This window comes from Lissotriton helveticus, chromosome 2_2, assembly GCF_964261635.1.
Source record: "Lissotriton helveticus chromosome 2_2, aLisHel1.1, whole genome shotgun sequence".
Lineage (NCBI taxonomy): Eukaryota > Metazoa > Chordata > Amphibia > Caudata > Salamandridae > Lissotriton > Lissotriton helveticus.
The window spans coordinates 292,546,436-292,618,524 of NC_136060.1; positions in this window are offsets into that span (position 1 = coordinate 292,546,436).

A 72,089-nucleotide genomic window follows, 5' to 3' on the forward strand; every position below is an offset into this window, starting at 1 on the left:
ACAATTAAAGTCTCTGTTTAAAAAGGCTCCATGATAAGGCACTTTTCTGCTCTCTGAGAACCTTTTGCCCACATGTCCATTTTATTGGTATCAATCTCTTACTGACATCCAGGACTCCCTAATCTTCAATTTGAAAATTCTCGGGGAAAGCTTTGACTGTGACCTCACCTGGTCTATCGAACACAGCAGTGCAATTGCTGTTTCACTTAAAAAGTCAAGTAGATTATTCTCAAAAAGAAAATGTTCATGGGCACCAGTTTGTTCAGCCATGACATTGAACATATAGGCCTACTTAACTACTGACTACTTAAAAAAGTGGTCCAGAACTCAGCAGCCTCATCAGGCTGGTCAAGATATAAAGGCACCCAGCTTTCTTTTAAACATATTCAGTGGATTTCAATAAAGGAATATTTCAAAGTTAGAGTCACCTACCTGGTTCAAAAATATATTAATAACGTCAGACCAGCATACCACGAGAGACTATTATACCAATACAACTACAATCGCACACTGTGCTCAGTGTCCCAATTTCTTCAAACATGTTAGGAATTTATTTTATTCCACCTGTTTGAAAGAAATGGCAGCCTTTACTCAGATCCATATGTCTCGAATTTAACACCAGATAACTACAGAACCATAGTAGACCTACTCATATTCTAAAGGCTTCTGAAAACACATTTTAGATTCTGCCCTTTATTCTTCGCAATGACCCTTGCATACTCTTTCTCTCATGCTACTTACCTGAAGAGTAATTGTGCTGTATTAATTATCCATGTAAATCAATCCATCCGTACATCAAACACATTTCTCAAGCATTAACATTGTTTTAAAGGCTGGGTTTAATGCAGTTCCATCCACAGATAAAACAGGGACAACAAAAGAGCATTTCTCATTTTAACTTCCATTGGAGTCTTGGCTTCAACAGAACACAATGCTCAACCAAATTACACCAAATGCATATGAAACTAGAACTCTATTAAGAGGGGTTCCTTTTCTTGGTTTGTTTTAAATCTGTTCAATATTATTTGATAAAATAATGTTATAAAAAATGCTGTTTTCTTTCCAAAATAGGGGTGATGTTCTATGAGGTCTGCGTCACCCAGACATGGCAGGAATGCAAGTTTCTCGAGCTGGTAACAGAGAACTTGAAATGAGAAGAAGAGAAAAAGAGAGGACTCATACTCAGTTTGGGTACACCAAAAACTGGATTAAACAAGGATGCTGAAGGGCACTACTATCTATAAGAGAATATTCCCTCTCCCTAAATGATGAGGAACCCACTATGCCTCTCACTTTTAGTCATTTCAGTATGAGACTTTTCAATGTATAAATGAATAGAAGAGTTTCTGTCTCATTTTTTCACTGAGACTACCATATGAAAACTGTTTTGTTAGATCTATATTGGTTTGTTGGAAAAGCAGCTTGCATTGGGCTCGCTTGATATTCCTGGTTTTGAAGTATAGGTCTAAGCCATGTTATCTATAAATATGAGATTTTGCTGCCAAATTTCAAAAGTGGAAGCTTGCGTGTGGGATATATCAACAAATCCACTAGGACTAATTTGTTACATAGATAACGATGTGTTAAACCTACCAAATTGTTTTTATTGCTCATAGTTGACTCACTTTGAAGACTGTACTATTATCTTTTGAAAAACATAGAATTGCCTTACATGTCTCATTTAATTAGGGTACTCTACATGATTTTTTAATTGAACTTTGAAACCGCCCGCAGCATAAGCTTCCATTGAAAAATGGGAGTTTGTGCACATCCCTGCTTCACGTTGATGGAGCAAGGATTCGCATATGAAGCAACTTGCTTGTATTCAAGAACCTTGAATAACGTTAACCATGTAATCAACCTGTTTGTCTTATAAATGTTGCACCTTTACATTGATATCGGGCATCCGAGAGAAGCTTGCTTATGTGTTTACTAAAACCTAATACGCTTGCATTTAAGATGGCCACTGCTACACGTGAATTTCTACTGCGCATGCGTCTGTCATACCCACGTGACATGACGTAGCTTTGGAGGGAATTCTGTTGCATCTGCGCACTAGTGTTAATATGGCTGTTCTGTGTTCTCACATGAGAGAAGCTTGCAATGCTGCTTTTGCTAAGCTGTTCGTTCTGCCTAATCCTAATGCTATAGTCTATACTAATATAATAAAGAGAGAGCCCAAACCTTTGAGGCCGGTAATCTCAGGAACCACAGCACCAATCACAACACCCAACACAGCATTGGAAAGGACAGTTGCAGCAAATGGACATAGGCTATACAGCTGGCCACCATATACATTTTTTCTGTTTTATAAAGCGCATGGTTACGCCATCTCGGCATGTCCCAGCGCTAAGTGAGAGGGGGCTGGCATTTGCCGCAACAGTGGGCCAAAGAAAGAACGTTAGGGGAAAAGTAGTCCGGCGTGGGCGTTCTGCTGGAACGCCATGGGCGTGTGCATGGGCGTGTGCATAGAGCAATGGGCGTGGCCTGCTGGGACTACGAGGGGGCATTGCATTTACCATTGTTGTAGGCGTTGGCCATTGACGCGATGTGGGGCATGTACTTTCCGCCGGATGGAGACGAGCCGTCACAATACAAGTGGGAGTTGTCCCAATACAAGTGGGTGTTGCATTGTTGACACGATGTGGGGCGTCTAATTACCGTCGGCTGGAGTGAGCGTCAGGTGGAGCGCTCAAACACGTTCGCGTCTGCAGTGGACACAAACGTTCCCATATTGCATTGAGGACACGGCTTCACAGTGGACGCATTCTTCTGCGGGGGCTGAGCAGGGTGATGAGGCGATTCTGTGTTGCGGGGCCTGAGCCGGGTGATGGGGCAATTCAGAGTAAGTTTTAAAAAAAACGCGTGTCCTGAGCCGGGTGATGGGGCGATTCAGAGTACGTTTTTTTAAAAAACGCGGGGACTGAGACCGGTGATGTGGCGATTCAGAGTACGCTTTAAAAATAAATTGCCTTGCAAATTGAAAGCATTGCAGACATTTGATTTCATCCCCGGACAACGTCGGGACGGGCTGCTAGTTTATTATAAAATAATGGGTATAGAGTAGAAATTCATGGTATACAGTGTATTCATTTATTCTGTGTTCTAAAACTGTTCTTTTCCATTTCATGTTGCACTTTGAAAACGGGCCTGTGTCATAACGCTGTACTCCATCTCTGTTGAAACTGAGGCTGCGCGAGTTTCTCCAGTCTCAAGAACAAGTGACCTTTGGACTATAGCCAAGGAGCTGACTGAATGAGAAGATGCTCCTGGGAATCTGCCCTAATGAACTCTGGAGAAATACATTGTATTTGTAAATAGAACATCCATTGTTATATGAGATGAAGACTTCATGAGAACCCGAATCTGATGGGCGTGAACATAAATTTGAATAGGGGACGGCAAAATTCAAAATATTAGGTGGTGTGATGACCTCTCCTCCTCTCTTGTCCAATCGAAATTGGGGAACCTTACACTTGCAACATTGGGGGGTGGTACAATGACCTGGAAAATAGTATAACTACATAGGTTTAGCTAGAAAAATTGTCCGACTTGGCCGAATAGCTGACTTGTCACTGACCCAACGCACTCAATAGGTGATTTAGAGCAGAGGGCTGCGGAGCACTCTGTCAGACAGACTCGCTGACCCAATCGGGGTTCTGGGAAGGTGAAGTGCTGGCAAAGCACTTTACTGGTACATGCTGTAACGCAGTCGGGGTTTTGGCTGATTCCTTGCAGAGAGGGAGCAGCGCAGGCGTTGCAACTGAACTGCGGGTGCTGGTCTTAACCTTTGGTGGTCCTGTCCTGATCCAAATCTGGTCTATCCTGTCCTGTTTTCCATACTGCACCTGGTGGCCTACTGGCGACTACATTCTTTGGGGTTCTTCTGTCCTTTCAACTGACCCGTGGGCAGGGTTGGTCTTCACACCATTCTAGGTAAATATAAATCTGTGTGGGTAATTGTCATTATAATTTGCGTCCTTTTCTTTACCCTCCCTAATTTGCAAAGCTTTGATTGCATATGTTCTTTTTCTTACCCTCTCCTTGGTAAATGAAAATTCGTGTTTCCTGATTAATAGCGTGCTCCATTTTTCCTTACCCTCCCTTTAGTTAAATGCTAAATATCTAATGATTGAATAAATTGCGTCCTATTTCACTACCCTCCTTTGAAAGTGATTATGCTTGATTATTCGATTCACTATTATGTTCCTTTTTCCTACCTCCCTATAGTTAATGTGCTTAAAATTTATTTTCGATATTCCATACAGTGTTCTTTTTCCAACTGTTTGAATTGCGAAAACTGTTGGGTTAGTATGGTCCTTTTCTTTACCATCCTTTAGTTAAGTGGTTAAAGTTTGTCCTCAAAATAGCATGTTCCTTGTTTTCCTTCCCTTTATTTCAAATTTGCTAAATGGTTGGCATAATATATCTTTTACATAGTTATACTCTATTACTAATATTGGTTATTGACAGTCTAATTACTTTCAATTTATGGCTTATGACTATTGATGATGAGATTTAGATAAAGATTTTAAAACTTTCCCGAGTCTGTGGTTATTATATGAGTGCAAATGTTACGATATTTTGACTACTTACCTATTATTCTAAACTCCCTGATCCATTGTGGTCATAGGTACAAGGATTGGTAAATCAATGTACAGGAATTAGTGAACTAAAATAGACTGATGGTAGAGTGTGGGTTACCTGATTTAGTAAAGTGGTAAATTGGATTATGGGCCCAGGTGAGTATTGGTAAACTGTAGTCGGGTGACCTGCGCGCTCTATCAACGTCGTAGGCACCTTATGGTGCCTGCCACATGGTGCAGGAATGTTCACCAAGCCCAGATGCGGAGGGCCAGGGAGAAAAAGGGGCCCTGCTAGGGGCCCCAATGTTTAATTCCAACAGCCTTTCCATGTTGGAAAGGCCGACATGGAATAGCTGTCAGAAACTGACCTAAAAATCCCGATGACGGAAATGCCATCCTTAGTGATTATGAGGCGTTTCCGACCGATGGGCTCTATGAGCCCGACGGATATCTTTGGTCGGTCTCTCATCATAATGCGTAGGTTGGACCGCAACAGTAGATGCAGTTTGGACAGCAACCGACAAGCCGTTGGTTGCAGTTCATACTGCTTCGTAATCAGGCACATAGTGTTAATAATTAATCTGGTTCCCTTCCTTTATACACATTTTATGCGGCCCACAGATAATGAAGCTTATTATTCTTTCCCTTTTTTTTAGTTAAAGACATAATGACTCAATGATTACTATGATTAGGCTCCTGTTCTCTTAAACATCGATCAACCCATTATAAGATGGCAGCCCCCTTAGTCCTGGTTCCTTGTGGTCACAACATAGCCACCCTGTGCCACCTTTGACTCACATTACTTTTGCACTGGAAGTAATGATACTATTGCTGGCCATATAATGCCTCACTCATGACAGCCACTAGATAAGTACTTAACAACAGTGAGTACCTCTTCCTTCAGACCACAGGGACATATTATCTCAATAAGCGCATACATATATGGTAAGCGCTGTTTCTCCTTTACTCATATCTGTCGATTGTCCATGATTTGAGCTATTCCTATAATTTCAGCTTGTTTTCAGCTAGACCACAATGTCTGTTGACAAACTGTAATCCTCCTACTAAGTCTGAAAACTTAGGTTAGAAACAAGACCGTTTCAGTAGACTGACCTTTGCATGGTTTTGAGCTTTTCATGCACTAAGAGACACATCTGTGCCTATTGCGACGGATCTCATGTTCAGATCATTCTGATTTCCTAACAATGTATTATCACCTGGAGACCGATAAATTAATTACATTATTGAATCCCTTTTCTTAAACAAGTTTCTGCATGCACGGTTCTCTATGGCCCCACGCGCATAAAGATATTCATGTTATCAAGAGTGATTGTACGCATTCAATGCCCTACAGTTATATAGTTTTTACTGACATAATTTATACATACACACTATATTACATACTTTCTACAAGTTGAAACAATATATTATTTTGAGTAATGATATGGATACAAATTATTAATTTTTCTTCCTGTTTTACTTGAATTTTTGTATGTCTCTTAACTTGTAAAGTCACGAATTACCTAGAATTTGATTAACAATATACCATTTATGATGTACAAGTTATCACTATAATATGATTTTTTTTCTCTCCTACCATTTTCTTATTTTTAGTTTCTCCTACTTTAAAATATGGATTTATTATGTGTATATTTATGATACATTCTGCATTTTTGGTTTTTTTACATATTGATTTGTGTTCAACACTATCATTTGCTGACCTTAACTGAACAATGTACACACAGCCTTGAGAACGGCCCAAGTTTGCGCACCACGGGGGGTGGAACGTGTTGGCTGGTTGCAGCTTGCTTATTTCTACACTATATTAGCAATGTTTGAGGAGCACCAAGAGTTGACAAAATAATAAATATGATACATCCCAATATCAAGATATCATATTCATGTGTTGTGAATACCAATATGGGTTAATTGATTTATGTATTGTACATGACTAACCAATACTGTTGGATATAAAAAGGGTTAGGTTGGCTTCAAAGAGGTAAATTATAGATGACCATGTCTGGACTGGTATTTTACATGAAGTCTTGGAACTTGGGCTTGCTGAACCATGCAAAGTGGTATTCCTGCATGTGTTGGGTACAGGCAGGCCCTTTTGCCAAACCTCACTGCTCAAGTGTGTGTAGTGGGGATTAGCAAACCACACAGATTGGCTGACAATGGAGGTTGGGAGCCGCTCCTGGTCTGAGGCAAGATTCAGCAACCTTCCTCACTGTCCACATCAAAAGATTGTGCACTGTGGGGTTGGTAATTTATGAAAGTTGGGCACTGAGCCAACCAAAGGCCAAGCCTTGCAGCCAACCTTTCTGAGCAGGGGTGTTGTCCATGGTAGGTTGAGTCCAAGCTCTGTATTGAGGAAGGGAATAGAATTTGAATGTAGCATATCATCCAAAAACCAGGGAAAATACCCGAAAATACAGGTAGATTATGTTATAGATAGCTTGATGATAAGTCCTTGACATATCTTTAAAATACCTCTGAATTTCCCTTAAAAACAATCAAAAGACAGTAATTGCCATGATTAAAACTGAAAAAGCATGAAATTCACAAGTTATAGATAGGTGTGGAAAATAGTTATTGTACACATGGGAGATCAGATTAAGCAATTATGAAGGAATTAAAATATCTACTAAAGCAGCCCGGTAATATAGCCGTAAATGCAGAAGAGCATGACGACCAGGCTCTTTAATTAGTTGGAAATTAATGATGTGTATACAGGAATGAGGATCTTTCAAAGTAAAGTTCTTAATCAATCCATCAATTTGATTGATATATATATTTTGGTAATTTAACTGGGGACGTTTGAAAATAAAAACGTTAAAAGCAGTAAGATGAACATTTCAACCAAGGCAACCCTGCCAATATTTGAAAGAAGGATTAACCTCTATTGCTCATACAACTTGCATACTTTGTTTATTGTGGTTACATAATTTAGCTTGAGCAAATCGGAATAGGTTGAATAATATAAATGTCTGAATACCGTATGGGAAGAGTAGAGTATCTATCTTTTACCTAAAATGAAAGATTAAAGATAGATGCATTAAAGAGATATATCTCAGATTTGCTATGCTTAAACTTACACCCAACAATCAAAGTGAAATAACTGATTTTATAAAGTACACCTTAGATTTTTTAGTTCTTGTTTACAAGATTTTCTCTAATTTGTAGAAACTGAGCAGGGAAATCAAATGTGTAATTATATTGGAAAGAGAGCCATATAGTTAAGTAGGTCAGAAGCTTTTTTGTGTTGATCTGAAATTATGATACAAAATTTATATTTTCTGAATCAAAACATTAATATTCACTGAAATATATATCTTAGGTGCATACCATTCTGGTCACTGTGAATCAACTTCTGAGCCATTGTTGTGATCCAATTAGCAGTTGGTTTTGTAAAATGCGTATAGTTAGCATTCAGTAGGATAATTGGTCTATATGAGTTAGAACTGCTGAGCTTTTCTTTTTTTTACAAAACTAACAATAGCTTTGGTAAAGGAAGATCGAATTGCTCCTCCCCCAGATAATTTGATTTAATGGTAAAACGTTCATGTCTTATAATTGAGGTAAAAAGAGACTATTTACCTTGGGTGTATGCATTATCCCCCCTTCTTGAGGTGATAATAAAAGATCAATGTTTTACAACCTGATTTCTTTCATAAAACCTTGATACACAAGATAAAGATTCGATATTTGAAGGGATACCTACAAAATGCAGATAGTGATTAGGCATTAATTTAGAAACCCATTTTAGGAGGAAACTTTTTCTGGATATCAAAATTGGATTAGTACATTATAAAATGCGTTTAATGGTCACAAACACAGAATTGGAGCATTTGCAGCTGTTAAAATGCTTAGTACGTCTGGTCAGATATGATTATTTATTCTATACTATTCCCCTGTAAATGAAATGAGTAAGAATCATTGCAGCTATTACAAACAACTCCATAATATGCATATATGGGCAAAGATTAGATATACTTCCTACATATTTCCTCATTTTTTAAACAATTAGTCAAATCCATACCTAAGTCAAAGCAACATGGTTGTATGAGTTGATTTGTTTTATAACAGGTCATGAACAGTTCGTCGTATACCTTATTATGCCACTTAGCTTTAAGTCAGAACTCTGTGTTTCAGCATCTTTTCCACAACTGGTCCCTATAGCTATCCCCGCCCTAAACACTGGGGTACATTATATACCTTATTGCACATGGTACTCAATGAAGGAACTTATAGTGCCACTTCTCTCGGCTTCATTTCAGCTGACATGTTCATTAAAGCTTCAGAGAACCACTAAATGTGAGACTCAGAAAAATATGATAAATACGTACTTTATTAGTTTGCACAGTTTAAATACCCCTCCTTAGAAAAAAGAAGGGCTTTTTTTAGCCCAAAGCTACTATTACTAATCCTAAACCATTTATGTTGCCCTTGTTTTATATAAATACTAATAACAAAACAATATAAGTTTATTACTATGGGCCAGATGTAGGTAATTCTATTTTACCGATTCATAAATACCGAATTTTACCTATTCAGTATTTATGAATCGGTAAAATAGAAGTAGTGAGATGTAGGTAAATTATTTTTCAATTTACCGAATCGGTAAGAATCGGTATTTACCGATTCGGTAAATACCGAATCGGTATTGCCCATTGATTCCTTGAATCAATTCCTTGAAGCCCATAGGAATAAATGGGCAATACCGATTCGGTATTTACCGAATCTGTAAATACCGAATCCTGCAAGTGTGCAGGGGGTGTCACTTTGACACCCTCTAGCACCCCAAATACAGGCATGTGTGCCATGTGGCACACAGACATGCCCTAAGGGCATGTCTGTGTGTCACATGGTACAGGTGTGCATGCACAGATGTGCATGCACACCTGAATTCGGTATTTTACCACCCAATTGGATTGAGTGGTAAAATACCGATTCTTAAGGGCCTGTGACACTCTTAGGAGTGTCACCTACATGTGGATTTACCGAATCGGTAAAAATACCGATTCGGTATTTGACAGAATGTGTAAATTTACCGATTCTGTAAAATGATGGCCCCTACATGCCAAATCCTAAATACCGGTCAGTAACGGCCGAAATCGGCCGTTACCGACCGGTATTTTCTCTCCTACATCTGGCATCTTCTACATAGTGATTTGCATGTGTCCTAAGTGTCTAATTAGCTGAAAATATGGTTCATGAAAATAAAATATTGCTCAATGGACTGTCCTGGCCCTACTTAGAGATTCAGACATTTTGTTAATCTTCGTGTTAATCATGAGTAAATTCCTTAGTGCCAAACCGTGCTTTCAGTGACCTTCCTTCAGAGCAACAATTATGAACCAAAACAATCAGGTGCACAATGGCATTTTCTTGGTAGTACCAGTGAATGATCACCCCAACTGATTACCAGATTTGAGCTCTGAACAAAGCGCTAGAACTTTTTAAAGCACCTCTCTGGATGTCTTTGATGAACACCTGTTCAACTAGTCTCTGGTTGCCTCACCAGATGAAAGCCAAGCATTCTGTTTGTCAGTCTCTCCAGTGTCTCTGCACCTGTGGGAGCCCTGAGAGTCTCCTCTCACTTATTGAATTGCTTAACGTTCATGCAGATGTGGGCATCTCGATTACTGCAATGTCACACTTTTGATTCTTCTTCACTGGATCACAGATTCCATGAGTTCCTGATGTAAATTAGGCTTGGCCATTTAACATGCTCAATCCAAGACGGTGGTCAATCCATTGGGAATCCTATGAACTTCCCAATCAAAGATATGACAGAGCCTCCTCCACTAAGGTCAGCTCATGTTTTTGTCATAGCAGCAGCTGGGAAAGCTGCATGTTTTGTGATGCAATTCATTCCCTGATTTCATGTTACGCTCTATTCCCCCTTGACATACATTTTTCCATGTTTTTTCTGAGCAGTTCCTCCGCTCTAGCCAACATGTGTTTTAAGGACAAAAACACATATTGGCTAGAATGGATGAACTTTCCATTGAATAACGTTGATTTGGATTACTGCTGTGACTGTAACTTTGGTTGGTTTTCGACTACACAGTGCTGATTGTGCTCAATAATTTTCATTTGAGCTTTGGGATTGTGCCTCGTGGGTAGCGTCTGGTAGCCACTACCTCCCTGTTCAAGCACTGAGACATTGGAATTTTAAGTCCTTGTATTGCAATTACTGGATAGTGTGAACCCAAGACCTTGTAGCTACCAATATTTAGAACTCTGTTTTGCATAAGGCTGGGTCTAGTCTGAGCTGGCATTGTGGGAAAAATATAGATGGACTGGAATGCAACATGAGTAATTACTAAGTGTGGGCATAACTGGCGCAATTCTCTCTAGTGTAATTGCTGCTAAATTACTTGCAATTATGCAAAATTAAATGGAAAGCGTAAACCAGCATTTAGCATTATTTTCATAGTGCAAAATGCACCCTTGTGTCCAAAATGGGACAGAAGATGCATTTTGCACTAAGAAAATAGCACTAAATGCTACGGGACACAAACAGTAGTTGCCAAAAGCTGCTCCTACGCTCCTATCGTAGCATTTTTACCCCAAACTATTCTTAATTGCTCAAGCTCAATCACATAATTTCGCATCACAAGAGTAATGCATAATTGCTGAAATTACTCAGATTGCTCAAGCATAAATGAAATTTCACCCAGGCCTAGTAATTGCCAGTGGTTGAGATTAATTCAAGTTTTCCACTAATCAGTTTTTTGCACACTTTCTCAATAACAGCGGTGGTTGCAACTCTGTAGTTACAGTTAGGTCAAAATTTCCATAGAAAGAGTATCCTTTTGTTTCGTTAAGAACTTTTACATTGTTTGATTATTAATAAAATAATTAATAGCATACTAAAAAATGTAATTCAAATAAAACATAGTATAAGGGGGCAGGGTAGTGACAGATTGATCACCTCCACATGTTGGGAGGACCCAGTGGGACACGCCCCAGGTGTTAAAAAAGAAAAGAAAAATTGAGCCTCAGGTACCGCAGTAACCGTGCTGCACCCAGCGGAACCCTCCTTTGAGGTAACACTACACTCCTTTGGGAGCTGCTACACAACCATCATTGGTACCAAGCAAGCTTTGCCGGATGAATCCTGCGCCATGCCACTGTACTGTGGGTGTGGATCATGAGCACTGGTATTGCGGGATTACCATAATTTCAGAAAAACATATATAAGTAACGTACATTTGGCTTGGGGTCTTTGGGGGTAGGCTGCCTGCAGAGGTTTTGAAAGCCAGAGCTTGCAGCAAACCTGCTGCTGTGCAGAGCCAAAGGCTGTATGCACCTGTGGATTGACCATATACAGTGATGTTGGCTGCAAAGCTTGGCTGGAGGCTAGGCACTGCAACCTACCACTCTCCCCACTGCACATTGTCAAAGGCTGTGTGCAGGCAGTGTTTTGCTGCTCTTGGGGGTGTTGGGCACAGGTCTTGGGCACAGCAAGGCCCTGTGGCCAGCCAGGCAAAGTGGGGTCACCTGTGCTGGGATGGATGCAGGATCTGAACTCTGATCAGGCCCTGCAGCCAATTGTGCATGGCTGAAGGTCCTGCTGAGGAGGCCATTGGCTGCTCGCAAGGAAGTTGGTGGTACGGCCCGGCTGGAGGCCAGCCTTTGAGGCGAATCCCCTGCTGTGCACTGCCTTGCAGCAGGCAGTTGGCTGCCAACACCAGGAGGTTGGGTGAAGGGCATGGCCAGAGGCAAAGTGCTACAGCCAACCCTCTACTGAGCTCGACCTTTGGCCTGCTGAGCAGGAGAGTTGGCTAAATATGAACAAAAAAAACTGAAATTCTCTTAAAAGCCAAAGGCTAAAGTGACATTAAAGTTAGGTATGGTAGTAAGATCTTATCATACGTTAAACAACATGTAGAAATTCACTGAAAAAGAAGGGATAAAGTTAAAGTAACAATATAATTAGATGTAGAACTAAGACAAAAGCTAGCATTTAAAAAACAAAATATGACTGAAATGCACTAGTTATTGTTTGCTCAGATACCTATAACTTTGGCCTCCACCATGCACTGCTTATATCCTCACATTTTACATCACCTATGATAGGTTACATGACATTTCTGTGACACTATAGTCATATACAGCATAGAGTTCCTTACTGCACATGTGTGGTTCATTAGCATGGAAAGCCCTGAAGACAAATGTAATAGTGCATGTTAAACTTTATATGTTGCACCGTTTACAAATCACTAAAGTTTGTGGTCAAACAAAGTAAAGGCTGAGTACACTTGATATGGGTTGCAGAGGTATGTTTGAAAGTATGTAGCGGCTTAAAGTCAAAGCCATTTCTAATAAATACGTGAGAAAGACCAAAAGTGATGTTGAAAATACCTAGGAATGTGCCCATGTTAAATAGTTGTAGTACAATAATTACAGACAAATTCTGTAAGCTGTGTACGTTCATTACCAGAACTTCACTAAAGATTTTGAGAAATTACAAATTATTGAATAATGTAAAATAAGGGGATGGTCCCACCTAGAGGCAGTTAATATCATATTGATGTTGTAAGCATGACTTTAAGGTTGTATGCCATTATGCCCACATCAGAAATGTGTGTTGAGTACTCTATTAGATTATGCAGCATTGACTTTAGGGCCTGATAGAAAGTGTCTTTACAATGGGAAATATGTACCTGTCAAGTACTTGACTTTAAATTGCTGGCCATATTAAATTTTGAAGAGAGTAGTCTCATTAAGGTGAATAGAAAATTGTCCACAAGTGTAACATGTTGGATTACTTAAACCCTAAAGAATGGGGTTGCAATGAGTGCATGATATGATCAGTGATGTCATCAATGATGTCATTTGAGATTTCAGCAGGGATGAGCATCATTAGTGATGTAATATGCGCAGTCACAAGCAGTGAATGGTGATGTGCAAGTTATATTCGCTCAGTGAAGTATAACTGGAGAATTTCAGAGTTTTGTTTGTTGTTAAACATTAGTTTGTACACTTTTTTACACCTAATTCTAACTATGTCTGGGAATCATGTTACATTTTGCTGGAGCAATCAGAGTAAGTATCGTGATTTCGTGTTACTCTTTGGACTCGAAATGATCAAAAAGGATGCATTTACACCTGTTTGAATAATTATGCTTTGAATAATTGCCACAAAAATCCTAATGCACAAGAATAGGCACAACAAATTTAGTGACCGTGAGAGGCTGCTGGCTGTTTCTCTTCATTTTCTGTTGCATTAAGAAAATAGAGCTAAATGCTAGATTGCAGTCCTCCCCATGTAATTCTGCGTAATCCTGTGCAATTGTGCTGTAATTTCACATAATTATGCTACAGAAAATTATGCAATTTACTCCCACCCCTAACTATAATGTCACTTTGACCTTTGTTTTTTACCTGTGACTCTAGCTATATTTTACACTGACAGCGATAATGCCAGGGTAGTTATAGTTAGGTCAGACTTTCCATAGAATTTGTTTTTTGTTTTCTTAATAAATTTGGCGCTGTTTGATGAATCTGCATGAAACATTCTGTAGAAATGACCAGCTTTTGTCAGACTGGTGTACCTACAGATTTTTGCCTTTACTATTTTTGCTGGTTTTTGAAATCTGTGCACTTTAATCCTGCTAACTTTTGGTAAAGTTCCTATGCTGCATCTTTAAACATGGTTGAATTAGCATATTCCAAATTAGTATATTAACCCTACCTACAAGTGCCTAGTATGCAAAATGTACCCAGGACACATAAAGTAAATATCAATAGTGGATTGCAGCAGCAGCTGTGCTATCCAATTTAGAGACAATGTAAAACGTGGCTTCAGGCCTACCAATGTAGCTTGACTGTGGCAGTTTAAACAATGCAATTCGACCTATAGAAGTAAACCTTTTTTACAGGTCTAAATCGCCCTTTTAAATAATAATAATTCACCCCTATGTAGGCCTTTGAGTCCACAAAGCTGTGTGCATTGTATTTAAAAGTAGGACTTGTAGAAATGTAATGCTAACACGTCCTTACAGTGACTAGCACCAAAAAACTACTTTTCAATGTGGCAGGCCCAGCTATTCTGTGTAGAAAAGCAGAATACAGATTAAAATCCTAATACTGTATCTTGGGAATTACCTAACAACCATTTTTAAAAATTCAATTCAATGGTGACGTCAAGTTTTTAATAAGTATTACGGAAACCTAACTATTAACAAAACTATTTTTTCTTGCCTTAATTTCCTGGAGGCTGAATTTGCATTTTCTCTCCTACTTCTTCCCGTCTGTAATTCACATTGAATAGGTTTGAAAAAGGTTTGAAATGCACCCCAGGAGGTAACCATAGTCTGAATTGAATAGGCAGAGATGACTCCTCTGGAACTCACACAATAAACATGGTGGGGGCTGGGAGCATTTTTTGGGACATCACTGTTGAGTGTCACAGCCTACTTTACAGGTCTGCTGGATTAACACATAACTCTGTGGAGCACATTTGAAAGACAACTCTTGTTCATCCACTCTCTGGTTGATGAATGACTTGCTTTGTCCCATAAGACTTCTGTCTCTAAGTTTTACATATAGGACTGGGGAAGTAATGGAAAGGTAGAGAAAGAGGTTGCTAACATAAATGTCTAGTGTATGTACTGTCAGGCCCCTGTAACTTCTTCCGCTTTGGTTAGGGGAGTCGCAGGAGTCATTCTCACCCACAACCTTGTGCCAGGCATAAATGTGGCATTTCTAGGCATCCACTTGAGAACACTCCTGGAACAGAAGAGGACAAGTCTTGCTGTTTGAAACTCAGAGGAGCCCTGAAGTACTGGATCTTCGCCCTCGTGTATCCACAACATAGAAGGGGTCTCCAAAGATCCTAACGCTGCCCTCCTGTTCAAGCTACAAGGATGTACCAAGCTACAAGAGGTCTTTCTTGCAACTGCCTAGCAGACCATTAGCCACGAGCCAGTAGCCACGGGACCTGTACTGTACCCTGCTTTTGGCCTCTACTAGGTACACTATGAGCCTATAAATACCTCCCCTAAGGTACCAGCGGCTTTAGAAGTGTATTTCGGTGGTGGATTGGGACTTAAAGGTCTCAAAGGTAAAGTCTTTGAACACAATGAACCTGGTTGGTGCATCTGACCCTCACTCCATTGCGGTCAGCATCAAATTATGTCTTAATCACACTCTACCACGACCATTGTATGTGATTGCCACTTTATGCTACTTGTCACTATTCCTACTTAAAACTTTAAAAAATATTATCTTTGGTTCTCCTTAATTGTTTTTTGTCATTTTATTATCATTTTGTTTAATACATTTTACTCCATTATTCTAATTTAGCTTGGAATTTTTATTCCTTGGCATCTTGCTTTATTGCTGTTTTGGTAATCTATAAATACTTTACACATCACCCTAAGTTAGGCTGTCGACTTGGTGACATAAACCACCTGGGGGTAGAGCTCAGGTTGATTTATCAACTTTGAATGTACACCCTGAAAAGGTGAAAAGATGCTGGTTTAAATAATCACACGAGCCAACGTTCCGTTAAGGTAAAATGTACTCCATAGTTCAATCGATACAACCAGCATGACAGCCAGGACTACCAGACTTTAAAATAATACAATTCACTCCTATGTTCTATATTCCTTCCTTTCATTCTCCTTCCTTCCTCGAGCTTCCCAGCTAGGACCCAACACATCTTCCCCTTATACAATAATAAAAGGAATAACACAATCTTAACAGTCATACAGCTTTCCTTCCCATAGGTATTCTTGTGCACATCTGATTCAGTCATTAGACGCCCCCATGAATTGCTCCTCTCATGCATCAGTGTCTTCACTCATGCCATAAGTAACCCCTGGCCCTCTTTGTAAAGCCAGTTTCTCTTTATTGCTCCATTTGGCATCTTCCATACCGACTACAAACACCTTCACACACACCACCTTCTTGGGTTTTGACATTATGGAATGCCCCTTGGCAAATATTCCAGGCAATCTGACTCCACCCAATCTCCTTTGCGCTCTTTCCCATTTATCTTCACCTCATGCCTTCCTGTCCACAGATACTTCCAACCCGTTCATCCATGGGTGCACCAATTTACTGGCACCTATGCTTCCCTTGAGTAATGTGAAAGGTGACATACCCTTTATTGCACAGGGTGTAGTACGTAAAGCTCATATAAAATCCTACAGTTCTTTCTTCCAATCTAACCCATATGCAAATGACAATTGCACTTGATTGCAACTTTTCACAAGCCCATTACTTCTGGGATGAAAGAGGTCACATGTTTTACTTACTTACATACTTGTGAACTTACCAAATTCTTCAGACGTAAACTGCACATCATTGTCAATCACCAATTCATCAGAGCACCTTCTCATAAAAACAACTCATGTAGAAATGTTACTACTTCTCTGGCACTAAATGTAGACATCTGCTCATGGAACATAGAGGGTTTGGCAGCAAAAGTGGACGATCATGAATTCCTAACATATATTGGAAGATATCAGATAATCCTCTTTCAAGAAACATGGGCACAGGAGGAAATTAAGTTACCAGCATACTTATGCTATAGTAAACCAGCAATTAAAACAAAATTGAAGGGGCGAGCAGCAGGAGGTTTGGCCATTTATGTTTCAGTGGCCTTAAAAATAAAGATCGAAGAAGTGGAAATTAACCATTCAAACATTCAAGCAATTAAGGTCTGGCCAGTTAGCACAGGAAATAAGATCCCTTCTTTGATGATAATAAATGTATACATTCATCCTCTTGGCAGCAAAAAAAAAGAAACAATAGATATAATACTGAGCCTATTAATACCATTAAGCACAATGAATCCAGTCCCTTGGATAATCTTGACAGGGGATTTTAATATGAATTTCTTCCATGGGGGCACCTAGGGATCAAATATTGGAGGAGATTGATCAATTTTGGCATATCCCGGCAATTGATGCAACTAAACAACAATTAGACAAAATGGGTAAAGATACAGTGACAAACCTGGAGCATCATGGCCTTCGAGTTTTGAATGGCCGAGTGGATCCGGACATCCCAGCACAGGCGACCCATTTTACGGCACAATCCAAAGCTGTTATTGATTACACTTTAGTGTCTCTCCCATTATACCAATCAATAATAAGCTATAATGTGGGAAATAGACTGGAAAGTGATCACCAACCACAAATGATCAGCCTCAATCTTCATATTACCCGACACGAACAAAGCGCCCCTGAGTTAGGGGAACCCATGGGTCTGACCTATAGAAGGATAAGCTGGACTGTAAATAATATACAAAAGATCGAACAGCATGCAAGAGACCAGTGGGAGGAAGAGTTAAATAGAATAGATCAAAACCCATTGACCCTCTGGGAGCTGTTCCTAACCAATCTAGTGGAGAAAAATGCTGTGCGTTCAAAAGGCATGGTAACATCGGCTACATCTTTCCCCCCCAAAAAATTGTTCAACTTAAGATAGCGAAAAAGAAATTGAACAATGCACTGAGGGTCCTTAGAAATCAACCATCCTCTAATGTCACTAGTACGATATTACCAAAACTGAGGTCACTCTATAAAAAAGAAGTATGGATACAAACAAAAACTGAGCTTGATCTGTTCTGGTGTAAAATTAATTATGCAGCAAAACGTAAAGATGCACGTGAATTTTGGAGACTGGTCAATCAAGCCAATGATGGCAAACAACAACAACTGATGTCAAATATATTGGAAGAAGTCTGGGAGAAGCATTTGGGATCAATGACAGGTTACACCAGAAATATGATAAAGCCAACAAAAGTAAATTCAGTAGAAAATACAAGGGTCAATGATAATGAAAGGAAAAACACCCAGCAAATGATCCAGTGGACAACAGTGGAAAAAATTATAAGTTCCAACAGACGGAGTAGTGCACCAGGGCCAAATGGCCTCCCTCAAGCACTATTTAAAGAAAATCCACAATATTGGGCAAAGAACTTGTCAAACTTGTTCAATAATGTTTTATGGAAGGAAGAAGTCCCAGACAAATGGAGGGGCTCAATTTTGGCTCCGATATACAAAGCTGGTCAAGTCTCGGATCCTGCTAACTATAGACTTATAGCTTTAATGGATTGCGAAGCTAAGTTTTTTGTTAAGTGTCTGCTAACAGAACTCACGGACTGGGTTGCTGCCAGTAATTTACTCCCAAAAAACCAAACAGGGTTTATTAAAGGCATGGGGACGATTATTAATATTCAAATGCTAGTTCTTATAATGGAAATGGCCAGAAGCCGTATAATTATCCTTTACTTATGTTTTATTGATTTTAGCACAGCCTTTGACAAAGTGCACCAAAATATTCTCTGGAACAAGTTAACAAAAATGGGAATCTCACCGAGTTTGTTGAGAGCGATACAATTGCTATATACTAATACTTGGACGAGAGTAAGGTTGGGCCAAGGCACAGTTTTGTCCAAAAAAATTGTGATAAGGGACGGGCTGAAGCAGGGGTGTGTTTTGGCCCCAACCTTATTTAGCTTGTATTTAGCTGGGATTTCATCATGGCTTAGTGAAATTAATTCTCACTCTCCGACTGTTGCAGGTTCTAATGTTTCACATCTACTTTATGCCGATGATATTGTTTTAATAAGCTATACCAAGGTGGGTCTGCAGAGATTAATTAATGAAAGTGCACAGTACGCCTCCACTCATGGCCTAAAGAATAACTTAAAAAAGACAAAAACAATGCTGGTGACTGGAGGGTTGGCTGTAAGACCAAAATTGAGAATGGAGGGGACTGTATTAGAATCGGTCACTGAATATAGATATCTGGGTATTATAATAGATGCTAGGGGCACGGGTAAAAACCAGTGTGCTGCATTACAGAGAAGAAACAACTCATTAATTGCTGCATTTTTCAAACTTCAGAATAACTTAAAAGGGCTTCCCCTTAACCAACTATTACAAATTATGTCAGTTAAACTTGTGCCAACTCTTGCATATGGAGTAGAGACTTTAAGAGTTTGTGCTGACAACACCATAGATAAGCTAGTGACAGGAACCTACCGACACCTGTTTAATCTCCCGCAACATTCTTCACCGGCACAAATCCGACTTGAGTTCGGACTTAAACGACAGAACCTAAATAGCTTAGGAGCTTATTTAAAATTCTGCCACAAAATTAGAAGAGATCATAATTCCTCGCTTATGACAGTGGTTTGGGAGGCAATATGCAATAATAAACACAAGCAGGCCCATGAATATTTCAAACTGGCGATAGATACGTTCAATGCGGAACAACTATGGGCCCTACCTCTTTCACAGGTGGCTTTTAATAAAATTATAAATGGGTGCAGCAAAAAATTGTCGTCTTTATGGGATAAAGCAGTACTGGCAAAGAGATCCCATGCATGGACAGTTATTGCTTCGTACGGTATGCTAAAACCCCAAAGATATTTAGGAGACTTAAATAGCCAAAGGGCAAAGCTGAAGCTGATGAATCTCCGATTTGGAAATAGCCAATTTCTTGGAGACGCCCCTACATGGAAATTGATGAGTAGTGAGAGGGCGTGTCGCCTCTGTTATTACAAGAGGGAAGAAATTTGTCATATCATCTGTAGCTGCCCTGCACTAACAGAGGAACGTAGGAGGCTGTTAAGGTCGGACTTTAATAGTCAAATTATACGAACATGCCGACAAGCAGTCATAGCCAGTTTACAAGGACAAAGCTTGCAATTCATGGGTAGACTTTTGAAGTTTATAGAAATAGTGGAGAAGAAATTGCTTAACTGTGGACAATGAGGATGGTTTTATTTATATTTGGTTTTATACATTGATGAAAAGTTTCTTTTAATTATGTGGTCTTAATAATGTATGAAATGTAAGAAGAATTGTATAATGTTGTTTTAATTGTAAGTTTTTAGTAACTGAACAATACATTTTTTTCATTCATACTACTTCTACAGTAATTACAGTTCTGACAAACTTAACCCCTGGCCAGCATGAATACTAATCCACTAATACAATACCTTATCTATAGTTCTCTCTCAGCATATTTATGGGTCCAATAATAGCCATACCTAACTTGACCCATGTTTTCTCAAGCACAGGCACCTCTTCCACATGACTTAGCACTGTCATTGTGATTTATCAATCAGAGCACACGTGGACACTCTTTTACCCAATGTTCCACATCCCAGTCCATTTCTGGCCACCAAAACATATCTCTGACTCTCCTTTTCATCACTCTAATATCCGCATGCCCTTCATGTGCCAATTCTAACACCTTTGTTCGCACGTTATTTGGCACCACCAGCAAAATGGCATGTCTCCTAATGCCATTAAATATACTCAATTCCTCAAAAACTTCAGTGTACACCTTTAGTGACTCCTCAACCCTCTCCTTTGGCCATCCTTTATCCAAATACAATATCAATTCCTGAAGCACCTTTCCTTGTTTGACTACATCTTTCCACTCCTCTTCCTTTATGTAACCCTTCTCATGCATCATGGTACATGCCACCACTAAGCATGGGCGGATTTTGCGGATCCACGATTCACGGATTTGCGTATTCACGGATAGTGGATCCGCAAAATCCGCGGATTTTGCGGATCGGCGGATTTGGGGCGGGGCTTCCATGCCAGGACCATCGTGCCAGAATGAACCCTGCCCTTCATATTTATTCAAGAAGACGCCACCGTTTTGTGCCATACCTCTACTCAACTGGAGTACTTTCTACTGGATAATCAGTAAGTGCTACCTCGTTGGGTAAATGTATAGTGCTTTTACTACACTACAGCTACCTAAAGTGCCAGAGAGTTGTCTACAGCGACCAGGTGTGTGTTACTATGCAATCGCGCCGAAGGGCGCAGGGGTCCCTTGAGTGAGCTATCATAGTGGGTAAATGGCGGGAAGACGGTGCACACCACGAGTGTGTGGGCGGGGCCAAACGGACGGGGCTTCCATGCGAGTGCACATGCCTCTTGTGTGTATAAAAGGTCAGAGACCGATCAGAGCAGCAGATGAAGATACAGAAGCTCCTGGCCACAGGAACAGCACGAGGATTGTGCTCGTGAAAGTCAAGGATGCAAAGGCCTCTGTCCAGCATCACAGCTGATTTTCGATGGTATATTTGGGAAGAAGGCACATCTGCCCAGCCTTGACAACGCTCACGATTGTTTTTTGGGCCGATGAATGAGTCACTGAATTTAAGCTTCAACTAGGGCACATGCTTAATTGATATCTGTAAGTGCTTGCGGTTGAGGTTTAATTTTTGTGCCAGGACCGTCGTGCCAGAATAAACCCTGCCCTTCATATTTATTCAAGAAGACGCCACCGTTTTGTGCCTGTTGTAACTATTTTACGATGGCGCCGGCAAGCTGCCAGCGCCATCCTAAAATAGTTACTAAATTAGCTTCAACAGGAAGCTCTAATAGATAAAATAAAGCAGGCGCTCGAGCACCTGCTTTATTTTATCTATTAGAGCTTCCTGTTGAAGCTAATTTAGTAACTATTTTAGGATGGCGCTGGCAGCTTGCCGGCGCCATCGTAAATTAGTTACAACAGGCCAGCAAGGCTTGAACTTTTGCCCCCGGAATCCGCCGCTTGCGGATTTGCGAATTCGCGGTAAATTCGCGGGAGTTCGCGGATTGCGAATTTACCGAAAATTCGCAAAATCCGCGAGCGTAACGGATTTTGCGCTCATACTTAGCCACCACAAAGAAATCATCTTCTTTGTCCTCTTCCTCACTCATCTTAACTTCCATTGGTAACCTTGACAAACAATCCGCAAACATTTTCTTGGCCCCCGGTATGTATTCCAGTTTAAGTTGAAACTCCTGTAGCCTATGGTGCCATTTGGCTTTCCTGTGTGTTACTCTACAAGCCCCCCTAGTTGTGAATAGATTGAGCAAAAGTTTGTGGTCCATTCTTAAAACGAATCCCAACACCCACGAGTACCTCCTGAAGTGATTCATACTCCACCAGCAGGCTAACGCTTCGTGCTCTATGACTAAATATGTGCCTTCCACTCCCCGCAGGGCATGCAAACACAAATACCACTACTTCACCCTTACTCATTAACACTGCTCCTAGTCCATACTGACACACATCTGTTACCACTATTCAAGGATTCTGTGTGTTAAACAACTTAAGTCGTATAGTGCCTGAGATTTCTTCCTTGATCTCACAAAATTCCTTATTGGCCTCCTCTGACCACTCACATCTCAAATTCTTCTTCAATAATCCTCTCATCTTTTTTGTCCTCACAGCACACTCAGGTACAAAATGAGCATAACATTCTAACATCACAACAAATTACCGCAATTGGTCTTTATTTAGGGGTGCTGAAAACTCCTTAATGGCTTTTACCAAATTATCTCTGGATTATTCTCCTTTTTCTGACAACTTATGTCCCATATAATATACACCAGTCATACAGAACTGCATTTGCTCACCTACAATGTGTCCCCTTTATCCCTTAAATCAAACAAAACTAATGCCAAAGTGTCATCATTCTCCTTCTCATCCACCACAAAAATCAATATTTCATCCTGGAAACATCTCACTTTGTCGATGCCCCTGAACATAGCTTCAAGGACACGTAACATGGAAGATGCTGACACCAACTTAAAGGGCATGTGTTTAAACCTAAATGTTTCATTGGTTGTGACAAAGGATGTTAGATGATGAGAATCTCTATACAACACAATCTGACGGGAGGCAGAGGACGTGTCCAGAGTAGTGAAAAACGTTGCCCCTTTTAGTGTGATCATCATTCCGATGATATTGGGAAGAGGATGCCTATCAACCCACATTCTCTCATTAAGATCTCTCAAGTCAATACACATCCTCAAAGTAGCATTCAGTTTCCTGGCAAACACACCTGGTGGCCAGGAAACTGAATGCTACTTTGAGGATGTGTATTGACTTGAGAGACTGGAAAGCCACTCTGAGCATTCTATGCGCGCAATTATGTTCTGTTGACACAACTTCTCCAGTTCCTTCTTTAACTCCTCTCTCATAGCAATGGGAACATATCTCACTTTGTGGACAACAGGTTCCACTCCTGAGGGGGCATGGCCAGGGAGCCGATGAAGACGGTCACGTGAGCTCCCCGCCGACCCCGCCAATTCTCCTGAGCAGAGAGCCGATGGGCGATTCTTAGGGACCAGGACCCAGATGTGTGGGACTCTGGGACCCCCTGGCTGAGTGACAACACTGATTCAGGTAGATCCTGAGCGGCGACGGACGAGAGAAATGGTGGAGGCGGCCCAGCTTCATTAAAATGCCGCCGACGAGACCTTGCAATGGAGCGAGTGAGATACTGAACCCGCTGCCCAACTGCAATCGAGGCTGTTGTGAGGGAATTGAGGCCCGACTGTGCCACCGGTGGGGGGGGACCTCGGAATACTGTGAGATGCGGAGGGCTTTGGATTGCCCCGCCGTGAAAGACGTGCTGACTGGGGCGGCACACCACAACACTGTTGTGCGATAGAAAGTGAGGAGAGCCTACAAGGGCGTGTCAGCGCCCCCTCCTAGCAACCCGGACGGTGAGTGACTTTGGTGGCATCCCCTCTGCCGGGATGTTGCCTGCTGCCCCAGGCCTGGTGAACATTAGCGGCTTTCTCTGGGGAACCTGTGGAAAAGTAAATTTTGCCATGTTCTGTGTCCCTACGCCCCATCCATCATATGTTATGTATGCATGACCAATATGCATATGTTATTCCCCATTTCTGATTAATGACGCAATTACAGTTGTGTCCACCTCTAATATGTTAGTTTCCAGTCCTCGTGAATACTACGAATATCAGGCCTATGTAAAATAATGTTGCCACGTTTCTCAGTGTGCACGTTATTCCATTATAAAGTCCCCGTTTCTAGGCCTCAAAAGGGCCCGGACCCTGGATTCAGCTCCTGTCTCCTGAAAGCCTCGCTGAGGAGCGATACAGCCCCCACCTGTATCCTCGACCTTTCACTTACTTCCTGCCTCGCACTGCCCGGTGCAGCCCGGCCCTGCCTCTAAGTCTGCCAAAAGTATGTTATAGTTCCAGCTATCAGTTCAGTCCTCCTCCTTTGCATTCCTAAGCTACTGAACTGCATCAATAGTTTCCGTCGTTGTCTAGCCTTCTCGTCTCCCTGTTAGAGAAATACTGTATTTAATGGTCATTTAGTATTCTTCATCACGCATTTCATGTAGAATAATGCATGGTCCAGTCTTAGAATTAAGTTAGCCTCTCCCCTCATGACTTCTAGTTTATATCAACATGTTCCCTAAACATTAGATACCAGATAGGGTTTAGGTACATGTCGCTCCGACCCTCCAGACTCTAGTCTCTGCTCCTAGCACAGAGTTCGTAGCCCCCAGCTTCTCCTAGTAACACGTCATTGCCAGTTTTCGCGCACCATTAGGTTAGAGGTCCCGGCTCCTTAGGTAGCCCCCTCCTATGTGTCCGCCCATTCATGACATATTCTGTTACGTTTTACTTCACATGTCTAAGTAAACTCCCAGTTACACCTCTTTTTACTGTTATCTCTCGCGACTGCTACACGTCATGCCTTCTGCTCCACCCACTGTTACGCCTACTGCAATGTAATGCTATGTGTTTGCGTTATGTATATAAATGAATGTCTTGTTATTGAATGTTAGCGCGCTCATCCCAGACCAAGCCCCGGCAGCTGCCGGGCCTCTTTTCCCCTGTCATCCTGTTCCTATGCAGGTTGTCCTGATCCTGTCCTTATGCTGTAATAAACCTGCAGAAACTCCTACTACCTCGAATCTTGACTCTTATTTATTGAGCTATCTGTTATTCATTCATTCATCCAAAAATAGGGTATTATTTATTTATTTACCACATAATGGCGCCCGAACAGGGACTTGCCCTTTCCCCACGCGTCGGTGAAGCCACGCCGACCCCCTGACCCTCTGCAGTCGTGACGGAACCATACCGTGCACCTGGCAGATATTTCTGCTTCAAGTATCCCTCAGGCCCACGGAGGAGACGGAGGAGGCGGTCCAGCATCCGAACGAGACGGTGGAGGAACGCGGCGAGTCCCGACCAGAGCCCAAGCCGAGAGTCCAAGGTCCGAGGTATCCGGAGGTCCACCCGTAACTGAAGTCCGAAGTCCGAAGTTCGTCGTCGTAGTCCAGTCCCGTCCGAGGCCTTCCGTTCCGTGCTGCCCGGTGAGTACCATTGCTGGGGTAGTGTCTAGACAGGGTCAGTCTAAATTGACTCTGGTCCGTGGGTTGGTGGTACCCAAGCTCACAAACGAAGTGTTCACCTAGGTGGATACGGGTCTTGATGTGTTCCTTTATGGGACCGGTATGTTCCGTACTGTTATAGCAGTGCATCCAGTAACTCTAGTCTGTTCCGTTCTCGAGAATTCTCTTCTGTTTCTGTTTTCAGTATTTTCAGGTAGTATTCTGTTCGAACTGTTATTTATAATGTTGTTCAATGTATTTCCAATGTCGTGGTATGCCTGAATTGTTTTCCCAATTGTTATTGTTTTTCGTGTATTGTATTGTGTTCCGATTCAAGTTTAGAATGCCGCTCTTTTCCAAGTTACGTCAGTTAAGAACTAGACAGGGTCTGCTGGAAGCAGCAGTTCCTGTTCCGCCTAGGGACAGTCCAGGTCACTTTATGTATCAGAAACATGGCATAAGCGCCATATTGTATCTAGATTTATGGGTAGAGTATACCAAACAGTTAGAAGAAAAGTATAGATGGCCCGTATCGGGTACATGGGATGCCGAATGTATCATGCGAGTAGAAGAAGCATTATGGAAAAAGAAAGCCAGACAGTCACAGAAAGATGCCATCGAGTTATGGCGTAAGGAAGCGCATAGAAGAACGGAAAAGGAAGTCAGAAAGTCAGAGTTAAGTAGAGAATCCCAAGAACGAGCCCAAGAAAAAGAATTAATCGAGATAGGTGAACAAGTCAAAGCCGAACAGTCAGATAGACAGAGGCATGCCCTTATTAAGGGTATGTATCCTCTCCTTGCCGAAGGCTTGCTAAAAGCGACCCCAGAGGCACCCAGTAATTTCCCGCCACCATTAGTTCCGACCAAGCTACGTCACAAACCGACCGCAGCTGATATTTTTATTTCGTCCTATTTGGACGACACAGTTCCAGAATATGCAAATCCTGTTCGCGCTCCGCCCGTCCCTGTAAATCAGGCACTTCCCGTTCCTCCAGACACCGGAGTACCTGTTACGGTACCCCCGGGTCAGCCTGCCATACAAGTTCAGCCCACGTTACAATTACCGACTCTGCAAGCACGAAGAATGTCAGTCGACGATTCTAGTTTAGGGGCCGCAGGAGGAGGTCCTCCTCAAACCCCGCCGCCACACAAACGTTTATCAGCACTCGAATTACATGCTCAAGCATCACAGCGTACTCCTAAAAGTAATAAGTCTGTTACAGAAATCAGACAAGCCCTTGCCGAATGTGTTTATGATCCAGTTCCAGGCGAATATAATATGGTTTTATATTCCGTACGCGTAAGAAGGGTGACCGAGTATCTAGTCACCTTACCAAATATGAAAGAAGATCTAGACAGAATATATCGTTTCATCCGTACAGGGGATGATCCAGAAAGTATTGGCGAGATCATGTCTCAAAGGAAAGCCGAGATTCAGCTCATGATATTAAAGTTCCTGATCAATTGTCTAATAAGAGAACAAGATTACCCGTCTAAAGATCCCGCCGAAATAAGAATCCTGACAAGGTGGAGTGATAATATAGCCGAGGGTAAGCACAAGACCATTAGTGCCATGGAAAGTATGTACAAGAAAATTCGTAAAGAAATAGTAAGGTTACACGAACAGCGTAAAGCAGCACAAGTAAGTGAGAAAGAAAGTATCTCTGATCCTGAAGAGGAAGACGAGAATCCCGCCAGAATAGCGTATGTAGGGAAATCCAGATTTCCAGATCGCCATTTACGTCTAGAACCCAAGTCTATTTTTCATCATCCAGCACCAGAACGAGAGCCTTGTTCTCTAGAACAAGTATTTCAAGCTACCGATCACATTCTGAAATCACGAGTCGGTTATAGCGAGTTAAGCACCATGCATGAACAAGAATTAGCCCGATCAGCAGTCCGATGGATTACTGATTCTACCACTTTTCCAGACGAAATAGTGGCACAAATGTTTCTGAAACTGCCCCCAGCCGAGCAACGACTGGTGGGTATGTATATGATCCAGCACCTCATTACTCAGTATGAGGGTCAACACTCTGATCCAGGCCCGTTACACGATATCCTGAACGAGTTACTCCAGTACAGATGGAGAGGTCTAGGTACCGATTTAATTAGTGTTATTCTAGAACAGCGTCACAAGTATAGAACGTTCCTGAACCCGCATTTTGTTCACGTCTCACCCCCAGAAAGTAAACCATTCTACATAGACAGACAGAATCCGTTACGAGAAGTCCACCCAGTCCAAGGGACGGGTGGCGAAATGCAACGAGTGTTTGTATACACTCCGATTTCAAAGATGGAACTCCTCGAAATGAAAAAGCTAATTCCCTGTCATGACAAAGATCCAGCAGGGTTCCATAGAGAATTAAAAGACATGCTCCGTATGGGAGAATACACGTACCCAGATGTCATTAAAATGTTAAAGGTTCTGCTACCCGCAGGGGTGTATGAAAAGTTAAAGGAAAAAGAATGGGAGGTGGGAGAGAAAAAGATCGATTGGACAGCTCTAGAAGCTGAAGACAAGGCACGAGTACCAGGTACCGGTCTTGGAGATAAATGTAAAGAATTACCAGAATTATTGATTCAAGTTTTACCCAGATTATTGACAACTAGAAAAGAAGACTGGGATGCCATCTCAGCCTGTAAACAGAAACAAGATGAAGACATTAGTGATTTTTATTCTAGATTTGAGAAATGTTTCAGTATTAATAGTGGTCTCAAGACAAGTAGTGAGTCATACCCTCATCTTTTCGTTACCAAATTAGTCGAGAATTCAAGTCCACAAATTAAAAACCGAGTTTTGAAAGTCGAAAGCACCTGGCAAGCAAATACTCCGTCCCAGATGCTCCAGATGCTCCAGTATCACCAGAATAGAATTAGAGAAGAGCAAGAACACGAAAGAAAACGTATGAAAGACACGAAAATGAAAGTGCTAGTTGCACAATCTATTCCTCAAGACAGTCAGAAGAGGGGTCCGATTCAAGCCAGTCATCCTGCAGCTCCCGTTAAAGGGAACTGCAATTATTGTAAACAGCCAGGTCATTTTATAAACGAGTGTGCAGTTCTGAAACACAACATAGCTACTGGTAAGACTAAAGAAAGACCACGTCCGCCTAGACAAGAACAAGTTTCACAGATTCCTCAGTCACAGAATGCACAACAGACAGTTACAGTACCGCAGCCTATTGCTGCAACACAGCACGTTACATCGCAGATGTACCAGTATGCACAGTCTGAGTATCCAGAGTACCAGTCATATTCATGAAACAGCCTAGAGAGGGAGGTAGGCTTGCCTCTCATCGAGATACCTGTAGACCAAGAAGGTCCCTATGTACACAGTCAAGTATTAGGGAAAGACAGAAAGTTTCTGATCGATACAGGGGCAAGTAGGACCACAATTAGTCACGCCGAAGTTCCAGGGGCTCCGCTCTCAGGCTCAAGAAATGTTTCCCTTGGATTTTCAGGAAAACCCATAGTTAATGAAATATCTCAGCCAGTTACTCTAGAAGTAGGTCCATTGTCCCGTACTACTGATCTGTTACTTACTAAGGCATGTCCAGAAAATCTGTTAGGTATTAAGACACTGAAAGAGTTAGGTGCAGTTATTTGCTGTTCCCCAGAGGGAATACGTCTGTTCCTACGTGACTTTAAGGGTCACTATGTATTACGAGATTTTGATTCCAGATTGTCTAATGTTCCGCAGCATTTATGGGCGCAAGGTCCAACTGATGTAGGTTACATGCAAATCACACCCTATCGTGTGACTCTCAAACCAGGTGTAGTGTTACCCCGAATCAGACAGTACAGATTGCCACCTGAGGCTGTAGCAGCCTTATCCAAAATTATTGACGAGCTCATGGCTCAAGGAGTAGTTGTAGAAACTGACTCCAATGTATGCAATTCTCCGATCATTCCAGTCATGAAACGTACTGATCCAAATGCACCCCCAGTATATCGATTAGTGATTGATTTACGAGAGCTTAATAAATGTATTATTCCTCAGTATCCAGTTGTTCCAGACATTTCTTCCCTGTTAACTGCCATTGATTCCGAAGCCATGTTTTTCACTGTTATTGACCTCAAGAATGCATTTTTTAGTGTTCCAATTCATCCAGACAGCCAGTTTCTTTTCGGATTTTGTTTAAATGGAAGGAGCTATATGTTTACACGCGCTCCTCAAGGTTTCACAGAAAGCCCTAGTATTTACAGTCAAGCACTCAAGAGACAACTAGACAATATTCACATGCCAACTGACACTGCCCTGCTCCAGTATGTCGATGATCTACTGATCACAGCCCGTTCTGAACGTGCTTGCGAGCGAGCATCACTTACAGTTCTGTATTTTCTAGCCGAGATGGGGCACAAGGTGTCACCTTCAAAGCTTCAATTCTGTGTCCAGCAAGTGGTATACTTAGGACACTTGCTGTCCAAGAGGGGTAGGCAGTTGACACCCGACCGTATCCAGTTAATAGCGAGTCTTCCCCAGCCCAGAACCCAGAAGGAGGTACGTGCTTTTATCGGCCTTACTTCTTATTGTAGACAATGGATTCCCCAGTATGCATTTCTAGCCAAGCCACTGATACAGTTAACGACACAGGAGGCAGCCGTATCGACTGTCCTCCCTTGGACATCTGAACATACACTTAGTTTCAACGAGTTAAAGAAAGCCCTATGCCAAGCTCCAGTTCTAGCTACACCGAACTACAGTAAGCCTTTTACACTTTTCGTTACAGAACGCGAAGGTACAGCATTATCTGTTCTTACACAAGATCAAGCAGGTCAATACAAGCCCTGTGCTTATTTTTCAAGCACATTAGATCCAGTCGCCCAGGCGTTGCCTGCGTGCCTCAAGTCAGTTGCAGCCACAGCACTAGCTATCAGACAAAGTGATTCCATAGTTTTAGGACATTCCCTGACAGTACAAGTTCCACATTCAGTAGAAGTTCTTTTAAACCGAACACAAACTCAGCACTTGACAATTGCACGTTTAACAGGTTATGAATTGACACTGTTCCAGCCACACATAGAAATTAGACGCTGCAATGTCCTGAATCCTGCTACACTGTTACCATCAGTTAATTCAAATCCAGACACACATGACTGTGTGGAAGTAGTTAACGTTACGACAAAGCCAAGACAAGACCTGACAGACATTCCGTTACCAGATCCTGACCTGACACTTTATGTGGATGGTTCATGTATGAGAACTAGTACAGGAGAACTAGTCGCCGCATATGCAGTGACTACTGACACTGAAGTTATTGAAACACACCGTATTGATACCCTGTCCGCTCAAGCAGCAGAGCTAGTTGCTCTGACACAAGCCTGTATACACGCCAAGAACCTGAAGGTTAATGTTTACACAGATTCACGTTACGCATTCGGAGTTGTACACGACTTCGGAGTGCTCTGGCAGGAGAGAGGTTTTATGACTTCTCATGGAACCAAGATTCAGCATGGTCTCCTTATTCAAGCTCTGTTAGATGCCATACATTTACCGACATCTATTGCTATCATGAAGTGCAAAGCACATACGAAAGTTACTGACATTATTTCCCAAGGTAATGATCTAGCAGACCGCACAGCCAAGCTTACAGCACAGACACCAGACATTCCAGTAAACATGACACATACTCCAGATCTGATTACATGCATGACAGTTAAGGACCCTACACAAGATGTCATAGATATTCAGTTACATGCTACTCCCGATGAAATCAAGAAATGGTCTGTACAAGGAGGGGTCCAGACAGATCAAGGATGGTTAACGAAGGGTAGAGCCACATGGTTTCTCCCCGATTCTATGGTTCAAGTTATTATCAATACCGCACATAGTCCAGCACATTTAGGAGAAAAAGCTATGTTAGACAGTATCCAGAACATTTGGTTCAACAAGCATTTACGAGCTGCAGCCAAGCAGAAAGTCCGTACCTGTATGATATGTTGCCAGTTTAATCCAGGTAAAAGTGTCCCGGTGGAACAAGGTGGTTTCCAGCCCCCTGACCACCCTTTTGAGGTCCTCCAGATGGATTATATTCAGATGGAGCGATGTCGAGGTTTCAAGTATGTCCTTGTAGTTGTATGCGCCTTGTCCAGATGGACAGAAGCATATCCAGTCCCAGATTACACAGCCGCGACCACTGCCAAGCAGCTGGTTCGTGAATTCTTCCCTAGATACGGACTCCCTAGAGTCGTATATTCTGATAACGGTCAGCCATTCTCATCCGAACTCATGAAACACGTTTCCCTGTTGTTAGGGTACCAGTGGAAGTTCCATTGTGTACGCCACCCAGAAGCAGCTGGACTAGTCGAAAGACATAATCAGACTCTGAAAATCCGTATAGCAAAAGTCTGTAAAGACAAGGGTGTGGACTGGTTAGTAGCTTTGCCAGTCGCTCTATTTTACATGCGTATGGTCGCACATTCCAGATCAGGTCTGTCCCCGTATGAGGTCGTATTCGGCCGCCCCCCTAACATGTGGGGTACTCCTAGACCCCGAAGTATTACCGATGTTTCATGTAATATGCTGACAGATTACCTAGCTTCCTTGATGTCTGCCCTCAACTCATGTCGTTCACAGGTTGCCGCCGCATTTCCAGACAATACAGAGGTGGCACCGCACGAGATCGTTCCAGGTTCGATGGTCCTCGTCCGCAACTTTGACAGATCAAGTCCGCTGGAACCACGTTGGAAGGAGCCACGTCAGGTCCTCTTGACCACCCGAACTGCCGTCAAGTTAGAAGGCAGGAAGGGGTGGGTCCACCTCTCTCATGTAAAACTTTTCAAAGGACCAAAGCCAGACTTCAAAGACATTGCCAAGAACATTTCCCAGGATTCGAAGGATTGCCAGAACATTGTTTTAAAGGACTGTCCCGCACCAGACTTTATTACAACCCCTCCCTTGGTAGAGAAAACTCCGCAGCAGGAGTATAAGTTAAAGCTCAGGTCTAATAAGTCAGCCAGTTTGATTGTATAAGTCCTCCCCTAGGTGAAACGGTTAGACTGTTTCTGACATGTATAAAATAGACCCCCATAGTGAGAGAGTCAGTCGAAGTTCACTGCAATGCATCGTTTTTCTAAGTTTCATATTATTTCTTAGCATAATGATTTCCTGCACCAGTTATGCTTTCTATCTGTGTTTTCCAGTTCCTCATGTAAATATGTCTGCTCATATTACAGTAGAGCACACGTTTAGTGATCTGCCTCCTCACGAATATTCATACCGCCTCGCCATGCGTAATAACACATTCATCCGTATGCTACATTATTCACACCAGACCAGCAATGCCACTAATTGTTGGGTGTGTGGTCGACTCCCCCCTTTCCAGACATCGAAGGGAGTTCTGCCACTGTTTCCTTATCCATTTTCACACAATGGTTCGTGTGGAGCATGGTCCACGTTAACGTCATCCTCAACAGATATGTCTTTTCTTAACAGTACATGTTTTCCAGACAAGCAAGGTTTTCCCCACAGAACAGGTTTAGATTTAGAAAATGAGGTATATAATTTAGGAAATTATTCGTCAAATTTCATGGTTCTGAATGTTCAGTCTGATACTACTCCAGACTCACCCGCTATTTCAGTACTACCAGTCAAAGGCGAATTATGTGTCCGTAGTTATGGTTCTGTACATATAGGTCATAGTGAATGTACTACTGTTATCCAGTATAGTGACAGTGGGAAATCTATTTTTATAGCTTCACGTCATTCTTATTTTGTTTGTGGTCAAACTGCATATGTCCGTCTGCCCCTCGATTGGGAGGGAACCTGTTACATTGCTTTCCTACTGCCACCTGTTTTTCTAGCCCCACCTGATTATCATAGGAATTCTTTCTTAGTACACACTAGACACAAGAGAAATCTCCCGATTGTCGATTATACTGAAACCGCCGCAGAGCAATTCATTGATATAGATAAAGGTGTTTTCCCTTATTTAGGTACAGTTGTAAATAGTAAGTTAATTCGTAGGTTAACAAGAACCCTTGAAGCTGTAGTAGATGAGACTGCCTCTGCTCTAGGTAACTTAACTGAAGAACAATCCTTTATGAGAATTGTCGTTTTACAGAATCGTCTCGTCCTTGACGTCATACTGGCCGATAGGGGCGGGGCCTGTAGAATTCTCGGATCCAGTTGTTGCATTTTCATTCCAAATAACGCGCCGTCTGTTTATTCAGCTATAACCAGACTCCATAAAATTGCCCATCTGTTACACCAAGATCCAGGCACCTGGACATGGTCCGGTTGGTTCTGGAATGTAATTTCCGCTTGGGGATGGAAAGTCCTGTCCTTTCTAGGTATTGCAGTAGCGATCATATTTAGCTGCTGCCTCTGTATACAATGTGGCCCTGCGATTTGCAGCATGTGTGCTACCTCTTGTATTCCTAGTCCCAAGCCCCGTTCTAAATCCCGTTCCAAGACAATTCGAGACGAGCAAATGGTACTGTATGAAATGATAGACGGTATCATGAATATTGATGTTTCCTGATGGAAACGTAGTGACAAGGAGGGAATGTGGAAAAGTAAATTTTGCCATGTTCTGTGTCCCTACGCCCCATCCATCATATGTTATGTATGCATGACCAATATGCATATGTTATTCCCCATTTCTGATTAATGACGCAATTACAGTTGTGTCCACCTCTAATATGTTAGTTTCCAGTCCTCGTGAATACTACGAATATCAGGCCTATGTAAAATAATGTTGCCACGTTTCTCAGTGTGCACGTTATTCCATTATAAAGTCCCCGTTTCTAGGCCTCAAAAGGGCCCGGACCCTGGATTCAGCTCCTGTCTCCTGAAAGCCTCGCTGAGGAGCGATACAGCCCCCACCTGTATCCTCGACCTTTCACTTACTTCCTGCCTCGCACTGCCCGGTGCAGCCCGGCCCTGCCTCTAAGTCTGCCAAAAGTATGTTATAGTTCCAGCTATCAGTTCAGTCCTCCTCCTTTGCATTCCTAAGCTACTGAACTGCATCAATAGTTTCCGTCGTTGTCTAGCCTTCTCGTCTCCCTGTTAGAGAAATACTGTATTTAATGGTCATTTAGTATTCTTCATCACGCATTTCATGTAGAATAATGCATGGTCCAGTCTTAGAATTAAGTTAGCCTCTCCCCTCATGACTTCTAGTTTATATCAACATGTTCCCTAAACATTAGATACCAGATAGGGTTTAGGTACATGTCGCTCCGACCCTCCAGACTCTAGTCTCTGCTCCTAGCACAGAGTTCGTAGCCCCCAGCTTCTCCTAGTAACACGTCATTGCCAGTTTTCGCGCACCATTAGGTTAGAGGTCCCGGCTCCTTAGGTAGCCCCCTCCTATGTGTCCGCCCATTCATGACATATTCTGTTACGTTTTACTTCACATGTCTAAGTAAACTCCCAGTTACACCTCTTTTTACTGTTATCTCTCGCGACTGCTACACGTCATGCCTTCTGCTCCACCCACTGTTACGCCTACTGCAATGTAATGCTATGTGTTTGCGTTATGTATATAAATGAATGTCTTGTTATTGAATGTTAGCGCGCTCATCCCAGACCAAGCCCCGGCAGCTGCCGGGCCTCTTTTCCCCTGTCATCCTGTTCCTATGCAGGTTGTCCTGATCCTGTCCTTATGCTGTAATAAACCTGCAGAAACTCCTACTACCTCGAATCTTGACTCTTATTTATTGAGCTATCTGTTATTCATTCATTCATCCAAAAATAGGGTATTATTTATTTATTTACCACAAACCGCAGGGAGATTGACGCAGGCCCGACCTATCTGGGGGTTGTGGTTCCAGCTGCCTTTGGGACAGGTGGTCCAGAGGACATACTGGGGCTGTAGGCAGCAGAGGAGTCAGCCTTATGACGGCTTGGAGCCAGTCCTCGGGACGGAGGAAGCGGGTAAATCGAGAGCGGCCCGCAACTCAAGTTGGAACCCAGACATGGCGCTCAGATGAAGAAAGCCATTGCTGGAATCATTGGCCCTGAAGGCACTGTCTTCGACCAGCTGCTGGGGTTGGGAGAACTGAAGACATCAGTTTGGTGAAGCGGGGAGCCCATCCTAGAGATCCCCCCCCAAGATGGCCCCGACAGAGCTGTGCTGAGACTGGTGAGCTGGCAAGGAAGTGGCACAGAGTGGAGCCCCAGCAGCCGAAGGGGCGCCGCAGCCTGTGAACAGTGGTGGCTGCTTGGAATTGAGGTGATCACTAGGGGTGGCGCTGAACAGGGGCCAAAGACCCACGAGACCTGCGGAGAGCGACACCTGGGTGTGGTGTGCTGAGTCAGAGCTTCGGAAGATGGCGCTGGCTTCCGAGGGCGCCTGAAAGGCCCATGCTTGTTACCAGGAAGCGGTGTGTAAAGTGCACCAGAACAGTTGTGGTAGCGCATTGTGGAGCTGGAGGTGGTGGAGTCTCCTGGGGCGCGGAGGAGCAAGACTGGTGGCTACCTTGCGGAACATGACCAGATGAAAGGACTGGTGCAGTGGTGAAACGCTGGCAGATAGGATGATTCAGATGCGCTGTGAGGGGAGCCACCAGCTTGACCCCTGGACGGCTGGAGGACAGCATACTGGGAGACGGACAAGAGAGGGCGTGCAGAGGCGGTGCAGGTATGCCCCCTTCGAACGCTCGCACAAGGGGGACAGCGAGTTGGTGGTGGACCCGGACTAGGAGGAGTACTATCCCCGTGGAACTTACCTCTTAGAGGTGCCACGCTTGGAGCCCCGAGGGTAATGCAACAATTACTTGAGACTCCGCCTGGGAATGGCACTACCTGGCCCATGGAGGGGGGGACATTTGGATGGGGGTATTTCCCAGAGGACCTGCCAACAGGGGACTTTGTTGCCCTGTCAGAAAGGGTGAGGCCCCAGGGGCCGGGGACACAGTTGGATAGGGAGAAGAGTGCTCCTACCTTTTTCAAAAACGGGTAAGGCCCGCCAAAAGTATAGTGTGGACCCGGTGCTGTGTCACTTGAACTCCCCTGGTGGCTTGAGATAGACCGAGACACCTGCAATTCTATTTCCGCACTTGGCCTACAAACACAGACGGGGCTTGGGGAAACCAAGGGGGAAACCAGGGGGCGCGACCCATGACCCTGAGGACTCTGCGATGGAGCATGGAAAACAGGAGGCTGTGGAATCGCCACCGGAGACATTGATGCAATAGCAGGTGGACCAAATCCTGAAAGCTATCACTGAGACCAGGGAAGCCCTACAGCAGGACATTGCGTAGGTGGCGACCAGCCTGGTTCTCCTCCACCCAGGTCATGCCAAGGGTGATAGGGTGAAGCAGAGGCGGTATTGGAGGTCATGGAGCCGGCTCAGAAGGCTTTGAAGGCCAGGATGGGGATGTTGCGGACCGATTGCAGGCCTTGGAATGACCGGCTGAGGATGCGGACGGCCTTAACCGCTGCAACCACATACGAGTGGTGGGCCTACCGGAGGGAGTGGAGGGGGCCAGTATGGTGGACTACCTGGAGGACTGGCTGAAGACTGAGGTGGCTCCAGAGGGGCTGTCTCCCTTTTACACCCAAGAGAGGGCGCACAGGGTCCCAGCGCACCCGTATGCAGTTGGAAGACCCCCAGACCGGTGGTGGCACGACCACTTGACAACAAGGATAGGGACCTGCTGCTTCACAAGGCTCGAACGGCAGGCCAATACAAAATTGAAAATGGCAGGGTGACATTGTTCCCTGACTATACTTTTGAAGTGCCGCATCGTGGCGCCTCATTCCTGGCAGTCAAGAAGGAGCTGCAAGACGAGGGGTTGCAGTACTCGTTGATGTTCCCCGTGCGCCTCTGAATACTATTGGACGGCAAGACGCACTTCAGTGATAGCCCTGAGGAGGCGTGAGCTTGGCTGGAGTGATATCGGGCGGGAACTAGTGAAGCAGGGCGTTTGGCGAAACGACTGCTGAGGGGCCATGTCCCCGTAGGTTGCGGTGTATCAGGCAACACGCTCGGGTGTGCGAGGACCCACGATGTCCCAAACGGAGACGGAGAGGTCAGCGGTGCTGAAGGCCATGTCCGCAATCTATCAGGAGAGGGTGTCACAGTCTGAGGCAGACACAGAATCGAAAAAGGGGTCAGGAGGGACTGAGTCCGATGGTTCCAAAACTGTGTCTCACTGCCACATGTTACGCCTGGGACAGCGGACAATCTTGTTGATGCCTAGGTTGTGGGGGGAGTGTTTGGATAATGTTGTGGGGGGTCAATTCTAGCTGTTCTGCTTCCCAGGCTGGCCTGTCTTGCCATTCGTTTCCCGAGGTAGCCTGTTGTTGGTCGGACCTAGGGAGCATTGGTCTTTAGTAATGGGTTTTCTCTCACACAATTGTGGTTCCCTGAGAATTCGGGGACCAAGATCTCATTGGGGGTAGGGCGCTACACTGGGGGGACACAATACCTCAAGTCGTCTCGGCCTCTGGCAGCCTTCTTTGCCCTTAAGGCTGTGAGTCCTCTGTGGCTACTGATGGACATAGTTGGGTTGTTTGTCGTTTAGATGGGAACTAGAATCTTAGCACCTGTTCTTGGGGGGGAGGGAATCTGGGGGTTGTTGGGATAATTGTTGGGGTAGGTGGCCACCAGTGTGTCCAAGGGACTTGAGCAGCCGAGAATCGAGCTACAAGTAGGCCATGGGGCGTTACCTGAGGTGAAATGCATGACATGGAATGTACGGGGTTACATACAATGCTGAGGCGCCACAGGCTTCATGCTTATTTAGTGCACAGGGGGATCAACATTGCCTTTCTCCAGCAAACATATATTACTCGTGCCGAGGGTCTGGGGCTGCAGGGTAGATGGAAAGGGCAAGTTTTCGACACAACTTATTCCGCTTACGCCAGGGGGGTGCTGCTGTGGGTTAGAGCAGGGATCCCCTTTCAACTGCTATGTCATTTAGTGGACCCCGAGTGAAGGTTTGTAGCGGTGGTGGGACACCTTAATGGGAGAGATGTCACACTGAGCAGTGTATACGCTTCCAATGTAGACCAGATAGCATATTTTACCCAACTGTCTGGCAAGCTGGCTCACTTCCTAACTGACTCGGTGATCCTGGGAGGCGATTTCAATTCCGTAGCCGATGTTAACATGGATAGATCCCACCCCCTGTTCCCGGAATCGCCCATTCTGAGAATCACTAAAAACAGACGTGACTGGCAGGACAGATGGGGACTAATTGGTGCATGGCACAAGCAACACCTGGGGGAGCGGGATTATTCCTTCTTTTCCGTGTTGCACGAATTGCATGAACGGCTTGATGCAATATTATGCTCCATAGATATACATACTATGGTGGCCCATAGCGAATACCTTACAAGAACACTCTGAGATCATAACCCGTTGTTATTAAGGAGTCAATGGGCCCAGGAGAGGCCCACAGTCCCGGCCTGGAGATAGCGACCGGAAGTACTGAAAGACCCTGTCTTTAGAGTGGAGGTCAAAACCGGCATTAGGCAATATTTCGGGGACAATGAGGGAATTGCGTCGACGATGGCACTTGAATGGGACGCTTTCAAGGTAGTGGGGTGGGGCTGTGTATCACCAAACTGGTAGAAGTACGGAAGACATTATTGCGGGATGTTAAGCTGGCGGAGCAGCTCTTGCGGATGGCTGAGAGGGCGCGCCCGGAGAATCCGGCAGAGCAGGATAAGATCTTAAGTGCGAAAGAGGAAGTGGCAGTGCAGCAATAGAGATTGTGTTGCTTCGACTATAAGAACTATTTGGCATGTGCGCACGTGGCACAGGACAAGGCAGGCTCGTTGTAAGCATGGCTGGCAAATCCGGCCCCTAGGGGTACCTCCATACTGAACCTGACCTCCCAGGCGGGGACTCCAGTTTACACACAACAGGAGATTAATGGGCAGTTCTTGGGTTAATATAAAGAGCTATATAAGAGCAAACTACAGGGTTCTGGGGACGCAATGGGGAATTTTCTGTCCGATGTCACGCTACCACAGCTGGACAAGGCTCAGGTAGACCTGCTTGGACAGGAAATTATGTTTGGAGAAATTAGGAGCGCACTTAAACATATGGCACGCAATAAGATGCCAGGTATGGATGGACTACCCATAGGGATTTACTCGGCCTATATTCATATATTGGCCTCTAGGCTGTTGGCGGTTTTCAAGGAGGCGAAGGATACTGGACTGTTGCCGACCTCCACGTGAGAGGCAATAATTGTCCCACTATTGAAGCCTGGGAAGGAAGCCTCAGACATGACGGTTTATCGTCCCCTATCCATGCTCACGTCTGATTATAAAATTTTGAGTCGGATACTTGCGACTTGGCTCCTTCCGTATATGGTGCAGGTAGTTCACCGGGACCAAGCAGGTTTTATACCAACTCGGAATACAGCCACTAGTGTGCAATGCTTACTTAGGATAATGGGGGAGGACCACGGCGTGAATGCAACAGCGACAGTCTTGTCGATAGATATTGAAAAGGTGTTCGATAGTCTGGAATGGCCATACCTGTTCCATGTTATGTGAACGTTTGGCCTCGGGGACGCGTTTGTGGGGTGGACTAGAATTCTTTACAGCTCAGCGACAGCCCGGGTCCGGACGGGGACTATGGTTTCCGCCTCCTGCTCGGTAGGGTGAGGTACACGACAGGGATGCCCATTTTCCCCTCTGCTGTTTGCGTTGGCAATTGAGCCATTAGCAGCGCATGCCCGATTGGGAGGGAGTTACTCTGGACTAGACCTTCGCGGGGCCGAGCACTATATCTCACTTTATGCCGACGACTTACTTATGTTCCTGGCTAATATGGGGACAGCCCTAGAGGGAGCTATGACGCTGCTTTGCGGCTTTGGTGGGATCTCCGGGCTTAGAGTAAACTGGAAGAAGACTTGCTTGTTCCCGGTGACCCCAACGGAACTTGGCTCACCCCACGTGGCGGGTATTCAATGGGAGTCCCGCTGCTTGCCCTACCTTGGGACAAACATATATCACTCCTCGGATGATTGGCTGGAGGGGAATATAGGCAGGGCTGTGAGAGGGCTAAAGGGTAGTTTCGCGTTTTGGAGCACACTGTCGCTCTCAGTGGCAGGCTGGGTGGCCTTACTAAAGATGGTGGCACTCCCCCGGTTGCTGTATGATTTTAGAACTCTGCCGATATTGATCCCGGGCCTTGTTTTTCGACAGCTTCGTAAAATGGTTGGAGGGTTCCTGTGGAGGACGGGCAGGAGACGGGTGCCACTGACTACGATGATGCGCCTCAGGATCGAGGAGGGTTTGGCAATGCCGGACTTTGAGCTTTATTACCTAGCAGCCCAACTGCAGTGGCTTACTCAATCAGTTGTGTAGGAATTTAGGGGCCCTGCTGGAATTGAGAGGAGGCGGATACCGCGCCATGTGCTGTTCTTTATAGTACTTCAGCCGAAGCTTTGCTTAAGGACACTTACCAACGAGGAGCGGACATTAAGGCTGTGCTGGAGCCGGAGTCGGTTTAGAACTGGAGGTGTTTGCCCTTATGCCCGGAAATACCTCTGGGCATGTGTACGGCCCTTCCCCACGAGGGGGAATGGTCGGCGCTGGCCGAATGAGAGGCACTGGGAGTGCTAGTATTGGGGGATTTGTACGATGATGGAGCCCTGTTGCCCTACCAGGCACTACTGGACAGATATGATCTACCTTGTGGAGACTACTTATTACACTCTGCCCTGGTTGCGAAAATACAGAGACACTGGAGGGAGGGGCTTTCTGAACCACGGACATCCATGGTATGTCAGTATATGGTGATGGCAGCAGGGACCTTCAAGGCGGTTACATGCCTGTACAGACGCATGATGGGGGAAGTGACGGAGCCACTTGGAGGCCTGCAATGCAATAGAAATGGGAAGTGGATCTTGGCAAAGAGATTCCTGAGACAGCATGGGCACACATAGTCAGGAGAGCGTGGAAAAGTACTAGAAACACTAGATTTCAACTGGTACCCTTTTTTATCCTACATAGAGCGTATCTTAATCCTGCTTAAATTCAGAAATATTTCAATGTAGATACAGCTCAGTGCCCAAGCTGTACGTTGGAGGGGGCGGTCTTTCACCACATGATGTGGGGCTTCCCACAACTAGGCACATTCTGGAAGGGGGTGGTGGACCTGTTTTGCGCAATCACGGATTGGCAAATAGATGCAGATATGGGCGCATGCTTACTGCACTGGTTCCCACACACTCCTAAAACGAAGGTGACAAGCAAGTTTCTGGACCTAGGGTTGCTGCTAGCAAAGAGAGATTTTACAGCACACTGGAAGTCGAGGGGTGGGCCCAGTCTTGTGAGGTGGAGGGTGGAACTAGTAAAGTGGGCCCCAAGCGAAAGTATGGTTTGGCTTCAACAGGCTCAGAGGGCTAATAATGAGAAGGCGCTGGAGTCTGCGAGGGCATGGGAGGCCCTGGTTCAGTTCCTGAGGGAGAAGGGGATGGAGGATGAGCCTGTACGGTCCTGAGGGTGTAACTGGGGCCACCCTGGAGTATACTGGTAATGGGAAAAAAAACCAGTACGGACTTGTTGTGTATGGCACAGCGTGATTATGGGCTCAGGCGCAATACGCCAATGATACTGCGAGTGGACTTGCTACGTGAGAGGCCATTTTGGACTAGAGAGGCAATTGATGGTTGAGACGCACCGGTGGCAGAGGGTGGGACAGGAGTGTGGTGGGTATTCAGTTAATTGTTATTTTATTGATCACTTAAGGAAGGCCCAGATTTGATGCTCACCAACAGTTAAGCTCCTAATCTTCCGTAGTAAGTAGTGATGCAGTAGATTTGTAGAGAGATGATTTGAAGGGTGATGGAGCATAGGGTATGGAATTGTGCTGATAAGTGATAGGAGACTCCTGATTTGTGGAGTAAATGTGTTAAAAATCAAGGAGAATACGTAAAGCTGTGGTATTTGTTTGTAGATGTGTGTAAAAAAACGATAAAAAAACAATTTAAAAAATGAAGGGTTCCTGGCAATGAATTATTATTGGCAGCAAAACATTGGTATGTTCCCTGGTTAGGCCCATGTAGCTCAGCTGCTCATTTCTTACTTTATCCTCTTTTTCACAACAACATTTCTGCTGTGAACTTTTGCACATATTTGTATGCATGACAATGTTGGATTTGTTTCTCTAAAACTACTTTGTTTACACATCTAGCTTTGCATTATCACAATGCTTCGAACATCATGTACAAGGCCTTTTTAGGTACTTTATATAAATGCCATTCTATCTTCATCCATGGGGCAACAGAGCTCTCTACATATCCATAACATCGCTAATCTACAAGGCACATCACAAGGCTTATTTCTATTATAAACACTGAGCATCCTGAAAGATTAGCAGAGGAGGCACTTCAGCTGACACTGAGGGTCCCTGCATGCTGAGTCTTCACCATGCAGCGGTCAGCCATCTCATGAGGGGTGTCCAGTTTGTGACCAAGACAGGATCCTTCATTCTCTACCAGAAGGAAATGGGGTTGGATCATCCCTTGGGGGGATTCTTGGATTTACACCCACGTACACTCAGAATAGGGTTTGCATAGTAGGAGTCCGCCTGATTATTGCCCTGTTTATATGCCTGCATATATATACTGTTTTAGCACCATTGTAGAGCAGTACTTACTATTTACTCTTTTGGTGCTCATAATCACTTTTAGCTGCTTCTGTCTACTGATTCTCACAGCACATGTATACTAGAATAATGTTGGTTCAATAAATATATTGAAAACATCCCACTATGTATTCTGTATATTTCTCTGATCACACAAAAGCAAGAGTGACTGAGCGAGAGGTTTGGATCTCTTTCCAAGGTCGCTGAGGGTCAGGGTTGTCATGTTCAGTGGTTGCCAGAAACCATTCGCTCGCTGGTAAGGATAGGGAGTCTTATGGTGGCTCTATGAGCTAGCAGATCTCTAGGAGAACGTATCCTGCAGGGGTGCCCGGAATCAGTCTAGGCACCTAGCCCAAAGTTTATGTTGTCCAACAAACGCGCAGGTCCTAAGGATAGTGGGAACTACACAAAAGTATATTTGATGCTCTCAACTTCATGACACCTACCCTCAAAGTAATTGTACCATGAGTAAAGTACATCCAAATGTTTACTGAATAGGGGAACAATTACAGATTTGAAAGACAGAATTGGAACATCTGAAAAGGTTTATGATCCCATTACGTCCCTATCCATTTTAGAATAAGTATTGCATCAGATTAACGAAAGCAGGATTTTAATAATTTCATTAATACAATAAGAAATTGGAGATTCTTATTAATTTGTTTTCCCTGATAAAGGGAGAATGACTGGCTGAACTGCATTTGGAATCATTTACATCCAAATAATTTGAGATTTAATGAGTCAACATTCAAATCTATTTAAGAAAATAAAACTTGAAATCTTTGGATTGGCCACTAAGTGACGCATTTCAGAACAAAGTAGGCCAAAGAGCATAACACGTTTGAGGAGAACAATAGTTCATTATTTCTCACCTCACCTAACCTGCTTCCTTTACCTTTGTACTTTTGGTTCTTTCGTGCTGAGTCATTCTACAGGTTCCATTTATGTAATGTCCATTCCCACCAGCTCCAGTCCCAAGCTCCATTATTCACCTCCCAAATATACAGGCTGCAGTTTCGTTTTGCTCTTGATGAGTAACCTTCATCCCTGCATTCTAGAGTGTCTGATAGGAATACAGGATAAGCAAGCTGGATAAATGGAAGCCAAAAGGGAGATACCCCAAAATCCAATCAGGAATACAATATTTCTGAACCCAATGCAACTGGAGACTGCACACCAAGCATTTCAGTAGGCTCACCACCAATAAAGCAAATATAAATACATGTTATACAGTGAGCTTAAAAAGGACCCAGCATGGTTGCCCCATGGAAGAGCACCAAATAATCTGTGCGATAAACCACGATTGAAAGGGACACACATAAAGTGTTGTCATTGTACACATTCATCTCGATTATGTTTAGAGTCAACCAAAGTACTGATGTCAAACAACAGAGTAACCTACATCAGTCCATTTATGATGGTTGTATATCACTGTATCATGGGCAAAATATTGGCATACAAACATATTGCAACCACTACGTCACCTCCCACTACATCTTCATGCTAAATATATATTTACTATTTATGTCTAATTATGAGTCTGGGGATCCGAAGACCTATAGACTTGCAGGGTCTCGGCAGTGGTGCTCTTGCCATCCGCACTGGTCGTCTGACCGCCTCATATTGATTTGGGAGGTCAGACTGCCATGGTTGCCTGGCAATGCCGTTCCCTGGCAGTGGAGCGTTATTCAGTGCCTCAGTAATATGCTTGTGGTCTTACTGCAGCACCATCATGCACAATATGAGTTTTATGACCACCAGCAGTGTCATGGAGGTCTTTCCTTCATTGAGAAGGCTGGTGGTCCGGGAACAAAGAGGGACCTACAGGGCCCCCTGTTGCCGTGTGCAGTGGGATGGATGCAGAGGGGCACAGCATGCACCCCAGTTCCTTGCCGGCATGGACTTTAAAGTCTACGCCGTCCATAAACAGTTTTTGGCATTCCAATTGCAGAGCCCATTTTCAGAGGCAACTCTGTGGGATCGGCAAAAACAGCTCGCCAGACACGAGGAAACATAATCTGGCAGGCAGTGCACCCATGGGTTTGGCATTGCGGGGAGCAGAACGCCAGCATGGAAATTATTAGTGGTTTATTTTTATAAAGCATATCTTTATTAAGAATGTAATTGAATTGCATTAAGAAAGACATTGTTTGCCACCTATGTTGAGTCCATATGATAACTGGTATGTTAATGAAACTCACTGTGTGGGTGTACTGTAACTGTTGTCAAAAAATATTATAAATAAAGCAGTTAAAAAAAAACAGATTCCACTCCTGCTTTCAACTGAATCTGGTGAGTAAAATCTTTAATTTTGCCTAATCCACCTTCAAACACCTTCGATAAGGCTTTCGTCCAGTCACATTCTCCTTCAGTTATCTGTTCCACCATCTCCTTACGCAATATAACCTGTTCTGGGCCACTGGGATCCAATATGATCCCTAGGTTTCTCTGATCTAACCAACCCAGCAAAAATAGACCCTTCAGCTTTCACATATAGCGTGCTTTCTGCCACATTTTCATTGCAGTTTAATTTAGCATCAACCTCTTCCATCACTTCAATGGGTTTGCTCCCATACGCCACAGGCTTTACGTGTACTTCCTTAATACCACCTTTTACAATTTCTCCCAATCTCCCTTACTCATTAGTGGGAACAACGAACCACTTCTGTCATCATGTTGACTTTACTTCTGTTGAACTCTATTACACAATTCCTAATGAACAATTCACTCACTGATGCATTTCTTCCTTGCCACATGTGGACTGAACCAGTTCTCTATTATCCACCATGAAGACAACAATTCATTCATCTGAATCTGTGTTTGACTGCTCACATCACTATTTCCTACAGTATTCACACTTTTAGACACTGTGCGTCCTTTGTCCCACTTAGTTTTACACACTTTCATAAAATGTCGCTTTTTCTTACCATTGCCACACCATTTTTCCCACGGCGGGGCACATCGCTGAATTGCCTAAATGATTTTTACTTCCACGCCGATAGAACTCAAATGGTTTTCTTCTTTTTTAAGATAAAAACCATTTTCTCTTCTGTCGTTTTGAGATGCAAAACATGCACCTGCTTACTTAACGTCATCTGCTCCATACATTTCGTAGTTGACTCTATATTACTCGCTATTCCAATAGCCTTACCTAAGGTAATATTTTCCAAATGTAATAATTTTACCTGTACCTATTTGCCATTGGACTTTTCCGCAACTTCACATGTGGCAGCTACAATTCTTAAATCACTAACAAAATTTTCAACAGACTCCCCATGCAATTGGTGCCTCCTGTAAAATGCATATTGCTCCTTTAGGATATTTCTTTTTTTTTCTTTAATCATAAATCCAAACCCTTCATGGCTAACGTATGGTCATCAGCTACATCGCTTTCCCCTAATACAAGTACTGCTGGTAGATGTTTTAACACTTTTCTCTGTACCCAAAGAGTGATGAAATATTGTGACTATTTTCTTTTTCCTGAACACAACCCCTTCAACAGCTTTTAAATAAGCCTCGAAACCCTCTTTCCATTGCTCCCCGTTAACTTTGAGGCAAACCTGGTGATTACAATAATGCAACAGGGGGTATAACAGACTGATGCATGCTAACGAAGACAGCAGTTCATATATTTTGTAGTAATCTGGGCACCCAGGACTGTTTACAGTGTTCATACCCTAGAGTACAGTCAAAGTAGAGGTGTGAGATTTACCGGTGATCCACAATGTACAGACTAAATGTCAAATAAGTTACGCTAATAAGGTGTGCAAATCACCAATGCTTTAATAATACTTGCTTCACATGCTGATATGTGCTGAGTCCTATGCCTCGTTTTAATGCACAGTGCAAATGAGTACGCAAATCACTGTGATCCGCACTATTAAGGTGTGCTCATCACCGGTGAGTTACATTAACTCGCACACCTCTTGCTGGCAGTTCTGCTACAGCAACAATGTTGGCAGCTGACATGACGGGTAACGACCGAAGAGTACACAGTCTTATGCATTTCACTGAACTATGCATGCTCTGGCAGATGCTGTAAATAAGCTCCGGTTGACGTCTCTGGAACGCACAAACACACACACTGTGTTTCGATGACATCAGCACTGACGAATGGCCTATACCTACTCCTTGGCTCTTCATCTACTCCCCATTCTTCTACGCATGGGGGGTTTGTGGGGCAGCCGAGCACTGCGACGTCTGCCCCCTGGGCAGATTGGGAGGGGGGCGAGACAGGAGCAGCCATTTTGTGGCTTTGGGCTGCCTTGGGAGTAGCCCAAAGGCAGCCCAATTTTGAAAAGCAGCCCAAGGGTATTTGGGGGAGTGTAGCGCTGGCCCAGCCACCATTTTAGGTTCTGGTGACCTGGTGGCTGGGAGCGCTGTAGGCTAGGCTTTTTTGTCAGGCATGTGAGAGATTGCTGTGGTTCTTTTGCGTGGATTCAGTGAGGGTTTCGATGGCTTCTGAAGATTTTCCCGTTTTGGAGGCCATCTGCCTGCTCAGCGAGGCAGGGCGGATAAACTTGTTGGTGGGCCCCCAGAAGGGGGGGCGCCCCGTGCGGAGTGCGTCGGCGGGTGTGGCGGCAGCCGTTTTGGTCTGCTCGCTCCCTCGTAAGAGCGCCGTATGCAGGTGAGAGGGCAGGGCCACGCGGTTACCCGGGGCGCGGCCCTGGAAGCGGGGCCAGGAGGCGTTGGAGGGCCCGTGGGAGAAAATCGCGGCGGGGGCTGCTGCGTGCTTCTCCCCGCCGCCATCGCTGGATCTCTCTGACCGCCCACTGCATCGGGGGCGGTCTCGGTGGTGCCAGGGGCCGGGCCTGGGGTCGGTGCTTGGGTGGCGGGAGAGGTCTTGGGGAGCGGGGACGGCTGGGGGCCGGCTTTTGCAAATATGCACTGAAGAGGGGGGAAGATCGTCTCTCCTCCCCGGGCACCGAGAGAGTCTGGAGCCCGTATGTGCTCTGGGCTGATGCTGGGGCCAGCGGTTAGGTCTAAGCGGCAGGGAGGAGCGGGGAGCCCTTCTCCTCCCCGAGCGGCTGAGTTTTCTGAGGCGCGGGGAAGCGCTCAGCCGCTGTCCAGCGGGCGGGAGGCGTTGCACGTCACGGGTGGGGGAGGAGAAGGCCGCGAACGGTTGTGGGGGGAAGCGTCAAAGAAGTCTGCGAAGAAGGGGGGATAGGAACCCACCCCCGGGCGGTATTCTTGCGGGCGGGGTGCGTGCACGGGGACAGGTTATTCAGGCAGCGGGGGGTGGGGGTCAGGGGAAGGCGCCCAGGGCCATAGCTGGAAGGGAGGGGTCTTGGAGGGTGGTGCCCTGGGGAGGACTGGAGGGGGGATGCAGGAGGGTGGGATGGGGAGCTGGGACAGGGGGGTCAGGGGTGAGGGGGGTGGCAGGAGGATTAGGGGGACTGGTCCACTCTGCTCCTGTCAGAGGGCAGTGACAGGGACTGGGACGGCCTGGAAGTTTTTGACTCTTGGGCGGAGGGGGTCAGGGAGGCCCAGGGGATGGGCGAGGGTGGGGCGCAGCGTGGGTGCGGGGTGTTGGGGTCCCCGGAGTGGGGGGAGATGGGGGCCAGGAGGGTTATGAAGGGGGCAGGGTTGGCATGGAGAGCTGGGGTGATGGGGTCTACGTCAGATGATGGTGGGGCGGGGGTCCGGGGCTGGCATGGAGTGATGACGAGGAGAAGGAGGGGAGGGGGGCTGGACTGTGGTGCAGTTGGGGGGGGCCTGGGTGGCAGATGCGTGAGGTGCAGGGTGGCGGCAGGGGGGGCAGGCGGGGTACAGAGAGAGGGACCCAGCACACCAGTCCGGTAATTTCTTTTTCAGGAGGAGACGCGTCGCGGTGCTCCAGACTTGGCAGGGCTGGGGATGGCCCATCGGCTCCAAGGCAAAGGGAGGGCGGAGCTTCCCACGGATTGCCTGGCACTGGTGGGGTATCCCGTTGCGGCCGGCAGACGAAGGCCAGAGGTGGGCTCGCGACCCCTACACCCACAGGGCCCTTACGGCTTGAGGAGCAATGCCGGAGGAGGAGCGATGCACATGTTTTTTTTATGTGTCTGGCAGGGTGCAGTCGGCGCCGCTGGCCGGGAGGGGTTATGTGGCTAGTGATGTGCAGCTAATTGAGGATGAGGATAGTCTGGAGGAAGGGGAGCTGAGAGATGGCGAGAGTGGCGGGGGGCCGAGTAATCGTGTTGCTAGTGTGTTTCAGGTGTCACAGGGTCATCTGGAGAGGACTGCCCGGGCATCACTTTGGGAGGCGAGAACGGCGTCCCTGGATTGGCGCAGTGGAGAGCGGCGTGTGGCTTCCTTGGCTTCAGGTAAATGAGCAGTGAGAGCAGTGGCGCGCTTGGTTACTGTGGGGGTGGGGGGCAAAGGGGGTACTGGCTGCAGAAGGGGAAGTATGTGTCAGACAAAGGGGTGTGTCCGGACGAGGAGATGGTGGGGCCACAGGGGAAGGCGGTGGGGACAACAAAAATGCGGGTGCGGGGCCCTCGAGGTCGGGGGTTGACGGGGCTCAAGGAAATGGGGCTGCCGGGGCCGCGAACGATGCTGAGGCAACTGGTAAGGATGTGGTGAAACCAGAGAGTAAGGAATTGGAGCGGCTGCCCTACATGGGGGTAACAAAGCCATTGCGAGCACATTTGATGTTGACTACTAAAGAGCGCATTTTGGAAGGGGGAGTATGTGGAGATATTAAAATTCCTACACCGGAAAGTGCGGGCGAAGGAGGGTTCAAAGGAGGAGGAGTATGAACTCCAGAAGAGGCTGTGGGTGCCACTTACGATCGAAAATAGGACGCTCATCTTTTTAATATTCGCTAGAGTTTATTGTGAGAAGCTTCTGGAGTGGTCAGTGTCCATGTTTAAATACATTGACGTCATCAGGAAGGCCCAGATTACGGGGGTGGGTACGCATGGGCCCAGTATGATGAGGAGTTCAGGGCACGCATGGATTTGGAACCAAAGGCTAAATGGGGGAGCTGGACACCGATTTGTGGCAGCATACGATGGGGCTGGCTGGGTCGGGAAAGACCATATTTACTGCAAGTGGACTGCCTATAATTTACCAGCCCTTTCAGGGCCGCCCCACCCGCGGAGGGGTGGGGGCAGGGGACAAGGGCCAATCAAGCACTCCAGGAGCATCTTGGGACTACAACAAAGGGGAGTGCATGAGGGAACGTTGCCGGTTCTGACATGAATGTTCAGGCTGTGGAAAGTATGGTCATCCCTCGTCAGGTGCTGGGGAGCATCGGGTCAGCAGCAGGGGGGACAACAGGGGCAGGCAGGGGGTTCGGTCAGGGACTCAACAGCAAGCAGGGGTGGCAGAGGGGCCAAGGGGTCTGGGCCCAAGGGTTCGTACTCCAGTTAGGGTGGACCGTTTGGTGGCGGCTCTACAGGACTATCCGGATATAGGAGCTGCCGTGCGTTTGCGGTCGGGGTTTCTGGAGGTGTTTTGACTGGGCTACGAGGGGCTGTGGCTGTGGAGGTGGGTGGACAATTTGAGGTCTGCCAAGGAGCACCCGGAGGTGGTGCAGGCCAAGCTGGATAAGGAGGTGGGCGAGGGCCGCATGGCTGGACCCTTTGAAGACTGGCCATTGGTGGATTTAATTGTGTCCCCCATTTGGGTAGTGCCAAAGAAAGAAAAGGGGCAGTTTCACCTCATTCAACATTTGTCGTGGCCCGAAGGTGGCTCTGTAAATGACTACATTGAGGAGCGGGAGACCACAGTGTCTTATTCCTCTGTTGACGCAGCCGTGTCCTTGGTGGTGACCGCGGGCGCAAGAGCAAGGATGGCAAAGTGTGACATCAAGTCGGCTTTCAGGCTGCTTACAGTCCACCCGGACGATTGGGGCCTACTGGGGATACAGTTTGAGGGCCGCTGGTACGTGGACAAAGCTTTGCCGATGGGCTGCTCGACGTCTTGTGCACTGTTTGAATGTTTAAGTACGTTCCTACAATGGTTGTTCATGGAACAGACAGGTCACCAAGGGGTAACGTACTACCTGTATGACTTTTTCTTGGTCGGCACCCCGGGCTCCACGGACTGCCAAGAGGCACTGGACAGGTTTCAGGAGTTCATGGGGGAATTGGGAGTGCCATTGGCACCGGAGAAGACAGTGGGGCCATGCACGGTGCTGTCATTTTTGGGAATTGAGCTGGACTCGGAGGCAATGGAGGCCCGTTTACCCGTGGAGAAAAAGCAGCAAATGTTGGAGCTGCTGGAGGTTATGTTGGCATGACACAAAGTCACCGTGTTGGAAATACAGGTGCTGTTAAGTCACCTCAATTTTGCTTGCAGAGTAGTGCGTGTGGGGAGGACTTTCTGCAGGAGATTGGGCAGGGCTTTGGCGGGACGGAGGCCACCACATCATCACATACGGCTGTCTACGGGTATTCGAGAGGACTTGCAGATGTGGCAGTTCTTCTTGCAGAATTTTAACGGGATCCCCATGCAGAGGGGGAATGACCTGGTCTGGGATGTCCAAATCTTTTCAGATGCGGTGGGGAGCGACGGATTTGAGCTGTACTGGCAGGGGAGGTGGTCTGCGGAGAAGTGGCCCCCAGAGTGGGCGGGGGGGTAGGAGCATCGCATTTCTGGAGCTCTTCCATTTGGTGGTGCCGATCTCGCTTTGGGGGTACTTGATGGCCCACAGACGAGAGCCCTTTAATGTGGATAATATGGCCATGCTGGAGGTGGTAAATTGGGCAGGGATGCACAAGTGCTGAAGCTGCTGCGAGTGTTTGTGCTGGGCTGCTTGCGCCATGATATTGCTTTTCGCGCGGTGCACGTGCCTGGGGTCGACAATGACATAGCGGGTGCTTTGTCTCGTTTGCAGTGGGGGAGATTCCGTGGGTTTGCCAAGGACGCGGATCGGGACCCGACCGGCATGCCGCCGCAACTGTGGTACATAGGGAACACAGGATGTTGCAGCTGGTTTTGGGGTCCTTGGCGGAATCAACAAAGGTGACCTATATGACAGCATGGGAGGCGTTCATAGCGTCTGGGGCGAGAAGGCGGCCTTCGGGGATGGGGAGGCAGGAGGACGTTCTATAGTTTATCCTGTCGCTAATTGAGAAGGGGCTCACACGGATTACGATAGCGGGGAAGATGGTGGGGATTGCTTTTATGGGTAAACTCCTGTGGAGTTACGCACCATCAGCGGGGGAGGTCGGCTCGCGTATGTTGGAGGTTTGGGCCCGAGAGTGTGGGAAAGGGTGCCGGGTCAGACAACCATTGTCTTTGGAGCTGCTGGAACGGATGTTGAGGACATTGCCTGTGGTGTGCAATGACGAGGGCGAAAACTGCCTGTTTGCTACATTGATGTCGTGGATGTTTGCGGGGGCTTTTTGAGTGTCTGAATTGCTGGGAGCCAGAGGAGAGGCTGGGATTTTGTGGTCTGAGGTCTCTTTCAGAGGGACCGAGGTATGCCTTTGGCTGCTGAAGTCTAAAACGGACCAGAGGGCCGTGGGTCAGTGGGTATCTTTGCTGTCGAACGGAGGCAGAGGGGATATGCCCTGTGAGGTGGGGGCTGCGACTGAGGGCTGGGGCGCCGGCGGACAGAGCGGTTTTCAGGCGCGCCATCGGGCGGAAGGCAACGGGCTCGCAGCTGCTGGCGATATTGCGCAAGGCGTTAGACAGGCTGGGTTTAGACGGGAGGCGTTACGGCACACATTCCTTTCGGATCGGCGCGGTGGCAGAGGTGCACAGCCGAGGGTGGGGGCGAGGGGACATCATGCGTTTGGGCAGGTGGTTGTCGGACTACTACAGGCGCCACGTGCGTTGCGTTTCTAGCCAATGAACGCGCGGTGGGTTGTGCTGCTCCTGTACTTACTCTTGTTTCTCATTTCAGGTTCGGTGGCGGGTCCCCTCGCCAGGGATATGGCAGTATGGATCGTGGGCCATTCATTTGTTAAACGGGCCCAGGTGCGGGCCAGGGCCAGTTATTTTGGAGAGAACCTAGGGTTTAATCTGCTGTTTTTAATGTATGTTGGAAAGGAAAAGGGTGCATGCTTTGGAGGGAATTGCTGGCAACACTTAACGGAATGTTGGTGGCGGGCAAGTGTCCGGATGTTTTGGCCCTCCATTTAGGGGAGAACGACATGGGCCGAGAGACAGAATTAGTGTTGATGAGGGCCATGAAGAAGGATCTGGAGGAGATTAAGAGGCAGTGTGCAGGGTGCACGGTGGCCTGGACCAAGCTCGTTCCGCCCGAGTGTGGAGAGGTGCCTTGAATCCCAGGGCGATGGACAAGGCCAGGAAGAAGGTGAATGTCGAAATGGTTTGATTTTGCAGGCATTTAGGCTTTTCAAGAATATGGCACAGGGACATTCGGTATGATGCGCCGGAGTTGTTTAGGGGCGACGGTGTTCACCTTTCACGCCTTGGTATGGATCTTTACTTGTTGGAATTGCGAGAGGTGCTGTCCAGACTGCTGGGAGTGCGCAGAGAGTGAAAGGGTAGTTAGGAGGTTTAATGGGGCAGTGAGTTTGGGGGAGGCTAGTAGGGGGGCTGGAAAAGGGGGAGGCAGTGTAGTCACCTATCCTCCCGCCTTTTCCTGGGTGGCGGAGTTCTTTTTGAAGTTGGCCTGTTTCAATAAAGCGACCTTTTACACACACAAATGGTTGTCAGTGCGGCTTGCCCCCTCATCCCTCCCAAGGGGAGTTTGGGGGCAGCCGAGCACTACGAGGTCTGCCTCCCGGGCAGATTGGGAGGGAGTGGGGGTGAGAGGGTGCAGCCATTTTGTGGCTTTAGACTGCCTTGGAAGTAGCCCAAAGGCAGCCCAATTTTGAAAAGCAGCTCAAGGGTATTTGGGGGAGTGTAGCGCAGGCCCAGCCACCATTTTAGGTTCTGGTGACCTGGTGGCTGGGAGTGCTGTAGGCTAGGCTTTTTTGTCCCCGCCCACCCTCCCCGGGCTTTGGGTTTTTTTGTGGGAGGACTTTAGGGTAGGTTTTTCAACAAGGGCCGTGTTTGGAACAGGTGCATAGGGGATTATATTATTGTGATTCTGTCCCTTGGAACAGATGCTGGCGGAGTTGTTTTTGAAGTTGGCCAAGTTTGGCTGGAGTTTGGTAGTTTATCGTTAACTTTGGGGAGTTAGTGAACAGGAGCGGGAAAAGGTTAAGCAGGTTGGAAGTTTACATTAGGGGTTCGTTAGTTACAGTTGCAGGAAGGCAGATAGGATTGTAGGTCTTGGGAGGGTGGAAGTTTTAAAAGTTGTGTATTATTTAATGTATTGGACGTTTATGCATTGTATGTTGCAGGGTAGGGGGTTTTATCATGTGTGGATCGTAGGGGTGGGGGAAGGAAAAGTCAAGGGGTCAGGTAATTCAATGTTTAGAGAGGTTTTAGTTTTGTAAGGCAAAGTGCCAGTTTAAATAAAATTGTGATGTGCACCTGTTTCAATAAAGCGGCCTTTTACACACACAAATGGTTGTCAGTGTGGCTTGCCCCCTCATCTCTCCCAATGCTTCACAGCTGACTCCATCCATACTCCAATGACATCCGGATACAGCAGTAGCAAAGCCATGACGCCTTCATTTGCGTGCTGAAATTACAGAATGACGCTACTACACTGCTGACTGGAAACAGAAGTTTCGTCTCGCCAAAACGTCACCACTGAACAGATGCCAGTTTTAAAGATCACAGGATTCAACGCTCCTTTAAGGTTTAGTTTACTCCATACTTCAACTGCTACAGCCAGCAGGGCAGCCTGGAAGAAAACAACTGCCAGCCTTTTAAATAATACATTCCAGTCCTACAATCCACATTCCCTCCTAAGTTAGTAGGAGTAGTCAGCCAAACCAAATGAAAATCCAATGTCATACTCTTTCCCCAAAAAATGTGTTCTAAATAATTTTACCCTGTACAAAATGCTGATCCTTTGCCGGAATTTGATGAAGCATGTTTAAAAGGAAACAGTTTTCTCTTAAAATTGTCTCAGTGTAGTTATGGAAGGTACTCGATAAGCTTAAGTGAGAACACATTTTCTATAAGTTCACACTGTCTTGCTCAGCCATGTGGGAAAAACATCTTATATTCTGAGTAAAGCAGGTACTTCCAACAGCAGCAGCAGTCTGTCAGTGTATTCCCCAGTGTTCTACCGCGGCTTTAACAGTGTTTTAATGAACAACTAGAGTACTAACATTTATGACAAAAGTGCAGCACACCTGCATAGCATTATGACGGTATAAAACTTTTTCTATAGAGGATACTGCAATAAATTATGAAATGTGGGGTTTCTTTTCATCATAGAAATTATGGTTAGTACTCTGGAAAGCTAAATTAAGGACACATTTTCTTTGAGTTCTTAAATTTATTTCTCAGTTATGTCAGTAAATATCAGCAACAACGGCACTCTGTCTGTTAACTCCAAACTGATCAACTGCAGCCTCACCACAGAGTTCTAATGAACAACTAGAGCACTAACATTTATGTTATGTTATGTTAATGAGATTTATTGAGCGCGCGAGTACTCAGAGGTGTCTTTGCGCTATTAACACAGTAAGCCCAGCCCCGTATCTAATTCTGGAATGGCCAGGTTTTTTGCCCTTTCCTGAAGATGGTGAGGGAGCTTGCACTTATAAGCTCAATAGGCAGCATATTCCGGAGTTTTGCGGTACCATAGGAGAAACTTCGGCCGCCCCAACCTGCAGATCGAATTCTCTGTACTTTCATGAGTCTAGCACCAGAGTGTCTGACCTGTTCATACCAGTCAAAACGATTTCTGAGAAAAGAAGGTCCTGTGTTGCTCAGTGCCTCATATGCTAGACATTGCAACGTACATTTAATTTGTTGTACTACCGGGAGCCAGTGAACTCTGTGGGTCTCCTTAGTTACTGATTCGTACTTAGGGGTGTTTGCCAACCACCAAGCAGCTGTGTTTTGAACAGGCTGAAGCTTTTTTAGATATTGCTTCTGTATTCTCAGATAGAGTCCATTGCAATAATCCAGTTTTGATTGCATTTGTCTTGTTGCCACTGTCTAGAGTCCAGGGGAATGTAAGGTAGGATCTTCTTTAATTTCTTTATTAGAAAGTGGGAAGTAGAGACAATGGCATTTGTCTGGTATGAGAGTGCTAGTTATCAATCCACACTCCCAAGGTTTTTGCCGTTTGCGCTGGTTTTGGTGGTTCACCCATCTCCTCCGGCCACCAGAGGTTCTCCCAACTAAGTTGCAGGTTACCGAAGATTATGACCTCCGTCTTCTCAGAGTTGAGTTTGAGACAATGTGTTCCCATCTATCTGTTTATTTCTCTCATATAGTTATGAAACTGTGGGGCAGGGGATGCTTGACCTCTGTATGCTGCTAGTACTATCTGGGTATCGTCAGAATAAGATGTCAAGCTAAAACCAAATTCTCGAATCAAAGGGGCGAGTTCCGAGATATAGACATTAAAAAGAGATGGGCTCAAAGATGATCCCTGAGGAACTCCGCACGGGAGGACATATGGCTCTGATTGATACCTATCTAACGTCACTGTTAGTCTCCTTTCATTCAGAAAGGAGGAAAGTAGGGCAGTGCCGCTCCCTTGACTCCCAATGTTTCCAGCCGCTGCTGCAGGAGATTGTGATCAACAGTATCTACACTATTAAATGCGGCTGATTAATCCAGGAGAACAAGGGCGGCTGTGCCCCCTCTATCCATCACAGCCCTGATCTCCTCAGTGGCTTTAATAAGTGCCATTTCAGTGTTCTACTTGTGATGGAAACCAAACTGAGAATGATCAAGCAATTCGTTTTCCTGGATGTATTGGAATAGCTGTTTGTTCATTATTTTTCAACTATTTTGGCTGGGAGCGGCAGCCGAGCTATGGGACGATAATTGTTCGGGTAAGACAAATCCAGGTGGGGTTTTTTTAACAGTGGGAGGATGGAGGAGTCTTTCCATATAGATGGGAAATTGTCTGAGCTAAACATAGAGTTGAAGATTTCTGTGAGCCCAGAGCTCACCGCCTCCGCTATCTCTTTCAAAAAAGCAGGTGGGCAAGGGTCGAAAGGAGACCCCGACATAGCGTCTCTTATGTATTTTTCCACTGTCTCCGATGACGTTGGGGAGAAATAATGACGGGTGTTTCTCTTGAGTTCAGGGCTCCTAAGGTGGGGCAGTAGGCTGGCGTGTCTTTGAAAGTGATATAGATCTCCATAACTTTGGTTTTGAAGGCTAATGAGATCATATCGCAAAACTTTTGATAGCCCTTAATACCTTCATTCTTAGGTAGAGACGCCAACTTGTCTACTACCCCAAATAATTCTTTGGAGGAATTCTTAGCGTTCTCAATCTGTCTAGTGAAAAAATCTTTTTTTTCCAGCTATCAGTAGGTTTTTATATTGGAATAGCGCTTGAATGCGAATATTTCATATTCAAGACAAAAATAAGGCACTCTTAAATACAGTTTTGTTGGAGGAGTTGTTGTGTTTAAAGCCTTTCCTGAGGAGCAGGTTGAAGAAAATAAGCATTGAGATGTTAATGCAGGTATAAAACTAGTGGCTTGAAAATATACGAGTGTATAGGTTTTTAGTAATTTAAGACATAATATATTTTAACGGGACAAAAAATAGATAAAGAGGAAGATGTCAACATAAGTACAGCATCCCAGCTTCCACATGTTTACGCGCCTAACCTATCTTCTCAGTTACTTGATAGCTCCCAAATTTTTAAAAAGTAAACATTTTGGTAGGCAAAGTTTGTGTGCAGTAGAGGTTGGCTGCCAATGCAGGGTTGAGGCAGGATCTGGCTAGGAGGCCTTGATCAGTGGGAGCTGGGTGCTCTCAAAGGGTTGGTTATCAGAACAATTTAGAATATATACAACTCACACATAACATCACTCAAACCCTATTAAATTACAAAATGGATGACATGACTCATTAAATGTTAAGAACAGCTTTGTTCAATTTAATATTGAGTAACACAGTCTCAACAGCAATATGTGACTTCATAAGCAGTGCATGATGGGGGTACAAGTTATGGTTAATTTAATATTTATTATACTATAACTAGCTTTCAAGTGTGTTTTTTTTGTGAATATATATGTGTATATATATTTCGATATATATATGTATATATATATATATATATATATATATATATATATATATATATCGAAATATATATAATATATATACACATATATATTCACAAAAAAAACACACTTGAAAGCTAGTTATAGTATAATAAATATTAAATTAACCATAACTTGTACCCCCATCATGCACTGCTTATGAAGTCACATATTGCTGTTGAGACTGTGTGTGAGTGGCTGTATGCATCATTGTGAACTTGTATCCAGGATTGTATAAGAGAGTAAATATGTTTTAGTATATGTTTGAATAAGTAAGGCGTGTATAACTGTATAGTTGGGAAAATGGAGGTGTGATTGATTGTTTGCATGACTGACTAGGTGTGTGTGTGTAACTTCATGGATGAATGACAATCTGTGAGTCTGTGTTTACACTGAGTGTATCTAAGGTTATATTAGAGTCTGAAGAGGTTCATCGTATTATCACATGAATGATGTCATCAGTGATGTGATCAGTAATGTCAAATGAGATGTCATCAGTGATGTCATCAGTGATGTCATTTGAGATGTCATCAGTGATGTCATCAGTGATGTCATTTGAGATGTCATCAGTGATGTCATCAGTGATGTCATTTGAGATGTCATCAGTGATGTCATCAGTGATGTCACTGACCATGTCATGAATGATGTAATATGTGACATGATCAGCAGTGGATTGCGGGTGCGCGATATATAGTTAGTACAACTAACTATATATGGAATTGAAGAATGAGTAGATGTATAAGTGTCTGGATGAAGGATTTAGGTGCGTGACTGACTGTATGAGTGAGTGATTAAATGTGTCTCACTGAGTGCATGGGTTAGTGACTAAACTGTCTTAATTTGTGCATCATTATGTCTGTTGTTCTGTAAACTGCTGCATGTGTTGATCAGTAGCTATATGAGTAACTATATGGGTTATTGATTGATTGTCCAAGTATTTGTATGGGAGACTGAGTGTGTGTGTGGCTGGCTGGGAGATGTGTGACTCTGTGCAGATCAATGTGTACTTGTATCAATGATTGTATAAGAGAGTAAGCATGTGTTAGTATATGTTTGAAAATGTAAGGTACTCTATGTTTAAATGGAAAATGGAAAAAATAGAAAATGGAAGTGTGATTGATTCTTTACAGGACTGACTAGGTGTGTGAGTAACTCCATGGATGAGTAGCAGAGTGTGAGTGTCTGTATAGGTGTATGAGTGCATATGATAGTGTTGTAAAGATGAGTGATTGTATGTATGAATGATTGTATGGGTGAATGAGTGAATGTGTGGGTAGACGTAGGAATCAGTGAGTGCATATGTAGTAACTAGTATTGGTGTGTCAATGGTTTCAAAAATTATACTCTGTATTTAACACTGGGTGTAACAGAGGTTATATTAAAGTGTGAGGAGATGCATTGTATTGTCACATGAATGATATCATCAGTGATGTGGTCATTGATGTCAAATGAGATGTCATCAGTGATGTCATCAGTGATGTCATTTGAGATGTCATCAGTGATGTCATCAGTGATGTCACTGACCATGTCATGAATGATGTAATATGTGACATCATCAGCAGTGGATTGCGGGTGCGCGATATATAGTTAGTGCAACTAACTATATATGGAATTTCAATGGTTTTGTGTGAGTAAAATAAGGTTTTTTAAATGCTAATTCCTAACGATATATGGTCTATAACCTATGGTTTTTTCAGTGAATTTTCAAGGTTTTGTAAATGCTAATTCCTAACTATATATGGTCTATAACCTATGGTTTTTTCAGTGAATTTCAATGGTTTTTTAATAGCAAATATCATAAGCTGTCGATTGTCAAGTACGTGGTAAGAAAAAACATTTTCGTGTTTATGCACACTGATCTGCTTTCAATGCTGCCCCCCCCCCTCATTTCTATTAGGAGTACTCTCTCTTTGCAGATAGAGAAGGGTAGTTAACGCAGGCCTTTGCCCCCGTTGTAATCCGTCGTTCCTGCTTCTCTCTCCATTTGATTGATTGTTATCCAAGCATTTACTGTTTTAGAATTGGTTCTCTTTGGTTCATTCTCTATTTACAAACAAGCACAGAGTCGCAATACTCTGTTTAGTCTTTGCAGATAGCGAAAAATCGTGTAAAAAAACAAAAGGAATCGAGCAAAATCAGTAGGCCACTAATGGGATCTCTTTTTGACCTCGCTAAAATAGAAACTTTAGGAACAACCTGTTGAAAATAGCAATGTGTATGTACATAAGCGGCGTTCATTTGTGTTCACAGTACCCCTTGTTGATTGTTTGAATCGAGCATTGAATTGTTCGAAGTTGGTTCTCTTAAGGATCTTCTCTGCCTGCAAACGGGGAAGAATAGGAATATTCTCTCTCCCTTTGCAGATAGTGAAGGGTAGGTAACGCAAACCTTCAACACGTCGTGCCTATTTCGTTCCTCATTGATTGATTGTTTGCCCGAACATTGACTGTTTGGGAATTGGTTCTTTTTGGAGGTATTCCCTGTTTGCAAATAAACGTAGGAAAATCTTTGCAAGTAGTGAAAGGGTAGGTAATGCGGACCTTTCTCCCCCGTTGTAATCTGTCATGCCTATCTACTCCCCACTGATTGATGCACCTGTTTCACCCGGACCATTTACTAGAGATAGGTCATCTGGCCCGACCAGAGAGCACCCCTAGTGAAAAGGACATATGCAATAATAACGAAGTGATCACTGTATCCTGTTAACAGAAACTTTAGCATGAAACAACCTGGAAAGAAAGAAATAGGAAAACGAAAATCAGTAGGCCACTGATGAACTTTTTATTAAATAACAAACAAAGAAACGATAACAATACGTAATGATAAAACCTATTATTGTCCTAGAAACAAGAAACGTTAGAAGTAAGCCCGTAATAAGAAACCTGAAAACAGTAAGAGAAACCAAGTGTGACATTGCAACGGCCACAAGGCAACGAGGCTTCATCGCCCCTCACTGCCCCAAAACGTGTCTGTCCCACCGCCTGCCACGGCCAAATAACGGCAAACTGGGAAAGATACAAGTCAGCAGACATCCGCCCCATTCTGGAAACTTCCAAAGTGCAACAGGTTTGCGGCTACGCCCAGCCGGAAGCAACACATATAAGGCGGGTCCTGCTGCCAACCGTCGGCAGAAGATCATCACGTAGGGTGTAGCCGGAGGAAAGGCCGAGGCCAATGGGACCCGGCCAGGGGGATTGCTACGACAACCCTGGAGAGTTGCAAGGGGGGGAATGTCTGTGTCCTCGACCCTCCCCTCTCTCTCCCAGTCCGGCCACCATCAACCAGAGGCCGAGGCCGACGGGATCCGGCCGCGGTGGCGGTAACCCTGGAGAATTGCAGGTTAGACCCTCTCTCTCCCAGTCTGGGCCAGCATCCATGGAGGGCCTGGGAGTGGAGAGGCCACTGCACGAAAGGCCCAGGAGAGGCACCACACGCCAAGGCCTGCCCCACCGGATGAGCCAAGGAACCCGTTCATGGGGCCAGAGCAAAGGGCGCCCGGCCGCCATCCACCGGAGGTCCGGCCCAAAGACGGACGGGACATTTCTTCTTTCTTTTATAATGGCTGCGACAACACTGGGGGGGATGTCTTGCACATGCCTCCGACCCCCCCCTCTCGTCCTCATCGCCTGGTCCGGCCATAACAAATGTCAAGCGAGACGCCGTGGGGTGCACTGGGAGGGAGAGACGGTGCGAACAGGCCTCTCCCGCCTCCCCAGGTGGAGGCTTCCCAGCTGCACCCTCAGCGCTCCAGGCGCCCGGAAAAGGGTTCTTCCACTGTGGCGATGCTGCAACGTCTCGCCCGGCAGGGTGGAGCCCGTCCGCTCATTTGACCCCGCGATCGCCGGTAGCTACCGAACTCTCAAAATGGCGGTCGACCTGGCAAGAGAGGGCCCAGCATAAAGAAATGGCCCAGTCACTGGTTGACTCCACCACCGTAGTCCTCCACGACCTTGAAGATTCTAGAGGAGCCGCGGGAGTCCCCGACCCCCGCAGACACCCCCGATGGGGAATGACTGCCATGATCGCCCGTGGAGTGACGAAACTGTAGCCGCGGGACGTCGGCGCTCCCATGCTGGCGCCAGCCTCAGTTTGAATGACTAGAATCCTGCAGACCACAGTTCGGATCAGTTCCGGTGAAAGCACAGTGTGACCCGGTAGGAAAAATTGTTGCACCCCCTCCCCTTTTTGACTGATGGTTCAAATCACCGATCCTTTCCTTTGCCCTTTTAACGGAACTTTGGACTGCCTCCCCCCCCCGGGGCGCCCCACGCCGTTATTCGGAGGGCGGCAACTTACTGGACATCACCTTGGTGCCATCCACATTTCAGCGCGTTCTGCTGCCTTGGAACTATTCGCACAACAGACCGCTACTGACGACCCACCCCCCGGGACGCCCCACGCCGGATACCCAAATCAGTGCGGCACCCAGGCAACATCACCTGGGTGCCGTCTAGAAATCTGGACGTTGTGCTGCCTTGGGACTATTCGCACAACCGACCGCTACTGACCATTGTTCCTTCTTTTTCCCTAAAAATGTTTAAATGTTTTTACTGTTTTTGTTTTGTTGTATATATTTATAAGTTATTAAAGTTTTATATTCCTACTACTTTGTTGGAGTGCTATATATTTTTAATGTGACACATAATTGTAAAAACTTTGATGTACAAAGAGTCATCCCTGGAATCTTCCGCTTCAGGCTCGGTCCCCTCCCCAATCACAATACAGGATGGTTTTCAGATAGTAGGAACGCGTGTGGTGTGACGGATCTCATCGGGTGTGGGCCTTGATCTACTATAACTCCTTTGAAGAGGGGTGATTCTTTACAGCTGGGGCCATAAACTACATCTGCAGGGCTAGCTGATAGCCTGGGACCGGCCTGGACAATCGGACACAGAGGAAGAGGAGTGTCAGAGGGTGCGGTAGTGAATAGGGCGAAAGGGAGGTGTCGGGCGGGCACAGAGTGTGATTCTCAGGGAAGAGCAGCGCAGATGGGGGGAGGTTTATTGCCCATGCATAAGACAGAGAGCGGGGGTGACCAGTGCCTGGGGGAGATGCTTGCGAGGGTGGGGAGCCATGCTACGGATCGACAGCGTGCAGAGAGTGGGTCTGGTCAAGGCATCTAAAATGGTTGCCGTGCACGACAAAAGTGTGGCATTTGAAAAAAGGCAAGATGGCGCAGACAATGTTTTTCAACACTTCCTGATTTCCTTCTAATCGAACGTTAACAGACGTTGGGGCATATTACCAAAGTTAAGCGATATTTATCGCTAACGATGCTTAGCAACGAATTTTTTACCGCTAAGCATCGTCAGAAATTATCGCAGATAAACCTTGCTATTATCAAGGTTTATCGCAAATGCGATAAAAAACGGCCGCAATGCGTGAATATCGCTGAAAAGTCAGCGATATTCATGCATTACCGAGCTAATGCTCTTAGCCATGTTATCCACCTCCCATTGGATAACATGGCTAAGAACTGCTCAGGGCAGGTGTTACTTTTTGGAGATATTCGCGCTTAGCGCGAATATCTCCAAAAGTTGGTAATAGGAGATAGCGATGTTAGCGACTGTTTCCAGTCGCTAACATCTTGGCATGCCCACTTTGCATGTCATTAGTGATAAATATCACTGACATGCAAAGTGGGGCCCAAGATGGTCGCTATCTCCTACTAGCGGTCGCTAACTGGTGTTAGCGACAGCTAGGTAATAGGGAGATAATTTTATCTCCGCTTTCTTGGCTTTTAAAGCCAAAAAAGCGGAGATAAACCCCCTTGATAATATGCCCCGTTATCTCTCCCACACTACCGGTCCCCCTGGGCTTAAACGCCGAGATGGTAGGGACTGCATCCCGTGGAGATAGGCCGAGACGTCACTCAGCAGAAAAAAAAGTTAAAAAAAAGTCTATAAACATACAATAAGTTAAAAGTCAATCATTCTTCTTTCCTTGTAGTACGCTCCCCAGTCCGCTTCCCGTTACGCTAACCGGGCGCACCCCACCAAAAAACTATTTTTTTTTATTTTTTTTTGCCCCGCGGAGCTTTTTTAAAGCCTCCACATCAAACCTATGGGGTCAGGGAGGATCTACTATGCCCCCTTATTGTCATTTGCCCCTTCGCTTTGGCCTCCTCTTGTCTCTCGATCCTACCGAGAGACAAGATGGCGGCCGCTACGGACTATTTGGAATGTTTACAGACGCCGGAGAACCAATCAGCTTCGCTTCACAAAGCTCCGTAACGCGAAAAGTACGCGAAGTGGAGCGCTGCCCGGTGCGCTGTTACAGATATATATCTTTTTTTGAACGTTAATTTCTCAAAATCCACTGGAGCACATATATTGAGACCTAGCAAAGGCACATCGGGCTACCAGTCCCTACAATTTTGCCAAGTTTCGTGCAAATCCATTCAGCCGTTCGGGCTAAAAGTGAGGCCAACCGCCCTATGGAAATTAACATTGGAAAAACGCGTTTTGGGACCCCCCTTTTTTCTCGGCCCCCCCTTGACGAACCCCCCCCAAATTTTCAGGGGCTGCTCAGAAACACAATGTTCCATTTTCCTGAAAATTTCAGCCAATTCCGTCCACAAACGCCAAAGTTATTAGACATAGAATTTTCCAAACTCCCATAGAGAAAAAATCCTAACTATATATACCTACTGGCGACCGCCAGTAGGTAATATATATATATATATATATATATATATATATATATATATATATATATATATATATAAATATATATATATATATATATATATATATATATATATATATATATATATATATATATATACATATATATATATATATATATATATATATATATATATATATATATATATTCACTGAAAAAACCATAGGTTATAGACCATATATAGTTAGGAATTAGCATTTACAAAACCTTGAAAATTCACTGAAAAAACTATAGGTTATAGACCATATATCGGTAGGAATTAGCATTTAAAAAACCTTATTTTACTCACACAAAACCATTGAAATTCCATATATAGTTAGTTGCACTAACTATATATCGCGCACCCGCAATCCACTGCTGATGATGTCACATATTACATCATTCATGACATGGTTAGTGACATCACTGATGACATCACTGATGACATCTCAAATGACATCACTGATGACATCATTGATGACATCATCCATTGACTGTGTGTTTCTGTAAAGTTTAAATATGTTTTACATATTGAAGAATGAGTAGATGTATAAGTGTCTGGATGAAGGATTTAGGTGCGTGACTGACTGTATGAGTGAGTGATTAAATGTGTCTCACTGAGTGCATGGGTTAGTGACTAAACTGTCTTAATTTGTGCATCATTATGTCTGTTGTTCTGTAAACTGCTGCATGTGTTGATCAGTAGCTATATGAGTAACTATATGGTTTATTGATTGATTGTCCAAGTATTTGTATGGGAGACTGAGTGTGTGTGTGGCTGGCTGGGAGATGTGTGACTCTGTGCAGATCAATGTGTACTTGTATCAATGATTGTATAAGAGAGTAAGTATGTGTTAGTATATGTTTGAAAATGTAAGGTACTCTATGTTTAAATGGAAAATGGAAAAAATAGAAAATGGAAGTGTGATTGATTCTTTACAGGACTGACTAGGTGTGTGAGTAACTCCATGGATGAGTAGCAGAGTGTGAGTGTCTGTATAGGTGTATGAGTGCATATGATAGTGTTGTAAAGATGAGTGATTGTATGTATGAATGATTGTATGGGTGAATGAGTGAATGTGTGTGTAGACGTAGGAATCAGTGAGTGCATATGTAGTAACTAGTATTGGTGTGTCAATGGTTTCAAAAATTATACTCTGTATTTAACACTGGGTGTAACAGAGGTTATATTAAAGTGTGAGGAGATGCATTGTATTGTCACATGAATGATATCATCAGTGATGTGGTCATTGATGTCAAATGAGATGTCATCAGTGATGTCATCAGTGATGTCATTTGAGATGTCATCAGTGATGTCATCAGTGATGTCACTGACCATGTCATGAATGATGTAATATGTGACATCATCAGCAGTGGATTGCGGGTGCGCGATATATAGTTAGTGCAACTAACTATATATGGAATTTCAATGGTTTTGTGTGAGTAAAATAAGGTTTTTTAAATGCTAATTCCTAACGATATATGGTCTATAACCTATGGTTTTTTCAGTGAATTTTCAAGGTTTTGTAAATGCTAATTCCTAACTATATATGGTCTATAACCTATGGTTTTTTCAGTGAATTTTCAAGGTTTTGTAAATGCTAATTCCTAACTATATATGGTCTATAACCTATGGTTTTTTCAGTGAATTTCAATGGTTTTTTAATAGCAAATATCATAAGCTGTCAAATGTCAAGTACGTGGTAAGTAAAAACATTTTCGTGTTTATGCACACTGATCTGCTTTGAATGCTGCCCCCCCCCTCATTTCTATTAGGAGTACTCTCTCTTTGCAGATAGTGAAGGGTAGTTAACGCAGGCCTTTGCCCCCGTTGTAATCCGTCGTGCCTGCTTCTCTCTCCATTTGATTGATTGTTCTCTTTGGTTCATTCTCTATTTACAAACAAGCACAGAGTCGCAATACTCTGTTTAGTCTTTGCAGATAGCGAAAAATCGTGTAAAAAAAACAAAAGGAATCGAGCAAAATCAATAGGCCACTAATGGGATCTCTTTTTGACCTCGCTAAAATAGAAACATTAGGAACAACCTGTTGAAAATAGCAATGTGTATGTACATAAGCGGCGTTCATTTGTGTTCACAGTACCCCTTGTTGATTGTTTGAATCGAGCATTGAATTGTTCGAAGTTGGTTCTCTTAAGGATCTTCTCTGCCTGCAAACGAGGAAGAATAGGAATATTCTCTCTCCCTTTGCAGATAGTGAAGGGTAGGTAACGCAAACCTTTAACACGTCGTGCCTATTTCGTTCCTCATTGATTGATTGTTTGCCCGAACATTGTCTTTTTGGGAATTGGTTCTTTTTGGAGGTATTCCCTGTTTGCAAATAAACGTAGGAAAATCTTTGCAAGTAGTGAAAGGGTAGGTAATGCGGACCTTTCTCCCCCGTTGTAATCTGTCATGCCTATCTACTCCCCACTGATTGATGTACCTGTTTCACCCGGACCATTTACTAGACATAGGTCATCTGGCCCGACCAGAGAGCACCCCTAGTGAAAAGGACATATGCAATAATAAAGAAGTGATCACTGTATCCTGTTAACAGAAACTTTAGCATGAAACAACCTGGAAAGAAAGGAATAGGAAAACGAAAATCAGTAGGCCACTAATGAACTTTTTATTAAATAACAAACAAAGAAACGATAACAATACGTAATGATAAAACCTATTATTGTCCTAGAAACAAGAAACGTTAGAAGTAAGCCCGTAATAAGAAACCTGAAAACAGTAAGAGAAACCAAGTGTGACATTGCAACGGCCACAATGCAACGATGCTTCATCGCCCCTCACTGCCCCAAAACGTGTCTGTCCCACCGCCTGCCACGGCCAAATAACGGCAAACTGGGAAAGATACAAGTCAGCAGACATCCGCCCCATTCTGGAAACTTCCAAAGTGCAACAGGTTTCCGGCTACGCCCAGCCGGAAGCAACACATATAAGGCGGGTCCTGCTGCCAACCGTCGGCCAGGAGATCATCACGTAAGGAGTAGCCGGAGGAGAGGCCGAGGCCAGCGGGACCCGGCCAGGGGATTGACCACACTGGAGAGTTGCAGGGGGGGGAATGTCTATGTCCTCGACCCTCCCCTCTCTCTCCCAGTTCGGCCGCGGTGGCACTTGAGAGTTGCAGGTTGTCCCCCCACTCTCTCTCCCGGTCCGGCCACCAACGGCCGGGGCCGACGGGATCTGGCTGCAGCCGATGAGCCAAGGAACCCGTTCATGGGGCCAGAGCAAAGGGCGTCCGGCCGCCATCCACCGGAGGTCCGGCCCAAAGACGGACGGGACATTTCTTCTTTCTTTTATAATGGCTGCGACAACACTGGGGGGGGATGTCTTGCACATGCCTCCGACCCCCCCCCTCGTCCTCATCGCCTGGTCCGGTCATAACAAATGTCAAGCGAGACGCCGTGGGGTGCACTGGGTGGGAGAGACGGTGCGAACAGGCCTCTCCCGCCTCCCCAGGTGGAGGCTTCCCAGCTGCACCCTCAGCGCTCCAGGTGCCCGGAAAAGGGTTCTTCCACTGTGGCGATGCTGCAACGTCTCGCCCGGCAGGGTGGAGCCCGTCCGCTCATTTGACCCCGCGATCGCCAGTAGCTACCGAACTCTCAAAATGGCGGTCGACCTGGCAAGAGCGGGCCCAGCATAAAGAAATGGCCCGGTCACTGGTTGACTCCACCACCGTAGTCCTCCACGACCTTGAAGATTCTAGAGGAGCCGCGGGAGTCCCCGACCCCCGCAGACACCCCAGATGGGGAATGACTGCCATGATCGCCCGTGGAGTGACGAAACTGTAGCCGCGGGACGTCGGTGCTCCCATGCTGGCGCCAGCCTCAGTTTGAATGACTAGAATCCTGCAGACCTCAGTTCCGGTGAAAGCACGGTGTGACCCGGTAGGAAAAATTGTTGCACCCCCTCCCCTTTTTGACTGATGGTTCAAACCACCGATCCTTTCCTTTGCCCTTTTAACGGAACTTTGGACTGCCTCCCCCCCCCCCCCGCGGCGCCCCATGCCGTTATTTGCTGGGCGGCAACTTACTAGACATCACCTTCGTGCCATCTACATTTCAGCGCGTTCTGCTGCCTTGGAACTATTCGCACAACAGACCGCTACTGACGACCCACCCCCAGGCAACATCTTCTGAATTTTCATAATTTGAAAGAACTAGTAACATGTCCTCATCAGGAATTTCCTCTTCAATCATCTCATCAGGAATCTCCTCATGAAAACTCTGCAATGATGATTCTTGTAACTCTATGGTCTCCAAACATTCGATAAATTCGCCATCAAGAGATAATTTCATTAAATGTAGTGGATAATTCAAAAGAAATTGCCACGGTCTCTTCATTGTTTAAATGTTTTTACTGTTTTTGTTTTGTTGTATATATTTATAAGTTATTAAAGTTTTATATTCCTACTACTTTGTTGGAGTGCTATATATTTTTAATGTGACACATAATTGTAAAAACTTTGATGTACAAAGAGTCATCCCTGGAATCTTCCGCTTCAGGCTCGGTCCCCTCCCCAATCACAATACAGGATGGTTTTCAGATAGTAGGAACGCGTGTGGTTTGACGGATCTCATCGGGTGTGGGCCTTGATCTACTATAACTCCTTTGAAGAGGGGTGATTCTTTACAGCTGGGGCCATAAACTACATCTGCAGGGCTAGCTGATAGCCTGGACAATCGGACACAGAGGAAGAGGAGTGTCAGAGGGTGCGGTAGTGAATAGGGCGAAAGGGAGGTGTCGGGCGGGCACAGAGTGTGATTCTCAGGGAAGAGCAGCGCAGATGGGGGGAGGTTTATTGCCGATGCATAAGACAGAGAGCGGGGGTGACCAGTGCCTGGGGAAGATGCTTGCGAGGGTGGGGAGCCATACTACGGATCAACAGCGTGCAGAGAGTGGGTCTGGTCAAGGCATCTAAAATGGCTGCCGTGCACGACAAAAGTGTGGCATTTCAAAAAGGCAAGATGGCGCAGACAATGTTTTTCAACACTTCCTCATTTCCTTCGAATCGAACGTTAACAGACGTTGGTGCATATTACCAAAGTTAAGCGATATTTATCGCTAACGATGCTTAGCAACGAATTTTTTACCGCTAAGCATCGTCAGAAATTATCGCAGATAAACCTTGCTATTATCAAGGTTTATCACAAATGCGATAAAAAACGGCCGCAATGCATGAATATCGCTAAAAAGTCAGCGATATTCATGCATTACCGAGCTAATGCTCTTAGCCATGTTATCCACCTCCCATTGGATAACATGGCTAAGAACTGCTCAGGGCAGGTGTTAGTTTTTGGAGATATTCGCGCTTGGCGCGAATATCTCCAAAAGTTGGTAATAGGAGATAGATATCTTGCATGTTGTAATGCAAGTTATTGTGGTATATGGAACTCATACCATAATCTCTCAGGAAAACAGAAACTGATCCTTTTGGGACCGCCTGAGAAGGCCTAGGGGGTGAGGGGTACTCTACTTTGCCCCCTTTTCACGTTCCGAACTATTTTATTTTACTCTCTTCTATAATTACACAAAATGGCAGCGATAAGATGCATCAGAGACAGACAGTGAGAGAAAGGAGGCCGGAGATGAAGAAGAGATGTCAAATACACATTGGAGATAATATAGTGGGAGAAGGGAAGTAAATATGAGTAAACTTACCATGTAACATAAAAATGTTGCACTCTATACTATAAGTCTCATTTTATACTACAATCTCTTCGCTACAACCTCATAAATTAAAAATAAAAATGAATAATGTCTCAAACAATTTTTGATTTCTAAATATAAATTTATTCTTCTGAATTTTCAAAATTTGAAAGAACTAGTAACATGTCCTCATCAGGAATTTCCTCTTCAATCATCTCATCAGGAATCTCCTCATGAAAAGTCTGCAATGATGATTCTTGTAACTCTATGGTCTCCAAACATTCGATAAATTCGCCATCAAGAGATTGATCAAAAAAATCATTCAAGTCATCTCCTCCTTGTGAGAATACTTCATTATTGGTGCTGTCAATTTCAATAAATGTAGTGGATAATTCAAAAGAAATTGCCACGGTCTCTTCATTGTGAGCCATTTTATTTTGAAATTGCTTGCTGTAAATTGCAGAAAAAAATAATCACTTTCATTTATCGTTTTTAGTAATACATAATATAAAACTAACTTTATCAAGTATTTAGTATAACAGAAGGACTGTAAATAAATAACAGAAAACATTTTTCAAATTATCTTAAAGTGTACAACATAGTTCCCCTTACAAATTAACAACTCACCTTTTTAAAAGTAGGAGAAGTGTTAGTACTGTGTAAACCAAACACCAGAAATTGAGCACCAAAAATTCCTCACAAATGTACCTCAGACAGTAGTATCACAAAATGGCTGTGGTTTCCTCTCATTTTAGATATATACATAACCAATTAACTTTCATCACACACAAATACAAAACCAAAGTAACATTTTAATTGGTTCTAAATTTCAACACTTTCAAATGTGTTTTCCCCATGCAATTTTCCATACGACATTTAGATACGTCTACAGCCTGAATGGCTGAACGGAATTACACCAAACTTGGCAAAATGGTACATCAAACCGAAGAGGTCAGGGAGGATCTACTATGCCCCCTTATGGTCATTTGCCCCTTCGCTTTGGCCTCCTCTTGTCTCTCGATCCTACCGAGAGACAAGATGGCGGCCGCTACGGACTGTTTGGAATGTTTACAGACGCCGTAGAACCAATCAGCTTCGCAAAGCTCCGTAACGCGAAAAGTATGCGAAGCGGAGCGCTGTTACAGATATATATCTTTTTTTGAACGTTAATTTCTCAAAATCCACTGGAGCACATATATTGAGACCTAGCAAAGGCACATCGGGCTACCAGTCCCTAATATTTTGCCAAGTTTCGCGCAAATCCATTCAGCCGTTCGATTATTATTATTTTTTATTTTTTTTGCCCCGCGGGGCCCTTTTAAAACCTCCACATCAAACCTAGGGGGTCAGGGAGGATCTACTATGCCCCCTTACGGTCATTTGCCCCTTCGCTTTGGCCTCCTCTTGTCTCTC